The 72,089-nt window shown below is 44.6% G+C and overlaps 1 long non-coding RNA gene across 1 annotated transcript; it reads right to left on the bottom strand.

The window, feature by feature from the left end:
- Window positions 1-37,693: 37,693 nt before the first annotated feature.
- Window positions 37,694-68,880, bottom strand: LOC140196175 (uncharacterized). The gene is made up of 5 exons (XR_011885644.1): window positions 68,709-68,880; window positions 63,136-63,458; window positions 57,397-57,717; window positions 55,419-55,482; window positions 37,694-38,277 (listed from the first exon to the last, which is right to left on the bottom strand). It is a non-coding gene; the product is annotated as an uncharacterized lncRNA (long non-coding RNA).
- Between the last annotated feature and the right edge of the window lie 3,209 nt (window positions 68,881-72,089).

The following is a 72,089-nucleotide window of genomic DNA, read 5'->3' as shown; positions in this document are numbered from 1 at the left end:
TGCAATAGATGACCCCAACAGACTCACAAGTGAAGTGTTGCCTCACCTGGAAGGACTGTTTGGAGCCCTGAATGGTGGCAAGAGAGGAGGTGTACGGACAGGTGTAGCACTTGCGCTGACAGGGATAAGTGCCGGGTGAGAGATCTGTGGGGATGGACGTGCGGATAAGTGAGTCGCGGAGGGATCGATCCCTGCGGAAAACGGAGAGGGGTGGAGAGGGAAAGATGTGCTTAGTGGTGGGGTCCTGTTGAAGGTGGTGGAAGTTGCGGAGGATATTGTGCTGGATCCGGAGGCTGGTGGGGTGGTAGGTGAGGACAAGGGGAATCCTGTCCCTATTGTGGTGGCGGGAGGATGGGGTGAGGGCTGAAGTGCGGGAAATGGAGGAGATGCAGGTGAGGGCATCATTGATCACCGTAGAAAGGAAACCATGATCCTTAAAGAAAGAGGACGTTTGAGATGTCCTGGAACTGAAAGCCTCATCCTGGGAGCAGATGCAGTGGAGACGGAGGAACTGGAATAGGGAATGGCATTTTTGCACGTGGTGGGGTGGGAAGAGGTATAGTCGAGGTAGTTATGAGAGTCAGTGGGCTTGTAGAAGATGTCAGTGGACAGTCTGTCTCAGAGATGGAGACCGAGACATCGAGAAAGGGGAGAGAAGTGTCAGAGATACTTACCCCTGGAACAGGACCCCACTAAAAAACATCAAACCATTGTGTCCCGCACAATCACCGCCCTTATCAACTCCGGAGACCTTCCATCCTCAGCCGCTAAACTCATTATTCCCACACCCCGTACCGCTCGGTTTTACCTCCTCCCAAAGATACAAATGCCTGACTGTCCCAGTATACCCATAGTTTCTGCCTGCTCCTGTCCAACCGACCTTGTATCTGCCTACTTGGACTCCATTTTGTCACCCATAGTTCAGTCCCTCCCCACCTACATCCGGGATACATCCCATGCCCTCCACCTCTTCAATAACTTCCAGTTCCCCCGTCCCGACCCCCTCCGCTACTTCCTGGATAATAGACCTCACCAGTTCCCCACCACCACTACCCTCCTCCGGTTGGTGGAACTGGTTCTCACACTTAATAACTTCTCTTCTGGCTCTTCCCACTTTCTTCAGACTAAGGGTGTAGCTATGGGAACTCGCATGGGACCCAGTTATGCCTGCCTCTTCGTTGGTTATGTGGAACAGTCTATGCTCCAAACCTATTCTGGTACTACTCCCCAACTTTTCCTTCGGTATATTGACGACTACATTGGTGCTGCTTCCTGCACCAATGCTGAGCTCGTCAAATTCATTGACTTTACATCAAACTTCCATCCAACCCTTAAATTCACTTGGTCTATCTCTGACACCTCTCTCCCCTTTCTTGATGTCTCGGTCTCCATCTCTGGAGACAGACTGTCCACTGACATCTTCTACAAGCCCACTGACTCTCATAACCACCTCGACTATACCTCTTCCCACCCTGCCACATGCAAAAATGCCATTCCCTATTCCCAGTTCCTCCATCTCCGCCACATCTGCTCCCAGGATGGGGCTTTCCATTCCAGGACATCTCCAATGTCCTCTTTCTTTAAGGATCGTGGTTTCCCTTCTGCTGTCATCAATGATGCCCTCACCCGCATCTCCTCAATTTCCCGCACTTCGGCCCTCCCGCCATATCTTCCCGCCACCACAACAGGGACAGAGTTCCCCTTGTCCTCACCTACCACCCCACCAGCCTCCGGATCCAGCACATTATCCTCTGCAACTTCTGCCATCTTCAACAGGACCTCACCACTAAGCACATCTTTCCCTCTCCACCCCTCTCCGCTTTCCGCAGGGATCGGTCCCTCCGCGACTCACTTATCCACACGTCCATCCCCACGGATCTCCCACCCGACACTTATCCCTGTAAGCGTAAGTGCTACACCTGTCCCTACACCTCCTCTCTTGCCACCATTCAGGGCCCCAAACAGTCCTTCCAGGTGAGGCAACACTTCACTTGCGAATCTGTTGGGGTCATCTATTGCATCCGGTGCTCCCGGTGCGGCCTCCTCTACATCGGTTAAACCCGACGCAGATTGGGGGACCGCTTTGTCGAGCACCTCCACTCCGTCCGCCACAACAGACAGGATCTCCCGGTAGCCACCCACTTCAACTCTGCTTCCCATTTCCATTCAGATATGTCCATACATGGCCTCCTCTACTGCCATGATGAGGCTAAACTCAGGTTGGAGGAGCAACACCTCATATACCGTCTAGGTAGTCTCCAGCCCCTTGATATGAACATAGAATTCTCCAACTTCCGGTAATTCCCTCCCCCTCCCTTCCTCTATCCCTATTTCACATCACCTCCCTCATAGTTCCACCTCCTTCTACTACTGCGCATTGTTCTCCTGCCAATCACCTCCCTGCTTCCCCTCCCCCACCCCTTTGTCTTTCAAATTACTGTTTTTTCAACTACCAGCATTCTTCAGACCTTCCCCAAAGTTCTTCCTTCAGTCCTGACGAAGGGTTTCGGCCCGAAATGTCGACTAATCTTTTCAACTGATGCTGACTGACCTGCTGAGTTCCTCCAGCGCATTGTGAGTGTTTCCTCATGCTTCCTTTCCAGTCCAGAAGAAGGATCTCAGCCTGAAACATCAGCTGTTTACTCTTTTCCATAGATGCTGCCTGGCCTGCTGAGTTCCTCCAGCATTTTGTGCGTGTTGCTTTGGATTTCCAGCATCTGCAGACTTTCCCGTGTTTAGAAAGATTTCTGGTATCAGGTATCAATGAAAAATATTACGTTAGATGTCCAAAGGGGTTTTTCATGATGCAATTTCTGTATAGCTCTCTCTGGATGTAAATTCACATGTGGGTAATGTTGCAGAACCTCTTTTAGAAAAGGGAATAAAATGTATTTTTCTGGAATATTGCAAGATATTGGGATGCAAATTCTGTAACAGTAAACTGACTAGACGTGATCTGTGGCGATTAAAACTGAGCTAATGATTTCTACTTTGAGACGAAAAAAGTTATAGTTAACCTAATTTCAGCTGTAAAAAATATTAGCAAATAAAATCCCCTTTTGCAAACAGCAAATTATTAATTTTGTATCTGAGATTGTGAGATTTTAGTTTTGTTAATCAAAGTAATTAAAGACATGTTACTGTTTGTCATGAAGATGGCATGCCAGAAGCTGTACTTCATTTTTTTGTTAAAAAGATTAGCCGTATTTGTCACATGTTCATCCAAATATACAGTGAAATGCATCATTTGCAACATATCAAATTGGTGACGATTGTGCAGGGCAACTGATAAGTATTGCCACACTTCTGCAGCCAACATAGCATGCCCACAACTCACCAACCCTAACCCATACATCGCTGGAATGTGGGAGAAGTAGGTGAATCCCACACAGTCATGGGGAGAGCGAACAGACACTTACAGACAGTGGAGGGAATTGAATCCCAATCGTTACTGCTGGCGCCAGAGAGCATCAATGCTAATCACTATGCAACCATGACACAGTTTTGTAAATTAACGAAGGCTCCAAAGACTCCTGCAACTTTATTACTGCGTGTTCATGGAATTTTATTCTGAACCTTATGTATTTTGGTAGTGGGTTGTGAGTTCTTTAAGGACTAACATCTGTTAACCAGATGACTGTAATACAGGGCTCATCTGGATTTGCCTCAGAGATAATGCAACACAGGATGGTTGGACTCTGCTGTCCAATGAAGAAAAGTTGAGTACAGCTTTGTGAATGCTTAAGAATATACAATGTTCTTGCAGAGACTGGATGCACCAGAGATCACTCTGTCCAGGACTGAGCCCAGGAGAAATTCCTGAGAGAATGTTGAATCGTTGGAATTCTCCACTTGAAAGGGTGAAGAGGTTCAATCATGGTGTTCATTCATTCAAAACAGTAACTGATAGATTTCTGCGCAATAAGGGAATCAAGGGATACGCACTCAGTGGCCACTTTATTATTTCCTCCTGTACCTAATAAAATGGCCACTCAGTGTATATTCATGATCCACAACCCATCCACTTCAAGGTTCGATATGTTATGCATTCAGAGATGCTCTCCTGCACATCACTGTTGTAAAATGTGGTTATTTGAGTTACTGTCGCCTTCTTGTCAGCTTGAACCAATCTGGCCGTTCTCCTCTGACCTCTCTCATTAACAAGGTGTTTTCAGCCACAGAACAACCACTCACTGGATATTGTTTGTTTTTCACACCATTCTCTGTACACTGTAGAGACTGTTGTGCGTAAAAATTCCCAGGAGATCAGCAGTTTCTGAGATACTCAAACCTTCTCATCTGGCACCAACAATCATTCCATGGTTAAAATCATTTACATCACATTTCTTACACATTCTGATGATTTGGTCTGAACAAAAACTGAACCCCTTGACTGCTTCTGCATGCTTTTATGAATTGAGTTGCTGCCACGTGATTGGCTGATTAGATATTTGCATTAATGAGCAGGTGTACACATACACCTAATAAAGTGGCCACTGAGCTCTTAGTCAACATCTAAAAAAACTCAGTGATCTTCAAGCAACCAAATAGCACGAAAACATGCAAGTGCATTCACCAGGCCGGGGGAACTTCTCATTAACGTTTCCTCAAATCTCATTCAATAGATTTTGTTCAGTTGAAGGTAATTTAAGTGGACCGTGTTTTCCCAACGTAAGCTTAATTGCTCTCTTGACCAAGTTATTTTGATCTCTTTCCCGGGGACCTGGACAGAAATTACCAGTTCTGCTAACTCCAAGAGATCAAACATGTCCAGGTGCAAACACTGCAATCTTTATTTTTATTCTTTTTTTTAAAACTCAAAATCTTATCAGCTTACTACCAACAACATACAGTACTGTGCAAAAGTCTTAGGCATATTAATATAGTTAGGGTGCTTAAGACTGTTGTACAGTACTGTAATAATTTTATGTATTGCACCAGACTATTGCTGTGAAAAAAAAACAAATTTCATGACATATGTGAGTGATGATAAACCTGATTCTGATCTGGGTCTCTATTGTGGACTGAGAGTGGGAAGGGGGCAGGAAGAGGGGATTCATGGTTGGGAAAAGGGCAAGGGAGAGGGAAGGGAGCAAAAAGCACCAGAGAGATGATCAATAAACTAATTGTTTGGAATCAAATGCCCTTATCTGGTGTCTCAGGCTGGGTGTGTTTGCACCCGCACCAACCAGCCCCCCTCCCCACTCCGTTCCTGGCACCCCTTCTCTGCCACCTGTCCCACACCCCTCCCTCAGCATTCCCAGCATTCTTAGCTCCTCCCACATTTACGAGCAAGCTCTCTGCTTCATGTTGACAAATATAGCACTGTACTGAAGTCTTAGGAACTCTAGCTATATATATGAGTCTAAGACTTTGTACTTTATTTATAATTGTGGAGCAGAGTATGAGTTTGTCAGTCTGGCAGGAGCAAAGGATATTGGGAGTGGGAGTGTGGACTGTCACGGGAGGTACATGGAACCAGTGGCAGAGAAGGAGTACCAGGGGCAGATGCAGAAATACCCAGCCTTGAGACACCAGGCAAGGGCACTTGATTCCAAACAATTGGTTTATTGATCATTGCAGAACGTCTCTCTGGTGCTTTCTGTTCCCTTCTCCCTCCAGTCCCCTTTTCCCAACCATGATTCCCTTCTCTTTCTCCCCTTCCCACTCTCAGTCCACAATAGAGACCCATATCAGAATCAGGTTTATCAACACTCACATATGTCATGAAGTTTGTTTTTGTTTGTGGCAAAAAAATACTACAGTACTGGGCAAAAGTCTACGAGGGGTGATTGATAAGTTCGTGGCCTAAGGTAGAAGGAGTCAATTTTAGAAAACCTAGCACATTTACTTTTCAACATAGTCCCCTCCTACATTTGCATTATGCAGAAAGTTTGAGGTTAATAACTCATCAGGGGTGATTGATAAGTTCGTGGCCTAAGTAGAAGGAGATGAGTTATTAACTTCTAACTTTCTGCATAATCACTCAAAGAGTTGAACTGCATGTGCATGTAACGAGAGCCGTATAACTCATCTCCTTCTACCTTAGGCCACACATTTATCAATCACCCCTGCTGTGGGCTCTTTCTGAAGGTCCAAGATCTGTATGCTCCACGGCCGCTGGACTAAGTGTGTAAATGTAGGAGGGGACTATGTTGAAAAATAAATGTGGTAGGTTTTCTACAATTGAGTCCTTCTACCTTAGGCCACGAACTTATCAATCACCCCTCGTATATATAGAAAAGAGCCAGTAATGTCATGAAGGAACACAACCACTCCGCTCATGGACTGTCTGTCCCACTCCTATCAGAGAGGATGTTACATAACATCCATGCCAGGACCACCAAACTCAAAAAGAATTATTTTTCCCAAGCAGTAAGGCTGATAAACACATCTGTCCACACCCACCACCAACACCACTACTTTATCATATCCTGTCAGTCACCTAGTGTACGGACACTGCTGTACCTAGCAGCACTTAGATTAGATTAGATTATGAGGACACGCAGTCCTCTTTTATTGTCATTTAGTAATGCATGCATTAAGAAATGATACAATGTTCCTCCAGTGTGATATCACAGAAACACAAGACAGACCAAGACTGAAAAACTGACAAAAACCACATAATTATAACATATAGTTACAATAGTGCAAAGCAATACAGTAATTTGATAGAAGAACAGTCCATGGGCATGGTAGAAAAAAGTCTCAAAGTCTCTCGAAAGTCCCAACATCTCACGCAGACGACAGAAGGAAGAAAACTCTCCCTGCCATGACCTTCCAGCGCCGCAAACTTGCCGATGCAGCATCCTGGAAGTAATCGACCACAGTCCGACTCTCAATCCATCCAAAACCTTCGAGCCTCTGACCAGCCCTCTGACACCGAGCACCGAGCACCATCTCTGCCGAGTGCTTTGACCCCAGCCCCCGGCCGCCAGCAACAGGCAAAGCCGAGGGTTTGGGGCCTTCTTCGGAGATTCTCAATCGCACAGTAGCAGCGGCAATGAAGGGGGCATTTCAGAAGTTTCTCCAGATGTTGCTCCGTGCTTCTCACGTCAGTCTCCATCAAATCAGGATTGTGCATGGTCCCTATTTAACCAATATGGTATCATTTCACTGGAGAGGCTGCGCACGCTGCGTCGTACCGCCACCTTCTTCTCCCTCCCTTATATGTCCACTTTATGGGCATATAATCATTCTATGTATATAAGCTATCTTATGTATTTATATTTATTGTGATTTTTTATTATTGTGTTCTTTATCTTATTATATCTTAGCGATCGTAGTGATGACTTGCACTGGACTGAAAAGCTTGAGCATGTAGATGTTAAGGAAGAGGATGTGCTGGAGCTTTTGGAAAGCATCAACTCGGATAAGTCACCGGGACCAGACGGAATGTACCCCAGGCTACTGTGGGAAGCGAGGGAGGAGATTGCTGAGCCTCTGGAGTTGATCTTTACATCATTAATGAGGACGGGAGAGGTTCCGGAGGATTGGAGGGTTGCGGATATTGTTCCCTTATTCATGAAAGGGAGTAGAGATAACCCAGGAAGTTAGAGACCAGTGAGTCTTACTTCAGTCGTTGGTAAGTTGATGGAGAAGATCCTGAGAGGCAGGATTTATGAACATTTGGAGGGGCATAATATGATTAGGAATAGTCAGCAAGGCTTTGTCAAAGGCAGTTCATGCCTTACGAGCCTGATAGAATTTTTTGAGGATGTGACTAATCACATTGATGAAGGAGAGCAGTACATGTTGTGTATATGGATTTCAGCAAGGCATTTGATAAGGTACCCCATGCAAGGCTTATTGAGAAAGTAAGAAGGCATGGGATCCCAGGGAACATTGCTTTGTGGATCCAGAACTGGCTTGCCCACAGAAAGCAAAGAGTGGTTGTAGACGGGTCATATTCTGCATGGAGGTCGGTGACCAGTGGTGTGCCTCAGAGATCTGTTCTGGGACTCCTTCTATTCATGATTTTTATAAATGACCTGGATGAGGAAGTGGAGGGATGGGTTAGTAAATTTGCTGATGACACAAAGGTTGGAGGTGTTGTGGATAGTGTGGAGGACTGTCAGAGGTTACAACAGGACATTGATAGGATGCAAGACTGGGCTGAGAAGTGGCAGATGGAGTTCAACCCAGATAAGTGTGAGGTGGTTCATTTTGGTAGGTCAAATATGATGGCAGTGTTACATGCTCAAGGAGATATGTTTTTTTGTGAGAATAATGTAATGGTCTTTTGGAGGTCACCTGATGTGATTTTCCCACCGATGTGAGGTCATGTGATGACATGTGACCCATGACTATATAAGGGTGACGCAGTGGGTTTTTGAGTTTGTAGATTTCCAGGTAGAATGTGTTGTATCTCCGTTTCTGTTGCCTGTTTGTTTTTGTGACGCAGTTTCATTTTTAAAACGGTTGTGCGTTCTGTTGCAAAATACGATATTACTTGGACTGGAAATTTTTGCTAGATGAGTTGATTTACTCAATTCCAACATTAGAAGGGAGAGTGAAGAACTTATCGAAGAAGGATTGAGAGAAGTCGGCATCGTTTGGCAGTTTAATAAAGGATCGACCTTATTGAGTCTTCGTTGGAAGAGTAGCAACCTGCATCGAGATAACTCTTGCCAAAAAGAGCAAGGAGTTCATGCAAAAAGCTGCTCGCTCTCTCTAAAGGAATCTAAGATCAGTTGATTTAAAGTGTTTATTTTCGGCATCGTGAATCCTGTGGACAGAACCAGCAGTAAAGTTGCGTCTGTGAAGAAATCCTTCTCCAGAGAAGTCTCTCCCAATTGAACGTGTAAATCTGTTGGACTTTCGAAGTTATCGCTTTAAGAACTATATTCAACTTTATCACTTTAAGAACTCTTGTCGCATTTAACGCTTTAAGAACCAGAGCCGAGTGGCGAGTTGGTGAACGGCTGCATATCTGTTAACTTCTGGTTAAAGTTTTTGTTTGTTTTTTTTTTCCTTATCGTTTATCCGTGTTTAGTAAATGTTTGGTTGTTTTTATATAACCTGTCTCGATTGATATTCATTGTTGCCGGTTACGTAACAACAGAACATAGCATTAATGGTAAGACTCTTCGCAGTGTGGAGGATCAGAGGGATCTTGGGGTCTGAGTTCACAGGACACTCAAAGCTGCTGCGCAGGTTGACTCTGTGGTTAAGAAGGCATACGGCCTTCATCAGTCGGAGAATTCCAACAGATTTGTCAGGGAAGATTTCCCTTTCAGGACACCATGCTGACTTTGGCCTATTTTGTCATGTGTCTCCAAGTACCCCGAGATCTAATCCTTAATAATAAATTCCAACATGTGGCCTTCATCAATCGTGGGATTGAGTTTAAGAGCCGAGAGGTAATGTTGCCTCTACAACTTCTCCACTAACTGTTCTGGCACTCTGGTTCCCATCCCCCTGCAACTCTAGTTTAAACCCCACCGTGCAGCATTAACAAACCTTCCTGCTAGGATATTAGTCCCCATCCAGTTCAGGTACAAACCATCCCTTCTGTACAGGTCCCACCTTCTCTGGAAGAGAGACCAATGATCCAAAAATCTTATGCCCTCCCTCCTACACCAACTCCTTAGGCATGTATTAAACTATATAATCTTCCTAGCTCTGGCCTCACTAGCACATGGCACGGGTAGTAATCCTGAGCTTACAACCCTGGAGTTCCTGCCCTTTAACTTAGCACCTAACTCCCTGAACTCACCTTGCAGAACCTCATCACTCATCCTACCCATGTCATTGGTACATACGTGGACCACGACCTTTGGCCCTTCACCCTCCCACTTTAGAATGCTGCCAACTCAATCCAAGATATCCTGGACCCTGGCACCCGGAAGGCAACATGCCATCTGGGAATCTTGTTCTTATCCACAGAATCTCCTGTCCATTCCCCTAACTAGCAAATCCCCTATCAGCACCCTTCTCCCCTCTTCCCTTCTGAGTTGCAGAGCCAGACACAGTGCCAGAGACCCGACCACTGTGACTTACATTCTGTTAGGTCACCTCGCCCGCCCCTCCCGACAGTATCCAGAATAATATACCTGTTGTTGTGGGGGGATGGCCACAGGGGTACTCTGTATTCGCTCCTTAACTCCTTTTCCCTTCCTAACTGTCACCCAGTTTCCTGTGTCCTGCACCTTGGATGTAACTACCTCTCTCATATTCTATCTATCATCCCCTCATTCTCCCAAGTGATCCGGAGTTCTTCCAGTTCCAGCTCCAACTCCTTACCTTGGATTGTTAGAAATAGCAGCTGGATGCACTTCTCGCAGTTGTAGTTGTCAGGGACACTGGAGGTCTCCCTGCCTTCCCACATCCTGCCGGAGGAGCATTTCAAAATCCTCCCGGTTATCTCTGTCCTAGCTGGGCAGATATAAAGAAGAAGAAATAAACTCGAGCTTTTCTTTCCTTTGCTTTCTCTGAGTGAATCCACTCTTTGATGAAGCTTCGATCTCTGACGATGGATGTTGCTTTCCTTGACAGTGTTTCATGTAATTGTGCTCAATGATTACACGTCCTTTCATTTTTACCCTGGGAACAAGATTCTTACCATCTTCCCTACATAGGCCTGTTATAATTTTATAAACTTCTATCAGGTCTGCTCTCAGACCCCTGGACTTGCTCATGAGAAGATGGTGGTGAGCAGCTTTCTTGAATAATTGTGGTGGTTCTGGTGAAAACACACTCACCCAATATTGCTTTCCTTGAGGTCTTTCAACATTTGATACATTCCAATGTGATCCTCCTTTATTCTTCTATAGTCCAGCAAGTATACGCCCAGAGCCATCATTCAATCCCAGGATCACTCTCGTGAACCTCCTCTGGACCCTCTCCAATGGCAATGACAGCACATCCTTTCTAAAATCAGTGGTTCAAAACTGCTCACAATACTCTGAGTGCAGTCTGATCAATGGCTTCAGCGTTACATCTCTGCTTTTGTATTCCAGTCCTCTCAAAATGAATGCTAACATTGCATTTACCTTCCTCACCGTCAAATTAATCTGTCAGTTAACCTATAGGGAATCATTCAGGAGGAGTCCCAAGTCCTTTGCAACTGATTTTTTGAATTTTCTACCATTAGAAAATAGTCCACAACTTTATTCCTTCCGCCAAAGTCTTTCTTCAGATAGCGTGCTTCCTCATACTACCTGCAGCTCCCCTCCCATCCCCACCACCTATCTTTGCAGCATCTGCAAATGTGGTCACAAAGTTATTAATTCCTTCATCATAATTATTAACATATAATGTGAATAGAAACTGTCTCAATGCCATCCGCAGTGAGACGCCAATACTTACTGGCAGCCGGCCAGAAAATACCTCATATATTCCAACATTTTGCCTCCAGCCTGTCAGCCCATCTTCTATCTACCCTAGTATATTTCCTCTCATCTTGTTAAGTAATTTCATGCATGGCACCTTGTCAAAGCTTTCTAAACAAACAACGTCCTCTGCCTCTCTTTGTCTAACCTGTCTGTTATTTCATCAAAGGATTCCAACAGATTCGTCAGGCATGATTTCCCTTTCAGGAAACCATGCTGACTTTGGCCTATTTTGTCATGTGCCTCCAAGAACCCCGAGATCTCATCTTTAATAATAAATTCCAACATGTGGCCTTCATCAATCGTGGAATTGAGTTTGAGAGCTGAGAGTTAATGTTGCAGACATATAGGACCCTGGTCAGACCCCACTTGGAGTACTGTGCTCAGTTCTGGTCGCCTCACTACAGGAAGGATGTGGAAACCATAGAAAGGGTGCAGAGGAGATTTACGAGGATGTTGCCTGGATTGGAGAGCATACCTTATGAAAACAGGTTGAGTGAACTCAGCCTTTTCTCCTTGGAGCGACGGAGGATGAGAGGTGACCTGATAGAGGTGTATAAGATGATGAGAGGCATTGATCGTGTGGATAGTCAGAGGCTTTTTCCCAGGGCTGAAATGGTTGTCACAAGATGACACAGGTTTAGGGTGCTGGGGAGTAGGAACAGAGGTGATGTCAGGGGTAAGTTTTTTATGCAGAGAGTGGTGAGTGCATGGAATGGGCTGCCGGCGACGGTGGTGGAGGTGGAAATGACAGGGTCTTTTTAGAGAATCCTGGATAGATACATGGAGCTTAGAAAAATAGAGGGCTATGGGTAAGCCTAGGTAGTTCTAAGGCAAGGACATGTCAGGCACAGCTTTGTGGGCCAAAGGGCCTGTATTGTGCTGTAGGTTTTCTGTTTCCATGTTCCCTCCCACTGAAGTCAGGCTAACTGGCCTATAATTTCCTTTCTTCTGCCCCCCTCCCTTCATAAAGAGTCTCACTGAACAACAATTAACCAACTAATGTGCTTTAAAAACCTCGTGGCCCAATGCTCTGCAGCGCCTCACTCAGGTCTGAAGGGCTCATTACAATTGCACTTTTTCCGCATCAGATTTTTAAAATTTCACTCACTCACAATCCACCTACCCCATTATGACCTTGCACTTTATTGGTCACCTGTGCTGCACTATCTCTGTAGCTATTACACTTTATTCTGCACTCTGTTATTGTTTTACCACAATGCACAGTGCAATTGATTATAGATTTCAGGAAGAGGAAGTAGGAAAAACCACAGGAGTCCTCATTAATGAGTCAGTGGTGGAAAGGTGAAAGTTTTCCAGTTCCTGGGCATCAATATCTCAGAGAATCTATCCTGTGCCTAACACATCGACGCAATCATGAAATAGTTATGCAGGAGACCATACTTTGTTAGGAGCTGGGAGAGATTTAGTATGTCACCAAAGACTCATGGAAGTTTCCAATGCTGTAAGATGGTAAACATTGTGAATAACTGCATGGCCGCCTGGTATGGAGCCTCCAATGCACAGGATATATGATTATGAAGACACTCAGTCCTCTTTTATTGTCGTTTAGTAATGCATGCATTAAGAAATGATACAATATTTCCTCCGGTGTGATATCACCAAACACAGGACAGACCAAGACTGAAAAAACTAACAAAATCACATAATTATAACATATAGTTACAACAGTGCAACAATACCATAACTTGATGAAGAAGTCCGTGAGCACAGTAAAAAGTTCAAAGTCTCTCAAATGTCCCACATCTCACGCAGACGGGAGAAGGAAGAAAAACTCTCCCTGCCATGCCAACCACAATCCGACTCTGAGTCGTCCGAAAACTTCGAGCCTCCGATTAGCTCTCTGACACCAAGTACTGAGCGCCATCTCTGTCCGAACGATTCGACCTCAATCTCGGTCGCCAACAGCAGGCAAAGCCGGGGATTTTGAGGCCTTCCTTCCGGAAGATTCCTGACCACACAGTAACAACAGCAGCAAACTGGCGTTTCAGAAATTTCTGCAGATGTTCCTCTGTGCTTTCACGTCTATCTCCATCAATTCAGAATTGTCCACGGCCCCTATTTAACGGATATGATATCGTTTTTCACCGGAGGGCTGCGCACGCGAGGTGCGCTGCTCTCTCTCCTCCCGCCCGATCACAAGAAGCAATGGAGGTTTGTAGACTCAGCCTGTTCAACCATGGGCACAACCCTTCTCACAATTGAGGACATCTTCAGGAGGCAGTGCTTCAAGAAGGCAGCGTCCATCACTAAGGACCTTAAGTACACAAGCCTGAAGATCCACACATACAGGGAGAGCTTTATCCCCTCTGTCATCAGATTTCTGAGCCATCCATGAACCCATGAACGCTACCTCATTGTTTATTTTTGGTACTATTTTAATTATTTTTTAGCAATTTATTCAAACATCATGTACTGCTGCAACAAACTTCAGGTCATCTCAGTCAGTGACAATAAACGATTCTGAATCTATATTTTACCAAACGACTTGTTTCGCATACCCAAATCCACCCACAATATATTCCTATAGCTGTCACTTTTTCATCTGGTGTGAGGTTGTAAAACGATGTCTGTACTGTGCCCCTGCCAAGTTTGCTTTCTTTATTGAGTAAGTTCGGCATTTGGCCTCAAGTTTCAGCATGCAGATCAGCGCTGGGAACTAGCTACTATTGAGAACCAACTGGAAAAAGCAGGCTCGTGGCACTCTGCCCTTAAAAGGGGGTCTTCTGGTGGTCGCACAAGGAAATGTGAAACTCAGTTTAACCACTATGACACTGGCAGATTTCCCAGTGACTACCCATTTCAATCCAACTTCCCATTCACATTCCGATGTGTTGGTCCACGGCCTCCTCTACAGACACAAGGAGAGCACTCAGGTTGGAGGTGCACCACCTCATATTCTGTTTAGGTATCCTTTCACCCGAAGGCAATATTGATTTCTCTAACAAAATAATTTCCCCCTCCCCCCCTCTCTTTTTCCATTCCCCATTCTGGCTCCTATCTAACCCCATCTCCTTACCTACCTATCATCTCTCTCTTCTGCCCCATTTCTCCCATGATCCACTCTCCTTTCCTATCAGATTTCTTCTTCTTTAGCCCTTTACCTTTTCCACCTATCACCTGTCAGCTTCTTACGTCATTGTCCCTCCCCAACCCACCAAACTTCCACCTCAGCTTGTCTCGTCTATCACCTGTCAGATTGTACTCCTCCCCATCTGCCCCCCAGACCTTCTTATACTAGCTTATTTCCCTTCCTTTCTTGCTCTGATGAAGGGTTTTGACCAGAAATATCAACCGTTGATTCTCTTCCATAGATGCTGCCTGACCTGCTGAGTACCTCCAGCATTTTGTGTGTGTTGTCATGACCCTGACAATGGGTAAAGAGAATAAGTGGGAGAGGAAAAGGTTTAATGTGAGAAGGGGGAAATTCTAATCTGACTTGTTACATACACCTGTTAGGGTGTATTCTCCAGTTACCTTACAAGGTAACTGCAGCCTTCAGCCAGGAGCAGATGTCATTAGGTGGTTCCCAACCTTCACCGAGTGTTTCAACCCTTAAACACGACACTCTCCAGTTGGTGGGCCGGCAGTGGTGGCCAAATCACTGCCCGTCTGCTCCTGGCTTCCAGCTTCCCTCCTCTCGCCTACTCCAGATCCAACAAGAGGCTCGTTCTGCCTCTTCCCCCATCCTATGAGCTGCTTGTTTTTTGCTCCTTTCGTCCAGGCCCAGATCTGACAACTGCTACGCTGATTTGGCTGGGAAACCTCTGCAGCCGATCTCCACAGGGAACAACCATGCCTGCTATCCCTTGCCTTTACACTCCTGCACTAAGGGCTGGTACTTCAAGGCCTTTCTCTCGTAGGCCTCTTCCCATCCCTCCTCGCACAGCACAGTCAGCTCAACCAGAATTATTTTCTTGTCTTCCATTGACCTCAGTACAATGTCCGGGCGTAGGGTTGTGTGCACCACATCCGGGAACTGCAGCCTCCTTCCCACATCGACCCTCATCTCCCAGGACCTGGCCGCTAGCAACAGATTGGGCTTCGGTTGTTTGGTTACGAAAGTCCTGGCTCCCTCTTTGATGAAGGTGATGGCCTTCCTCAAATCTGTGTCAGCCATCCTCCTCTTGCATCTCTCCCGCTCTAGTGTGTCAGCAAGAGCCAGAAACACCTTATCATGGCACCACCTATACCGTCCTTGAGTTAGAGCTGTTTTACACCCGGACAGTATATGAGCCAGCGTCCCCTTTTGACCACAGAGCTTACAGTTCGGGTCCTCTCTCATCCCCCATGTGTACAGATGTAATGGTGAAGGAAGGGTGTCATACACGGATCGCAACAGGAAGGAAATACGGAAGGGCTCCAGTCTCCATAACTCTGCCCATGAGATCTTGCGCTTAGGCAGATCCCATTTTGTCCAGGCACCCTGGGACCCTTGTTCCACTGCCTTTGACATCCGCTTCTCTTCCTCACGGATCCGTACTTCTACCTGTGTCATGTCCCGCCTGTTCCTTATGCTTGTGTTTCCCCACTGCTGGAAGTGAACTGAGCCGAGGCCTTGCCGCCCAACGCAGGGGTTGCCGATGATATCTCGCAGCTTCAGAGAACACACTGCCTCCTCCACAGCTGCACTGGCTGCCCACTTGTGCCCAGATCTGCTTGTAACGCCTGCTTGCTTTACCAAGACATCATTGGAATCTCTCAAGCTTAATAAGGCTCTGCATTTTGCCACCTTGAATTCCTCCACAACAGATGACAGGGGAAGCTGCAGTTGCCCAGATCGAATATAGAGGTCCACTGAAGAGAAGCTTGGGGGAACTCCCAACCATCTCTGCAGGTGCTTGTTGGTTTTCCTCTCGACGCCCTCTACGACAGTCGTGGGGAACTCATAAGATGTGAAGAGCCGGAGAAGCCTGGGCAGAATGCCGTATTGGTACAGCCAGGTCTTGAATTTACCCGAAAGTCCGGATTTGTCGATCTTCTTCAGCCATTCGTCTGTCCGTTTCACAGCATTGGTGACATTGGCCCCATCTGTCAGTGACACATTAAACTACTTCCCCAAGCATTTTATCGGGTTATCTTCGATGGAAGATATGAGCTCACCCTGAACTTGGAGGCTAAACTTGCTAGTAACTTTGACCTTCCTGATCACCGTGCACCTGGATCTCTTGGCCTTGAAGAACATCCTTGCCCAAGTGGCTACATTACCCAGGGTTTCCAATACCCAAACAACAGGAGTTCTGCAGATGCTGGAAATTCAAGCAACACACATCTTGCTTGGACATGTGACACAGTTATTATAGTGATATTGTCCATGAACCCTCGTAGAGCTGGCTGAACAATGCCTGACTCCAGCATCGGGCCGCAGGTTACATCTTCTGCTGCTGATAATAGTAGGTTCATTCCCATAATAAATAGGCTGGAGGAGATGGTGCACCCTGTTGGAATCCCCTTCTGGAGGTCCTGCCAACTAGTCGTGAAATGGGCTGATGTAAATCTGAGTCTGAATCCTCCTAGGTAGCTGATGATCATGTCTCGAATAGCCACTGGGATGTAGTAGTGGTCGAGTCCTTCTAGGATGAGGTCATGTGGAATAGACCCGTAGGCGTTCGCGAGGTCTAACCAGACAACTGTTAGGTCGACTTTTTTCTGCTTGGCCTCACGGATCAAATGGCTAATTATTGAGGTGTGTTCCAGACACCCCGAAAAGCCTGGAATACCGCCTTTCTGGATGGATGTGTTGATATAGCGGTTCTGCATCATGTAAGAAGTCAGCCTTCTTGCGAGCATAGAAAAGAAAATCTTACGTTCCACATATCCAGGAGAGAAATTGTCCTAAACTGGGCAATTGTGGAAGCAACCTCTTCCTTTGGAATAAAACATCCCTCTGCCAATTTCCAGCTTGATGGAATAGTACCTTTGGCCCAGATCTTTCTCATGATCTTCCACAGCCTCCGAAGTAGTTTTGGACATTTCTTATACACCTTATAAGGTATGCCGCTTGGGCCTGGGGCAGCTGGTGCTTTAGCTTCCGGATGATGTCCTGGATTTCCTGCCATGTGGGCTCATTCACATTCAGCTCAATTGATGGATTTTCCGGTCTACGCACAGGCCGATTGGTTCCTAGTCCCGGACCCCTCCGTGGGTGGCTGTGCGCCTCCAGCAGGGACTCCTCTGCCTCTGGCTTCGAGCCGGATAGTGTACCAGAGTTTTGTTGGCCGAGAAGAGTCCTGGTGAAGCTGAATGGATCTCTCACAAACTGCGCTCGCCTTTTCTCTTTCTTCCTTCTTTGCTGTCACAGATGTTCCGCCCTCTGGAGTTTGCACAGCTTTACCGGCAGCATACTGGTTAAGTCCTTGATACCTTCTTTTTCAGCTGGTGAGCTGGTTTTAAACCTCTTATTGAGAGCCTTTAATTCACCTCTCAAGCGACGAACCTCCATTTCCCTCCTGTTTGGTTGCCGCAGTAACTCGGGCTAGCTTCTCCGCTCCATTGGGCCAAATCGTTCCTTAGCTAGATTGTACACTATGGCTGTGAGTGAGTCGATCTTTCTGTGCACTGGACCTGCTAAGGCAACTTCCAGGATGCCGTCTAGATCATCATCGAACTGCATCCAGGCGACGTTGTCTGATGATCTAGGCCATTTGATCCTGTCTTTCCTTGACAAGTGGATTGGGTAGCCGAAGAGGAACTCACTAGGTTTGTTGTTCGGTGCTGAGGCGACTCAAGTACGGAGAGATCTTCAGCTCTGCGGGGTGCTTCCTGGCTGGAATTCTCCTTCATCTCACCAGCCACTAAGTCCGTGCACTGCACTTGGGTCACCATTGATCCACATCTAGACCTGCTCTGATGTATCTTGAGCCCTCTCTTGTTTTTGCAGACTTTCCCGCAATGACACCTTACCGTGAATTCCTCTCCGGTCAGTGTTGTTTGCTTTAGCTTCCTCGTAGTCATGTTTCCTGTCCTGGCCGTTGCTGGTATAACCGTCCTGTTGAGTCTCTCATCCTCTCCGCCTCTCAGGAGAGTCTGGGGGTATTGCCCTTCGTGTTCAGTCGTAGTTTGAGTGGTGCCCTCTTGCGAGTGCTGCCCACAAGGTTGCTAGCCTTGTGAGCCCGTGCCAGCTTTTCCTGGAGGTCAGCTGTCTCTCCAGCATCACCGACCTTCCTCGGTTGCCATCCGGTCTTTCCTGGAAGCAAATGGTGCAGACCAGAAAGGGAGAGAGTTTAAGGGAAATGGGCAGGTCAAGGTTTTTGTTTACATAGAGTGAAGGATGTCTGGAATGGGCTACCAGTGGTGGTGATGGAAGCAGATCTGACAGTGGATAAGAGGCCGTTAGACACATGAATATGCAGAGATATGGATCATGTGCAAGCAGAAGAGATTTAGTTTAAAACAGAACAACGTGGTTTGCTCAATGCCTAAGAGATGGCTTTTGAGAGCAGCTTGTGCTTGAGCCTACCAGGGGAAAGGTTATCTTAGACTGGGTGTTGTGTAGTAACCCAGATCTTATTAGAGAGCTTAACGTAAAGGAACCCTTAGGAGGCAGTTATCATAATATGATTAAATTCATATTACAAACGTTTGTAAAATTTGAGAGGGAGAAACATAAGTCACATAGTATCGCAAGGGAATAAAGGGAATAACAGAGGCATGAGAGAGGAACTTGCCCAGGTGGAGTGGAGGAGGATGATGGCAGACCAGAGATGGCTGAAGTTTCTAGGAATCGTTCACAAAGTGCAGGATAGATATGTCCTACAGAAAAAGTTCTCAAATGACAGGGGTAGGCAACCATGGCTGCCAAGGGAAGTTAAGGACTGAATAAAAGCCAAGGAAAGGACATATAAGGCAACAAAAATGAATGAGAAGTTGGATAGTTGGGAAGCTTTTAAAATCAAACAAAAAGCAGCTAAAAAAGCTAAATGAAGGGAAAAGATGAAATATGAGGCAAACTAGCCAATAATATAAAGCTGGATACTAAAGGTTTTTTCAGTTATTTAAAAAGTAAAGGGGAAGTGAGAATTGATATTAGACCACTGGAAAATGATACTGGTGAAGTAGTATTGACGGACAAAGAAATGACAGATGAACTTAATGGGTACTTTGCATCTGTCTTCACTGTGGAAGACACTAGCAGTGTGCCAGAAGTCCATGAGTGTCAGGGAACAGGAGTGAGTGCCATTGCTATTACAAGTGAAAAAGTGCTAGGCAAACTGAAAGTTCTTAACGTGGATAAGTCACCTGGACCAGATGGACAACATCTCTGAGTTCTGAGAGAGGCTGCTGAAGAGACAATGGATGCATTGGTCATGATCTTTCAATAATCACTAGATTTTGGCATGGTCCCGGAGGACTGGAAAATTGCAAATGTCACTCCATTCTTTAAGAATGGAGGAAGGCAAAAGAAAGGGAATTATAGACCAGTTAGCCTAACATCAGTGGTTGGGAAAGTGTTGGGGTCTATTATTAAGGACGAGGTTTTGGGGTACTTGGAGACTAATGACAAAATAAGCCAAAGTCAGCTTGGTTTCTGTAAAGGAAAATCTTGCCTGACAAGCCTGTTAGAGTTCTTCAAAGAAGTAACAAGAGGGTGGACAAAGGAGAGGCAGTGGATGCCATTTATTTGGATTTTCAGAAGGCATTTGATAAAATCCTATGGTGTTACAAGAAAGATTCTGGCATGGATAGTGGAATGGCTGACAGGCAGGAGCGGTGAGTGGGAATAAAAGGGGCCTTTTCTGGTTGGCTGCCAGTGACTCAGGCGTCAGTATTGGGACTGCTACTTTCGACATTGCTTGTCAATGATTTAGATAATGGAATGGTTGGCTTTGTGGCAAAGTTTGCAGATGATATGAAGATAGGTGGAGGGGTAGGTAGTGCTGAGGAAGCAATGCGATTGCAGCAGAACTTAGACAATTTGGAAGAATAGGCAAAGAAGTGACAGATGGAATACAGTGTACGATAATGCATTTTGGTAAAAGGAACAACAATGCGGACTATTACCTAAATGGGGAGAAATTTCAATCAAGGTGCGAAATGGACTTAGGAGCCCTGATGCAAGACTCCCAGAAGGTTAATTTGCAGGTTGAGTCTGTGGTGAAGAAGGAAAATGCAATGTTGGCATTTATTTCAGGGTGAATAGAATATAAAAGCAAGGAGATAATGCGGAGGCTTTATAAGACACTAGTCACGCTGCACTTGGAGCATTTTTGGTCCCCATATCTTAGAAACTTGGAACAGTTTTGGTCCCCATATCTTAGAAAGGATGCGTTGTCATTGGAGATAGTCCATAGGAGGTTCATAAGGATGGTTCTGGGAATGAAGAGGTTAACATATGATGAATGTTTGGCCGCTTTGGGCCTGTACTCACATTCCAGGTGACCCCAGCCATTATCAATACACTTCAGAGATTGTCTGCCTGGCGTCAGTGGTCGCATAACCAGGACCTGAAATAAACTGATAGATAGGCAGGTTGCTGAAATAAATAAAGGCATAAATAAATTTACAAATACATAAGTAAATAGATAGATAAGTAAATTAATAGTGTGAAAGGACAGCATAGTGAGGTAGAGTTCATTGGTTAATGGATGATTCTGAAATCTGAAAGTGGAGAGGAAGAAGCTGTCCCCAAAATATTGTGTGTCTTTAGGCTCTTACGTCTCCTTCCAGATGGTAATGAGAAGAGAACATATCCAGAACACTGAGAGTCCTTAATGATAGGAGCCACCTTCTTGTGGTATTGTTTTTTGAATATGCCCTTGATCATGGGAAGGCTAGACCCCCGTGACGGATCTGGCTGAGTCTGCAGGTGCTTGCCATTCTGTATATTGGATGTCTCCATACCAGGTGGTGATGCAACCTGTCTATTTTCTAAAGAGTGTGAAACTTAGTATTTTAAGATTCAAGATAAGTGGGAAAGAAAGCCATGGTTTATTAGCAGAGGTGCAGTAGACACAAGTAATAATGTCCATTATTATGGATGGGTTCAGATATGTCCCAAATTCATTGGTATTTTCCTTCAAATAAACAATCTGGTTTCCATAATGCAACTGATTGCAGATTCTGTTTGAACAATTGCTTACAGCTGAAAGTCCCAGATTCTGACCGCAGAAATGGTGAAAAACCTTCTTTTAACCTTGCTCGGTTTTTCTGTGGTTATAGGAAATGTAAGCCTTCTTGCTCCACTCATTGATTCAGGGAAATAATCTGATTTCATAAAGAAATTGTAGTCGAGTCATAGAATCACACGGACCTTTCTGCTCAACATGACCATGCTGATGCTGTTGTCCAGCGAGCTAGTCCCATCTACCCATGTTTGCTCCATAGCTCTCTAAGCCACTCATAACCATGTGCTTATCGATCACGATCATGTTGAATACCGGGGCTGGCTTGAGGGGCTGAGCGGCCTTTTCACATTCCTATTTTCTCCTGAATTAAATGCAGAAATATACAGGAAGCTGAGATCAGAGCTCTCAGAGGGTTGGCAGCATGAATCAGAACCAGACTCAATGGCACATGTGTGAAATGTGTTGTTTTGTGGCCGCAGTACATTGCAATTCATAATAATAAAAAACTATAAATTACCATAGGAAATATATAAAAATAAATTATATAAGTAGTGCAAAAATGGAACAAAAACGAAAAAAATAGTGAGATAGCGTACATGGGTTCATTGTCCATTCAGAAATCGGATGGTGGAGTGAAAAATGCTGTTCCTGAAATGTTGAGTGTGTGTTGTCAGGCTCCTGTACCTCCGCCCTGATGGTAGAAATGAGGAGAGGGCATGGCTTGGGTGATGAGGGTACTTAATGATAAATGCGGCCTTTTTTGAGGCATCACCTTTTAAAGACGTCCTCGATGTTGGGGAGGCTAGTACCAATAATGGATCTGGCTGAGCTTGCAACTTTCTGCAGCTTATTCCAATCCTGTGCAGTGGCCCCTCCACACCAGGTGGTGATGCACCCAGATATAACACTCTTCATGGTACATTTGTAGAAGTTTGAGAGAGTCTTTGGTGACATACCAAGTACGTCAAACTCTAAATGAAACATGGCCGTTGTCGTACCTTCTTTGCAATTGCGTCAATATGTTGGGTTCAAAATAGATCTTCAGAGTTATTGACACCCAGGAACTTGGAATTATTCACCCTTTCCACCACTGATCCCTCGACGAAGACTGGTTGTGTTCTCTCGACTTCCCCTTCATGAAATCCACAATCAATTCCTTGGCGCTACTGACATTGAGTGCGACACCACTCAACCAGCTGATTTATCCTGAAATTTTGCCAGCAATAGTTGTGCCATTGGCAAATTTATAGATGGTGTTTGAGTGGAAGAGATTGCAGTGACTGACCAGGCCACAGAGAAATTTGAAAACAAAAATGAGTACTTTTAGGTAAAGACCTTAACATTTGTCTTTACTTGTCACTTGTACATTTAAACATAGTGTGAAATGCGTCGTTTGCGTCAATGGCCAACGCAGTCCGAGGATGAGTGGGGGCAGCCCTCATGTGTCACTATGCCTCTGGCAATAAAATATCATGCCCACAACTTACTAACCCTAATCTGTAAATCTTTGGAGTATGGGTGGAAATGGAGTTACTCAGAGGACACCCACGTGGTCACAGGCAGAACTTACAACTGCCTTACAGGCAGCGGTGGGAATTGAACCCCAAATCTTCCAATTAGACCACAAGATCAAAAGACATAAGAGCAGAATTTGACCATTTGCTCTAACAAATCGGCTACACTATTCTATCATGGCTGATTTATTACCCTGTAAACCCCATTCTCCTGACCTCTCCCTTTAACCTTTGATGCCTGTACTAATCAAGAAACTATCAACCTCCGCTTTGAATGTATCCCAAGACATGACCTCCACGGCCATCTGTGGCCATAAATTCCACAGATTCACCACCCTCTGGCTAAAGAAATTTCTCCTCTTCTCAGTTGTAAAGGCACGTCCTTGTATTCTGAGGCTGTGCCCTCTGGTCCAAGGCAAGGACAAATGTACTCTGTCTAGGCTTTTCAATATACGATAGGTTTCACAATCACTGTTGTTGTAATATGTTGTGTTAACCACTATGCTACCGTGTTGCCTGATTGAGGTGTTATTTAATAAGGAGCTAGCCTAGGTTATTGATGAATGGAACTGTGTTAGGTCAGGGGCAGTGGGGACTTTGATGGTCACAAGCTCCTTGGAGGGTTTGAATGTGGAAGGCCCAGTCAGATGGAAGCTCAATTCATAACATGGAGATGACCTTATACGGGTGCATAAAATCATTAGGGTCATAAGGTGAATTCACATACAGCCTTTTGGGAACAGGAATCAAAAACAGGAGGACATATGTTTGAAGTGTGAGGGAGAAGATTTACAAGACACCTGAGCAACAACTTGTTAACACAGACGGTGGTGCACATAAGGAAAGAGCTGCTGGTGGAAGTGATTGACGCAGTTACAATAACATTCAGAAGACATTTAGATGGGCACGTGGTTATGAATATGAGGGCAAATAGGACTAACTTAGATGGGTCATGGTGATACACAGATGACTTTATTACTTTGCTCAGTAGCTCCAGGACTCCACAAGGAATGTAATGATGACTGTTTCACCAACAGGCCAGTTGATAGTGAAGGTGGGGGCCAAGATTCCAGAGAGGCACGATCTCCCACACTCTAATTTATGAGAAGAAACCAGAAAGAATTAACATTCTATAAAATGATCCAAATACGTTGATTTTATGCAAAAACAATTGTCAGTAATTATTGGTAAACCTCTAGGATCCGACCACATATTGGGTTTCCTGGAAATAATTGTTGGGTTGCAGCCAAGAGAGAGAATTTTCAGATGTTAGATTATTGCCCAGTTTATATGGATTTCATTCCAGCTGAAGGATTCCAAATGAAACCATACTCTTGAAATGAACTGGGCTGCACAGGGCTGAGCTGGATAATTATAGTTCAAGTAAGATCATGGAAATCCCATCAGTTTCGAAATGAATTGATCTTCTATGAGGATGGTCACCTTGATGTGGTGGAGAAGTGTGTGGGTTCCTGAGAGCCTGTGAGTGATGATGTCTGCAGTTTAGCCATCTGGCGCTTAGCTGCTGGTAGGTTCACCCATGATGGTACGTTCAAGGAGGAGGCATCAGACAAAGAGAGATCCGATTATGACCTCAACGGTGGAGCTGGGGGAAGATGATCACACACACTTCAAATGGGGACCTGGGGTGGAAAATGTTGCATCGGGTAGTACTGTACAACAGACCTCGAGCAGGTTCACCGGCACCCCGTCCTGCTGTCCATTCTGTGGGCAGGATGAGTCAGTGTACTACGCATACACGGAATGTGAGAGGTTGCAGCCGCTGTTCAAATTTCTCAAGGGGCAGCTGCCGAGGTTCTGGCTGCAGTTTAGTCCCGTGCTGCTCATGTATGGGCGCCCAGTTCGGAAGGGGGCGGAGCGTGAGGAGGGTCTCCGGGTGGGCTTGGTCCTGGGCCTGGCCAAAATGACCATTCATGGGTCCAGGTGGCAGAAGATGGAGTCTGCTGTCCGGGCCGACTGCTTGCCCCTTTTCTGAGGATAAGCTCATGCCCGGCTGTCCTTGGAGAGGGAGTACGCGGTTGCGATGAGTACAGTGGGGGATTTCCGTGAGTGGTGAGCTACTCTCTATATGGGAACCATATCTTAATTGAACGTGCCTTCTGTCTTGTAAATATTGATTGTCTGTACCTTTGTGTATATATGTTATGAATAAACTTTTATAGTTTTGTTAAAAAAAGATGATCACACACCACAATGGCAGGGATGGTGGACGGAGGCTGCAGCAGTGAAGGATACCCAGTCAAGTGGGACAAGCTCAGGAAAGCAACTTGGATGGCATGGGCAAACTGGGCAGTAAGACTTGCTTCTCTGCAGTAAAGCTATGACAGCTGAATATAACACTCTTAAATCTTCTCATGCACACATCTTTTATTGCAACTCTGAAATGCCAACTAAAATTTAAGCCCATGGATATTTATTTTATTACTACTCTCTTATTATTCTCTCTGGACATCATTTGCCAACATGCACTTGAAAAGGTGGTGATAAAGCCACCTTCTTAAATATTTGCAGTCCTTCTCCAGAAGGTGTTTCCACAGTGCTACTGGACAGGTGACAGATGTTTCAGACCTGATTTCCTTTCCACTTTGTCCAATCCCATCACTATTTTCTAAGTGTTTCCACTTCCTTAATAACAGGTTCCATTTCCTACCACTGGTTTTAGACAAACTTGTGTGTAGTTCCTTATTTCCTATCGTCCTTCCTCAGAATCTTAAATCAAACTCAGGTTGGAGGAGCAACACCTCATATACCGTCTAGGTAGTCTCCAGCCCCTTGGTATGAACATAGAATTCTCCAATTTCCGGTAATTCCCTCCCCCTCCATTCCCCTATCCCTATTTCACTCTGCCCCCTCCCCAGCTGCCTATCACCTCCCTCATGGTTCCGCCTCCTTCTACTACCCATTGTGTTTTCCCCTATTCCTTCTTCACCTTTCCTGCCTATCACCTCCCTGCCTCCCCTCCCCCACCCCTTTATCTTTCCCCTTACTGGTTTTTCACCTGGAACCTACCAGCCTTCTCCTTCCCACACTCCCCCAACCTTCTTTATAGAGCCTCTGCCCCTTCCCTCTACAGTCCTGACGAAGGGTTCCGGCCCGAAACGTCAACTGATCTTTTCCACGGATGCTGCCCGACCTGCTGAGTTCCTCCAGCTTGTCGTGAGTGTTGCTTTGACCCCAGCATCTGCAGATTATTTTGTGTCTTAAAATCAAATCAAGGTCAAAGCAAAGTTCAAAGTTCAAAGTAAATTTATCATCGAAGTACATATATGTCACTATATACAACCCTGAGATTCATTCTCCAGCAGGCGTCCTGAATAAATCTCCCAGCTTTTTATCAAGGTACACATATGTCATCAATCTTGAAATTTGTTATCTTGCAGGCATTCACAGGAAAATAAAGAAATATAATAGAATTTACAAAAATTATACATAAATGAAGGGTGACAAACAATCAATTTGCAAAAGAAGACAAGCTATGCAAATAAGATATGTGCGTATAAATAATACACTGAGAACTGAAGTTGTAGAGTATTTGAGAGTGAGTCAGCAGGTTGTGGAATCCGTACACAGTTGAGGCGAGTGAACTATTCATGCTGGTTCAAGAGCTGAATGTTTGTAGTACAGCTACTAGGACTTGATGTTTCAATCCCTATGGTAAGTTGGCACTCTCGATGTTGGCCGTGGGCTTGGAGTGGTGACAAGGAGGGAGGGTAGGTACATCATCGGGGTCATCAGGTGGGCACCCTCCTTCTTTGACGTTTTGTTGATAAGCCCACAACGTCTCCAGAGGGCTCAACGGTGCCACCTGGCGTCCCAGATATACCCCCCTCAGTTCCATACCCTCCTGCCTTCATCTTGCAGCCCAGATGTTGTCTTTCCTCTTAATCCAAATCCAATTGCTGCTTTCTTCTGCTGCATTTGACAAGGACTTGATTGCTTGTTGGAGGGAGTGACCCCTCACCCCCATCTTCTTCAATAGACTGGTCGTAGATGTAGCAACGAATCCCCTGCATCCTACTTCTACAGGGAAAATTTTGGTCTTCCAGCCATTCTGGGCAGCTTCAGTTGCCAGCTCAGAGTACTTGGTCTTTTTCCTCTCATAAGCTTCTTCGACACCATCTTCCCATGGTACTGTCAATTCCACAACATATGCCAGTTTGGCTGTTGTGGACCACAGGACCATGTCTGGCTGGAGAGTTGTAGCCGCAATGTCTGGGGGAAACACAAGCTTTTTTTCCAAGTCCACGTCCATTTTCCAATCCCGAGCAACCTGCAGAATGCTTACATTTTTTGATGTTATATGGTACTCTGGAGGTTGGCCTGCTAGTACAAATCATGTAATGTGGACATTTCCTGCCGATGTTTGTGGGAGAGCATTTGTGGTGATTCGCCTCTGTTCCAAGATTGATGCCAGCTGTCTGAGAACTTGGTTATGCCGCCAAGTGTACCGCCCCTGGGTGAGACTCGTGGAGCATCCTGTTAAAATGTGCCTTAGTGATCCAGGTGCTTGACAAAGAGAGCAAGCGGGGTCTTCTCCCCATCACTGGTCCAGGTTCTGGGGTGTGGGTAGGATGTCATAAGTGGCTCTGATGACAAAACTTAGCTGAGATCCCTCCATCTCATAGATGTCACGCCAGCTAAGTTTCCTCTTTTCGAGGCTCTCCCAATTAGTCCAGTGGCCCTGCTAGGTTAATAATTATTCCTGAAGGAATTTTCTGTTGTTTTCTGAAGTCAAGATGGTGCCGATAAGTGGTGACTCTTTGAATTCAACTCCTCTGGGATCCATCAAATATTACTACAGTTGAAATCCACAGTCACAGCCATGGGTACTTCTGTAACCAATATTGTGGAAATATGTTTTAAAAAATCTATCAATACTCAAATCTAGTGACATTGGCAAATCCTAGACTGCAGATTTTGCCACGGAGGTAGTTCCCCTTTAAGAAAACGGAAACATGGAAGACGAGCTACTCTGCAGGAACGATTGAAACACAAAGGCTTAAGCCCCCACTCCCGACTATCCTGCTGACAAATATAAAGTCTCTGGAAAACAATACTGAAGACCTCAGAGCAAGATTGCAGTACCAGAGGGACATCAGGACGACAAGGCAGAGGTTAGGGAGGAAGTGGAGCAGCTGGTGGATTGGTATGAGAAGAATAACCTAAGACTGAATGTGGAGAAGACAAAGGAAATTATTGTAAACATTAAGAAGGTGTAGACAAACCGTCCCTCTCTGCAAATACATAACTCTTCCATAGAGACAGTTAAGTGCACCAAGTTCCTGGGAGTTCACATCAGGGATGACCTCACCTGGCCTCTTAACATCATCTCCACGAATAAGAAGGCACTGCAGCGCCTCCATTTCCTAAGAAGATTGAAGCAAGCAAGGCTTCCACTCCCCATCTTAAAACTGAGTTTTACAGGAGCACCATTGAGAGCATCCTGACAGGTTGCATCCCCTTCTGGTATGAGAGCAGTCGAGCATCGGACCAGAAGCCACTACAAAGGACTGTGAGTACAGCTGAGAAGATCATAAGTGTCTCCCTACCATCCATCAGGGACATTTATCATGAGCACTGTGTACACAGGTCCCTTAGTATTATTAAGGATCCCACCTATTCATCCAGCATCCTCTTTGACTTTCTACCATCAGGCAGGAGACTCCAATGCATAAAAACCAAGAACGCTGTGGAAACCAAGAACCAAGAGAGTGGTTGGTGCGTGGAATGCACTGCCTGAGTCAGTGGTGGAGGCAGATACTCTAGTGAAGTTTAAGAGACTACTAGACAGGTATATGGAGGAATCTAAGGTGGGGGCTTATATGGGAGGCAGGGTTTGAGGGTCGGCACAACATTGTGGGCCGAAGGGCCTGTACTGTGCTGTACTATTCTATGTTCTATGTTCTATGTTCAGGATGGAAACAGTTTCTTCCCCAGGGCCATTGGGCTACTGAACTCTCTGCCTCATTGTATTTGAAGTGTCACTGGTTAATCTGTTCTGTACCTTAAAATATTTAAAATTAATTTATTATTTTTGTGTGATTAATTTGTAGATTTTATTCTCCTCTTCATAAGGTAAATTCATATTGTGCTACAGTGTAATACAATGCTTTACACCCTGTTTCAGAGAAACATTGTCTTGTTTCTTTATACATTAAATGGTTATATACATTATGTACATGTATATAGTTAAATGACAATGGTCATAGTTATAGTCATACTTTATTGACCCTGGGGGAAATTGGTTAATAAAATTGGTCAATAAACTTGACTTGACTTGAAGTAGTGGATGTGGAGTGTGTTTTATGATGAACTCACTATGGTGCACAGATGTGGAAGATCTGTCTCAGTCCTGACCACTCAGAACATGCCCCCTGCTCATTGCAGCCATCAAGGAGGAGACACAGGGACATGAAGACACACACTCACTGTTTCAGGAACAGCTCCTTCCCCTCTGCCACCAAATTTCTGATGGACAATGAACACTATGTCATTACTTTTTTACTCTCTTTTTGCACTACTTAAATAAATATGTATATACTTATTGTAACTTACAGATTTTTATTATTATGTATTGTAATGTACTACTGCCACAAAACAACAAATGTCAGGACATATGCCAGTGATATTAAACCTAACACGAGGAAATCTGCAGATGCTGGAATTTCATGCAACACACACAAAAAATGCCGGTGAACGCAGCAGGCCAGGCAGCATCTCTAGGAAGAGGTACAGTCGACGTTTCAGGCCGAGACCCTTCGTCAGGACTAACTGAAAAAAGAGATAGTAAGAGATTTGAAAGTGGGAGGGGAGGGGGAGATCCGAAATGATAGAAAACAAGAGGGGGAGGGATGGAGCTTAGAGCCGGAAAATTGATTGGCAAAAGGGATACGAGACTGGAGAAGGGAAAGGAGGTCTAGGGAGAAAGAAGTGGGGGGAACCCCTAGGATGGGCAAGGAGTTATAGTGAGAGGGACAGAGGGAGAAAAAAAGGGGGGGGGGAGAGAAAGAGATATAAATAAATAAATAAATAAATAAATAACAGATGGGGTATGAGGGGGAGGTGGGGCATTAGCAGAAGTTAGAGAAGTCAATGTTCATGCCATCAGGTTGGAGGCTACCCAGACGGAATATAAGGTGTTGTTCCTCCAACCTGAGTGTGGCTTCATCTTGACAGTAGAAGAGGCCGTGGATAGACATATCAGAATGGGAATGGGACGTGGAATTAAAATGTGTGGCCACTGGGAGTTCCAGCTTTCTCTGGCGGACAGAGCGTAGGTGTTCAGCAAAACGATCTCCCAACCTGCGTCAGTTCTCGTCAATATATAGATGGCCGCATCGGGAGCACCGGACGCAGTATATCACCCCAGCTGACTCACAGGTGAAGTATCGCCTCACCTGTAAGGACTGTCTGGGTCCCTGAATGGTGGTGAGGGAGGAAGTGTAAGGGCATGTGTAGCAATTGTTCCGCTTACAAGGATAAGTGCCAGGAGGGAGATCGGTGGGAAGGGATGGAGGGGGGACGAATAGACAAGGGAGTCGCGTAGGGAGCGATCCCCGCTGAGAGCAGAAAGGGGGGGGAGGGGAAGATGTGCTTACTGGTGGGATCCCGTTGGAGGTGGCGGAAGTTACGGAGAACAATATGTTGGACCCGGAGGCTGGTGGGGTGGTAGGTGAGGACAAGGGGAAACCTATTCCTAGTGGGGTGGCGGGAGGATGGAGTGAGAGCAGATGTACGTGAAATGGGGGAGATGCATTTGAGAGCAGAGTTGCTGGTGGAGGAAGGGAAGCCCCTTTCTTTAAAAAAGCAGGACATCTCCTTCATCCTGCAATGAAAGGCCTCATCCTGAAAGCAGATATGGCGGTGACGGAGGAATTGCGAGATGGGGATGGCACTTTTGCAAGAGACAGGGTGGGAAGTGGAAAAATCCAGGGAACTGTGAGAGTCCATAGGCTTATAGTAGATATCAGTAGATAATCTGTCTCCAGAGATAGAGACAGAAAGATCAAGAAAGTGGAGGGTGTTGTCGGAAATGGACCAGGTAAACTTGAGGGCAGGGTGAAAGTTGGAGGCAAAGTTAATGAAGCCAACGAGCTCAGCATGCGTCTGGTGCTCCCGATGTGGACTTCTATATATTGGTGAGACCCGACGCAGGCAGGGAGACCATTTTGCTGAAAACCTATGCTCTGTCCTCAGAGTAATCAGGATCTCCCAGTGGCCACACATTTTAATTCCCCGTCCCATTCCCATTCTGATATGTCTTTCCACGGCCTCCTCTACTGTAAAGATGAAGCCACACTCAGGTTGGAGGAACAACGCCTTATATTCCGTCTGAGTAGCCTCCAACCTGATGGCATGAACATTGACTTCTCAAACTTCTGCTAATGCCCCTCCTCCCCTTCGTACCTCATCCGTTATTTATTTATTTATTATTATTCATTTTTTTCTTTTCCCTTTTTTTCTCTTTTTCCTCCCTCTGTTCCTCTCACTATAACTCCTTGCCCATCTTCTGGGCTTTCCCCCCCTCCCCCGTTTCTTTCTCCCTAGGCCTCCCATTCCATGATCCTCTCCCTTCTCCAGCCTCATATCCCTTTTGCCAATCAACTTTCCAGCTCTTAGCCTCATCCCTCCCCCTCCTGTCTTCTCCTATCATTTCGGATCTCCCCCTCCCCTCCCACTTTCAAATCTCTTACTGACTCTTCCTTCAGTTAGTCCTGACGAAGGGTCTCGGCCTGAAACGTCGACTGTACCTCTTCCTATTGATGCTGCCCGGCCTGCTGCGTCCCACCAGCATTTTTTGTGTGTGATATTGAACCTGATTCTGATTTTGATCCTGAACCTGGTGGTGTGGGACCTAAGGCTCCTGTACTCCTACCCGATGGTAGTGAGTAGTGAGAGGGGAGGGTAGTCTGGATGGTGGGGGTCATTGATGATGGATACTGCTTTCCTGCTGCAGTGGGCCTTGTGAATGCACTCGATGGTGAGGAGAGATCTCCCTGTGATAGACTGATCTGCATCCACCACTGTCTGTGCATTTTTCTGCTGTTTCATGCAACGAACCAGCACAGGAAAAGACCTTTGGGACCATCTCATCTATGCCAACCAAACGGAGGAGCCAGAGCAACTGCTTCAGTTTACCTGCTGCCCCTAGATGCTCTTGTATTTGATTTTATGACAACCATGAGTTCGGGGTCCTGTCCAGGGGCCAATATCAAAGATCAAAGCCCTTAGAGCAATTGGAAATACAGAAGTCGATGCCCTATGGCCGAAGCTCGGAGACTGGAAACTGATTCAAATTCAAGATTCAAAAAACTTTATTGTCATTCTAACCGTACATCAGCTCTGCAGGGCAGAATGAGACAGCCTTTCTCAGGAGCAGTGCAATCATAACATAACAAACGCAACACTAAATAATAAACATAACAATAAATAGTAGAACACAATGGCCACATGTCAGTTAAAATCAAGTTATAAGTGTCCAGTGCAAGTTAAAAGTGTCCAAAGCAGAGTCAGGTGAAGCAGCTATTTAGCAGTCTGACTGCCTGCGGGAGGAAGCTGTTTAGTAGCCTTGTGGTTTTAGTTTTGATGCTCCTGTAACGTTTGCCTGATGGCAGAGGAACAACCAGTTCATGGAGAGGGTGTGAGGGGTCTTTAATGATGTACCGTGTCTTCTGGAGGCATCGACTCTGAAAGAGGTCTTGGACAGAAGGTTGGGAGACCCCAATAACCTTCTCTGCTCCCCTAACCACCCTCTGCAAGGCTTTTTTGTCGACAGCACTGCAGCTGGAGTACCAGGTTGTGATGCAAAAGGTCAGCACACTCTCAACCAAGCCTCTGTAGAATGTAGTTAAGATGTTAGTGGGGAGTGATGCTTGTTTAAGCTTCCTCAGAAAGTGCAACTCAGAAACTGGAGATCTGCCTTGGGGTTGGAGGACTGTGTAATCCCCGGACCGATCTGCTGTTTGTGGGTGAGCGGGAAGGAGGAAAATGGCTTGCTTTGTTGCTTGTTGTGCTCTGTGTTGTTACGCTGAGCATTGTGGGCATGCTATGTTGGTGCCGTAATGCTCAGTGACCCTTGTGGGCTGCTTCCAGAGCATCCTTAGGCTTTAATTTTAATTGTAATTTAGAGGCACAGTACAGTAACGGGCCCTTCTGGCTTAACAAGCCCATGCCACCAAACAGCACCCATGTGACTAATTAACCCATGGAGGGTTTGGAAAGCGGTAGGAAACCGGAACACCAGGTGGAAACCTACATGGTCATGGGGAGGACGTACAAACTCCTTACAGACAGCAGCAGAATTGAACCCGGGCCACTGGTTCTGCAACAACATTAGCTTACGGCTACGCTACCATCCCCCACCAGGTTGTGTTAGTTTTTAATGCAAATGATGCTTTTCATGGCAGGTGATAAATAAATGAATCTGCATCTGGATCTAAATGTCCAAAGCTGTCAAAGGCACTGTCAGCTTTGAGTTTGGGTTGGGGTGCCTTGGCCATCAAGGCCATCGTCTGAGAACAGTCAATTGCCTGTCCTTGGAGACAGCTCACTGCACTGCATGGATCATTCCACAGAGCAGGCCAAAGGTACTCTGGGAAAATGGATCATCTGTCGAAAGGAAATGTTGCATCTTTCAGGGTGATATAAGTTTCAGGATATTTCTTGGAATATTTTGTTCAGTTCTGGTCACCTCATTATAGGAGGGATGTGGAAATTTCAGAGAGAGTGCAGAGGAGATTTAGCAGGATGCTGCCTGGATTAGAGAACATGTCTTTCGAGGAAAGGCTGACTGAGTTAGTGCTTTTCTCTTAGGAGTGAAGGAGGATAAGAGGTTGAGGGGAGAGATTCTCCCTGGGTGGAAATGGCTAATACAATAGGCCATAATGGAGTGGCACTGTAGTGTAACTTTACAGTACAGGTGACGCGGGTTCAATTCCCGCCACTGCTCTTATGGAGTTTGTACGTTCTCCCTGTGACCATGTGAGTTTCCTCCAGGTGCCCTGGTTTCCTCCCACGGTCCGCAAACGTACTGGTTGGTTGGTCAATTAGTCATTATAAATTGTTCCATGATTTGTTCCAAGTCGGGGTTTGCTGGGTAGAGTGGCTTGAAAAGCTGGAAGGGCGTATCGGTTTTTTTGCACTACCCTACTTTCCATTTTTCTATTTATGATTTATAATTTAAATTTTTAATATTTACTAATTTTTACTATTTTTAATATTTAATATTGGTAATTCAGAGAGCGGAAAACGCAGAATCAAATATCACTGTGATGATTGTTCGTTCTAGTATCAATTGTTTGGTGACAATAAAGTATAAAGTATAAAAGTATCTCAATAAGTAAACAAAAATAAATAAATCATTTTAGGGTGATTGAAGGAAAGTATAGTGGGGACGCCAGAGGTAGTTTTTTTTTACACAAGATTGGTGGGTGCATGGAGCACCCTGCCTGGGGTGGTAGTAGAGGTGTTTAAGAAGACATCAGAATCAAGTTTAATATCACAAGCATATGTCGTGAAATTGTTAACTTAGCAGCAGTAGTACAATGTAATACATGATAATATAGAAAAAAATAAATAAATGAATTACAGTAAGTATACATATGTTAACTTAAAAATAGTGCAAGAACAGAAATAATATATAACAAAGTGAAGTAGTGTTCAGGGGTTCAATGTCCATTTAGGAATCGGATAGCAGAGGGGAAGAAGCTGTTCCTGAATCGCCGAATGTGTGCCTTCAGGCTTCTGTATCTCCTACCTAATGGTAATAATGAGAAAAGGGCACTTTCTGGATGATGGGGGGGTCCCTAATAGTGGACGCCACCTTTCTAAGGCACCGCTCCTTGAAGATGTCTTGGATACTAGAAGCTCATACCCATAATAGAGATGACTAATTTTACAACTTTCCGTAGTTCCTTTTGATCCTGTGCAGCAGCCCCCCACCCCCATACCGGACGATGGTGCAGCCTGTCAGAATGCTCTCTATGCTACATCTGTAGAATTTTTTGAGTGTTTTAGGTAACAAACCGAATCTTCTCAAACTCCTAATGTAATGCAGCCGCTGTCTTGCCTTCTTTATAACTGCATCAATATGTTGGGACCAGGTTAGATCCTCAGTGATATCGGCACCCAGGAGCTTGAAACTGCTCACTCTCTCCACTTCTGATCCCTCTGTTGGTTCAGGTTCCCTCGTCTTACCCTTTCTGAAGTCCACAATCAACTTTTTAGTCTTACTGACATTGAGTGCAAGTTTGCTGCTGCGACACCACTCAACTAGCTGGTATATCTCGCTCCTCCACACCCTGTTATCTCCATCTGAGCTTCTGCCAACAATGGTTGTATCATCAGCAAGTTTACAGATGGCATTAAAGCTCTGCCTAACCACACAGCCATGGGTATAGAGAGAGTAGAGCAATGGGCTAAGCATGAACTTCTGAGGTGCATCAGTGTCGATGATTAGCGAGGAAGAGGTGGTATTACTAATCCACACAGATTGTGCGTTTCTGGTTAGGAAGCTGAGTATCCAATTGCAGAGGAGGTTCAGGGACCAAGGTCCCGTAGCTTTTTGATTAGGACTGTAGGAATGGTGGGGTTAAACATTAGCTATGGTCAATGAACAGCCGGCTTTTGTATTGCCCAGGTGATCTGAAGCCACATGAAAAGTCGTTGAGATTGTGTCTCAAATACAACATATGGCATGCTTGCCTTTATTACTTGAGGCATTGAGTTGAAAGGTGAGGAAGTTATATTGCAGCTCTATAAAACTCCTGTTTGGGCCACATCTGGAGTATTGAATTCAATTCAGTTCGCTCCATTAATGTAATTTCAGGACTCGCACCACCAGGTTCAAGAACAGTTACGACCCCTCAGCCATCTGGCTCTTGAACAAAAGGGGATTACTACTCTCATTCTACTTCTGATGTTCCCACAGTGGCTTCACTTTAAGGACTCTTTATCTTGTTATTTCATGCTCTCGTTATTTATTGCTATTTCTTTATATTTGCATTTGCACAGTTTGCGTCATTGATCCTGTTTACGGTTAACTGTTCTGCAGATAGATTTGCTAAGTACGCCAGCAGTAAAAGAATCTCAGGGTTGTATGTAGTGGAATGTATGTGTTCTGTTAATAAATTGTACTTTGACTTTGGGGATGTGGAAGCTTTTGAGAAGCTGCAGAAGGGGTGTACCAGGATGCTGACTGGATTAGAGGGCAACACACATCAAAGTTGCTAGTGAACGCAGCAGGCCAGGCAGCATCTCTAGGAAGAGGTACGGTCGACGTTTTGGGCCGAGACCCTTCGTCAGGACTAACTGAAGGAAGAGTTAGTAAGAGATTTGAAAGTGGGGGGGAGGGGGAGATCCAAAATGATAGGAGAAGACAGGAGGTGGAGGGATGGAGCCAAGAGCTGGACAGGTGATTGGCAAAAGGGATACGAGAGGATCATGGGACAGGAGGTCCAGGGAGAAAGACGGGGGGGGGGGGAACCCAAAGGATGGGCAAGGGGTATAGTCAGCAGGACAGAAGGAGAAAAAGGAGAGTGAGAGAAAGAATGTGTGTATAAAAATAAATAACGGATGGGGTACGAGGGGGAGGTGGAGCATTAGCGGAAGTTAGAGGTCAGTGTTCATGCCATCAGGTTGGAGGCTACCCAGACGGAACATAAGGTGTTGTTCCTCCAACCTGAGTGTGGCTTCATCTTTACAGTAGAGGAGGCCGTGGATAGACATATCAGAATGGGAATGGGATGTGGAATTAAAATGTGGCCACTGGGAGATCCTGCTTTCTCTGGCGGACAGAGCGTAGATATAGAGGGCATGTGGATTAGAGGGCATGTATTTTAAGAAGATATTGGTGTAACTGCTATTACAACTTGGAGTTCAGAGTTCAAATCCAGTGCCACCTGTAAGAAGCTTGTCATTCTTCCTGTGACCACATGGGTTTCCTCCAGGTACTCCGGTACAATTTAGTAAGTTAATCAGTCATTGTAAATTGCCCTGTGATTGGGCTAGTGTTAAATCAGTGGGTTGCTGACCCAAAAGGGTCTGTTTCATGCTGTATCTCTAAATACGAATAAAAGTAAAATAGATTGGACAAACTTCAATTGTTTACTCTGCAATGATGGAGACCTGATTAAAGCTTACAATATTGAAGATTAGAAGTATTTGTTACATGTGCATCGAAACATACAGCACAGTGAACTGCATCATCCATGCCAGCATGAGGATGTGCTGGGGGCTGCCCACAAGTGTTGCTGTGCTTCCAGCGCAAACATAGCGTGTCCACAACTTGCTAACCCTAACCCGTACATCAGTTTTTAGAATGTGGGAGAAAACCAGAGCACCCGGAGGAAACCCACACGATCACGGGGAGAATGTAAAAATTCCTTACAGGCAGTGATGGGAATTGAACCCTAGTCACTGGTACTGTAAAAGGTTACATTAACTGCTATGTTACCGTGACACCCAAATCACACTTCTGCTAGGTTCGAACTGGAGACAGTACCTATGAAAGGCGAACATGGTAAACACTATACTACTGAAGCAAGGCTGTATTATTAATAACAGATCATTAGAGGCTTAGCCAGTTACTTTCTCCTAAGGCTGAAATGCCCAGTATGAAAAGATATGCTTTTAAGGTGAGGAACACATAAACTACTTTTTATTTTAGATTATGAGTACACTCAGTCCTGTTTTATTGTCATTTAATAATGCATGCATTAAGAAATGATACAATTTGTTCCTCCAGAATGATATCACAGAAACACAAGACAAACCAAGACTAAAAAAACTGACAAAAACCACATAATTAGTGACAACAGTACAAACAATACCGTAATTTGATAGAAGAACAGACCATGGGCACGGTAAAAAGTCTCAAAGTCTCTCGAAAGTCCCATCATCTCATGCAGATGGTTGAAGGAAGCTTCCAGTTCCGCAAACTTGCCGATGCAGCATCCTGGAAGCACCCCAACCACAGTCCGACTCCGAGTCCGTCCGAAAACTTCGAGCCTCCAACCAGCTCTCCGACACTGAGCACCGAGCACCATCTCTGCCGAGCGCTTCGAGCCCGGCCCTGGCAACAGGCAATAGGCAAAGCCGAGGATCTGGGGCCTTCCCCTCCGGAGATTCTCAATCGCACAGTAGCAGTGGCAGCGAAGCAGGCACTTCAGGGGTTTCTCCAGATGTCCCTCTGTGCTTCATCAAATCAGGATTGCGTATGGCATCTAGTTCACAAATACGATATCAATTCGGAGCGGCTGCGCGCGCTGCGTCGCACTGCCATTTTCTCCTCCCCTACTTACTAGGATGTTGCTGGTCCTGGTGGGGCTTGAGTTATAAGGAAAGATTGAATAGGTTAGGAAATTATTCTTTGGAACATAGATGTTTGAGAGCAGTTTTGATAGAGGTATACAAAAAATTACAAGGGGTATAGATAGGGTAAATGCAAGGAGGTTTTTTCCCCTCTGAGTTTGGGTGGGTCTACAACCAGAGTTCATGTGTTAAGGGTGAAAGGTGAAAAGTTTAAGAGGAATATGAGGGGAAACTTCTTCAATCAGAGGGTTGTGAGAGTGTGGAACGAGCTGCCAGCACAAGTGGTGCATGTGAGCTCAATTTCAATATTTAAGAGAAGTTTGGATAGCTACATGGATAGTAGGGGTATGGAGGGCTACGGTCCAGGTGCAGGTCAATGGGAGAAGGCAGTTTAAATGGTTTGGCTCTGTCTAGATAAACCAAAGGGCCTTTTTCTGTGTTGCACTTTTCTATGACTCTGTGACTCCAAGACTTAACTGGAAGAACTCAGTAGATCAGGCAACAAAATGCTGGAGGAACTTAGCAGGGCAGGCAGCATCTATGGAAGAGACTAAACAGTTGACGTTTCAGTAGGACTCAAAAGAAAATGGAAGGAAGCCATAATAAAATAGTAGAGGGAGGGAGAGGAGCACAACCTAGCAGGTGATAGGTCAAGCCAGGTGAGGGGAAAGGTGGGTGGGTGGAGGAGAGGTCGGAATGAAGTGAGGTTGGGAGATGATAGGTGGAAAAGCTTAAGGGCTGGAGAAGAAGGAATCTGATAGAAGAGGAGAGTGGACCATAGGATAAAGGGAAGGAAGATGGGCACCAGAGGGAGGTGATGGGCAGGTGAAGAGAAAGGAAGGGGTGAGCGGGGAGTCAGAGTGGAGAATGGAAAAGCAGAGAGGCAGGGGGAGAAACTACTGGGAGTAGTGCCTGGAATGCGATGGTGGAGGCAAGTATGGCAGAGGCTTTTAAGGGGCTTTCAGATAGGCACAGGAATGGAGGGATATGGACATTGCATAAGCAGAAGGAGTTTCTTTAGCTAGGCTTTTCATTACCAATGAAATTAGTTGTAGATAACACTGCAGGCCAAAGGTCCTGTTCCAGTTCCTGTGTTGTTCTATGCTCTATACCCAATCTGTACCAGTTAAAGGGAAGAAAGCGCTGTCTGAACTTTTCCACTTCACCAAACCCCACCTCCCTGAGCAACCCCCGCACCTCAACCCTACCACTGAATTGATACCAGCGAATGAGCAGTACATTTGTATCCTTTCTGTAAGTGACCTCTTGCTGTGTGAGAACATAATGCATTGGCAAGCACCTTTTAATTTCTAAATTCATTCTACAGTGACCTCTTTTTATCGCTGCCCTGGAACATTTATACTTTGTCGGCCTCTGTGTTCATTACTTCCTTTCCTTGCCTCACCAGAGTTACGTTCATGGAGATATGCTTGATCTCCTTATTTTCAAGTTAATGTTTGTTCAAGCATGCACGTGTGCAGCTGAAGTGCCAAACACAGTATGTATGTCACATGCAGCATATAAAATAATAATAACTCAATAATATTAATCGATTTCTGCATACATATGACCTAAAATGTGATCAGATTTTCACGTAAGTCCTAAAACTATATAAAGACGACACAATTACATAAATACCACAAAAACATTATGCTGGTTTATTTACTGAGAAAAATGATCCAATATTACATGTATTTGTTGGAAAAGGTATGTGAACCTTTGCTTTCAGTAACTGGTGTGACCCCCTAATACAGCAAAAACTTCAGCCAAACTTTTCTGCTAACTGTTGATCAGTCCTGAACAGCTGCTTGGAGGAACTTTAGACTATTCCTCCTCGCAGAACTGCTTCAGCTCTGGGTTGTCGGTGGGTTTCCTCACAGGGGTTGCTTGCTTCAGGCCCTTCCACAATAGTCTCTAGGATCAAGGTCAGGACTTTGACTCGGCCATTCCAAAACACAAATTTTCTTATTTTTAAACCATTCTGTTGTTGATTAACTCTTGTCTTTTGGATCATTGTCTTGTTGCATTATCCAACTTCTATTAAGTTTCAGGTGATGGGCCATTACCCTGGCACTTCCTGTAAAGTGTCTTGATACAATTTTGAATTCATTGTTCCCTCAACGATTGCAAGCTGTCCAGGTCCTGAGGCAGCAAAGCAGCCCCAAACCATGATGCTCCTTCCACCATGCTTCATAGCTGGGATGAGGTTTTGGTGTTGGTGTGCAGAGCCCTTTTTCCTTCCAAACATAGCAACATGCATTTCTGCTTTTGTAGCCTTATCCAGCTTCATGCATCTCTAAATTTCTTCTCCTAAGGTCCTCTGAAAGGTGTTTTGATGGAGACATGGTGCACATAAACAGATCTTTCTTGAGGAGAGCAGGCTCTGTCGGTAACCTGACTTTGTGTGTCATTTTCATAGGGCAGGTCACCTCTACAATCCATACCTCCAATCTCATCTCATTGATTGGAACACTTGACTCCAAATAGCTTTTGTAGAAGGCACTACTCCAGAGGTTCACGTACTTTTTTAAACAAATATATGTAATATTGGAACATTTTTCTCAATAAATAGATTAACAAGTATACTGTTTTATGTTATTTATTTAACTGTGTTCTCTCTAGTTTTAGGACTTGCATGAAGATCTGATCACATTTTAGGTCGTATTTATGCAGAAATAGAGAAAATTCTACAGGGTTCACAAATTTCTTAGCAGCACTTGCACAGTATAGTTAAAAACACAACAGTAAAATGCTACAGGCACTATCATAAATAATGTGGTAACTGGGTGTTCAGACGTCTCACAGCCTGGACGAAGAAGCTGTTACCCAACCTGACAAAACATGTTCTTATACTGAATACCTTCTGCCTGACAGTAGGAGGTCAAAGAAATTTTGAGAGGGATGGGAGACGTCTTTGACAATGTTGAGGGCTCTGTGAACACAGTGCTTCTGATATAAGTCCTGGATGGGGGGGGGGGGGGGGGGGACAGATACAAATAAAGTCCTTGTGGCGGTCCAAGGTACAGTACATTAAGCTGCTTGATTGGTTAATAAAGACGGCTGAGACTTGCAGCTTTGTCAGAGCCATTTGCCCTTTGATCTGAGACAACTTGCTCAATCATGTGGTGATTTGTTTACACAATCGTTAGCTTTCTAGGAAAGAGAAACCAAAGGAAATAAAACATGTGAATGACTGAACTAGAAATGAAAGTGGTGCCTTTTGAAAAGAGATCTAAATCTCCAGTTAAGTAAGACTTTACAACGAATGAAAGAAAACAATACTGGAGGAACTGAGCAGCATTTTTGGAGGAGAATGTAGAGTTGCTGGTTCAGGTCGAGACCCTTCCTCTGGGCTGAAAGCTGGAGGGGAGATAGACAGCATAAAGAGGTGTGGAGAAGAGTAGAGCATAGAAGGAGTGGATTGGGAAAACTGGTTTTATGGGAAGGATGTAACAGAGAAATGGAGGTCATTTAAAGGTGAAATTTTGAGGGTTCAGAATCTTTACGTTCCTGTTAGGTTGAAAGGAAAGGTTAAAAGTTTAAGAGAGCCATGATTTTCAAGATATATTAGAAAAAGAGAGGGGTCTTCAATAAATATAGGCAGCTTGGAGTTAATGAGGTACTTGAGGAATATAAAGAATGCAAAAGGAATCTTAATAAAGAAATTAGAAAAGCTAAAAGAAGATAGGAGGCTGCTTTGGCAAGTAAGGTGAAAATTAATCCAAAGGGTTTTGTATAGTTATGTTAGTGGCAAAAGGATAGTAAGGGATAAAATTGGTCCCTTGGAGAATCAAAGTGTACGGCTATGTGCGGAGCCAAAAGAGATGGGGGAGATTTTGAACTATTTCTTTTCTTTGGTATTCACTAAGGAGAGGGATATTGAATTGTGTAAGATATTGAATTGTGTGAAACAAGTAAGGTAGTTATGGAAAGTATGACAATTATATAAGAGGAAGTACTGGCACTTTTAAGGAATATAAAAGTGGATAAGTCTCCAGGTCTGGACAAGATATTCCCTAGGACCTTGAGGGAAGTTAGTGTGGAAATAGCAGGGGCTCTGACAGAAATATTTCAAATGTCATTAGAAACGGGGATGGTGCTGGAGGATTGGTGTATTGCTCATGTGGTTCCATTGTTTAAAAAGGGTTCTAAGAGTAAACCTGGCAATTATTGGCCTGTGAGTTTGACGTCAGTGGTGGGTAAACTGATGGAAAGTATTCTTAGAGATGGTATATAATTATCTGGATAGATAGGGTCTGATTAGGAACAGTCAACATGGATTTGTGCGTGGAAGGTCATGTTTGACAAATCTTATTGAATTTTTTGATGAGGTTACTAAGAAAGTTGACAAGGGTAAAATGGTAGATGTTGTCTATATGGACTTCAGTAAAGCCTTTGACAAGGTTCCACACGGAAGGTTAGTTAGGAAGGTTCAATTGTTAGGCATTAATATCGAAGTTGTAAAATGGATTCAGCAGTGGCTAGATGGGAGACGCCAGAGAGTAGTGGTGGATAACTGTGTGTCAGATTGGAGGACGGTGTATAACAGTGTGCCTCAGGGATCTGTACTGGGTCCAATGTTGTTTGTAATATATATTAATGATCTGGATGATGGGGTGGTAAACTGGATTAGTATGCAGATGATACTAAGATAGGTGGTGTTGTGAATGATGAGGTAGGTTTTCAAAACTTGCATAGAGAATTAAGACAGTTAGAAGAGTGGGCTGAAAGATGGCAGATGGAGTTTAATACAGAAAAATGTGAGGTAGAACTAATCAAAATAGGACATACGTGGTAAATGGTAGGGCATCAAAGAATGCTGTAGAACAGAGGGATCTAGGAATAATGGTGCATAGTTCCCTGAAGATGGAATCTCATGTGGATAGAGTGGTGAAGAAAGCTTTTGGTTTGCTGGCCTTTATTAATCAGAGCATTGAGTATAGGAGTTGGGATGTAATGTTGAATTTGTATAAGGCATTGGTAAGGCCAAATCTGGAGTATTGTGTACAGTTCTGGTCACTAAATTATAGGAAAGATGTCAATAAAATTGAGAGAGTACAGAGGAGGTTTACTAAAATGTAGCCTGGGACAAAAGTTTAGGGGTAACATGAGGGGGAACTTCTTTACTCAGAGAGTGGTATCTGTGTGGAACAAGCTTCCAGCAGAAGTGGTTGAGGCAGGTTCTATGTTGTCATTTAAAGTTAAGTTGGATAGATATATGGACAGGAAAGGAATGGAGAGTTATGGGCTGAGTGCAGGTTAGTGGGACTAGGATAGCGTAAGAGTTCAGCACAGACTAGAAGGGCCGAGATGGGCTGTTTCCGTGTTGTAATTGTTATATGGTTATATGGTTAGAGCAAGAGCTGCCAGGTGACAGGTGCATTCAGATGAAGAAGTGTGATAGGCAAAATAAAGTTCAAAGTTCAAAGTAAATTTATTATCAAAGAACACAGAAGTCACCATATCAACCCTAACATTCATTGTTTTGAGGTCATTCACAGAAGATATAAAGAGATACAGTGGGACCAATGGAAAACTACACACAAACAGAGTCGGACAAACAACCAATGTGCAGAAGACAACGTATTGTGCAGATACAAAATGACAATAAGGTGGTGTAGTGATTAGCACAGCACTTTACAGTACCTGCGACCCGGGTTCAATTCCCACCACTGCCTGTAAGGAGTTTGAACGTTCTCCTCATGACCATGTAGGTTTCCTCCAGGTGTTCTGGTTTCCTCACACAGTCCAAAGGCGTAGCAGTTGGTAGGTTAATCAATCATTGTAAATTGTCCTGTGATTAGGCTTGTGTTAAATTGGGGGTTCCTACAAGAGGACCACAACTTTGTCGTGTGGTTTGGAGGCTTGCCTGCCTCAATGATCTGCAGAGCTATGTTGGCTGGAATCAGGGCCTTGTGCTTTGGCTCTTGGTAGGGTCACCCATGCCAAACAGGTCGAAGGGTAGAGGCCAGACTAAAAGTGGTTCACCAATCCTCCTGGTCTGGTGATTCAGCTCAAGGCTAATAACTCTGACTGGTGAAAAACAATGGTTATAGAAACAGCAATGAAGAATCCTATGTTTGTATGCGACAGTATTCCTGAGTTTCCACCTGGGATTTACATAACTGACAGTGAAGACCAAAAGGAAGCTACGAGCATAATGAAGGAAGCCCTGAACACTGCCAAAACCAAATCCAGAATTGTCTTTTGGAATGTACAAATCATGTACAAACCGGCAAGCTAGCAGAGACAACTGCGGAAATGTGTCATGACAATCTACACATACTGGACATCAGTGAAAACAGATGGACAGGGTCTGGCAGACTAAAGGCAGCATGTGGTGAAACCGTTTCATACTCGGGAAGGGAAGATGGTCAGCATCATGATGGTGTAGCCGTCATTTTGAAGAAAAGCATTGCTTGCTGAAGTGGAAACCAATCAACAGTAGGCCAATGAGTGTCAGGCTGAAAGAGAAGCAAGTAAACATGACTGTGATCCAGTGCTATGCTGCAACTGACGATACTGACACTGAAGAAAAGGATGCCTTCTACAAACAGCTACAGTCAGAGGTAGAGTTAACATCACGCCATGACATAATCATAGTCATAGGACACCTAAATGCCAAAGTTGGAAGTAACAGCTGACACTTCACGAGGGTCATGGGCATTCATGGATGTGGAGCGATGAATAACAAATAGTGAAACACTGGTGGAATTTTGTGCCATGAACAATCTGGTCATAGGAGGGACTCTCTTTCTACATTGTGAAATCCACAAACCGACATGGTGTTCACCCAATGGACGTGACAGGAACCAGGATGACCATTTAATGATCAATGGTATGTGGAGATGATCCTCGCATGCAATGATGAAGAGAGGAGCAGATAGAGCAAGTGGTCACCACCTTGTTGTAGCAGTGAAGAAACTCAAGCCGAGAAGCACTGGGACCAATACAAAGACATTTTGATGTTGAAAAGCTCAAGGGCACCAGTGTGAGATCTTCCTTCACCATTCAGCATAAGACCAGATTCCAAGCCTTGCAAGACCTTGATGAGGATGTGTCAGGAGACAGGAACAGTACAGTGCGGAAATGGTTTGCCTCTCTTCAAGGAGAGCAGCAGCAAGGCTTGTCTAGAATACTGAGCTGGAAAGAAGAACAAAGAATGGACACAGCAGTAAACACGGACAGCCTCAGAAGGCAGAAAATTCAGAGGAAAGTGTTAGATACAATGACAACACAAATTAAGATGAAACTTCAACTGGCATAACACTGAAGCAAACAAGAAAGTGAAGAGACTTGTAAAAAAGAACAAAAGCGTCTAGCTGGAAGTACTAGCAGGGAAAACTGAAGCAGCAGCCAGTAGAGATGATCAGGGAAATATATACAAGATTTCAAAATTGGTATGTGGCTAGTTCCAGACCAGATCTAGAGGTTGCGTGAGAGATAAGAACATCTTCTTTTGACAACTGAGAAAGAGAATGATGGATGCTGAATCTCAGGGAATTACTGAATGGATCAGCAGCAGAGGACCTGGGCATCAACACCGATCCACCCAAGAAAGAAGAGATTGTTGCTGTGGTTAAATCGTGAAAGAACAGCAAAGTCCAGGACAGGACATTTTGAATGCCAAACCGTTCAAAGCTGAAATAAAAGTTGCAGCAGCCATCCTGCAATCACTGTTCACTATAATCTGGGAATGGGGACAAGTAGCTAAGAACTAGACAAAGGGAGTTATTGTTAGGATCCTCACAAAAGGAGCACTAAGTGTTTGCAGGAACTGGCGTAGTTTCACTCGTCTGTCAGCTCCCAGCAAGATTCTCACCAAAGTCATTGTCCAATGGATTATGGATGCCGTTGATGTGTGCCTGAGGAAAGAACGAGCTGGCTTCAGGGAAAACAGAGGCTGTGTCAATCAGATCATCATGCTGCGTTAACATCAAAGAACAGTAGCCGAGACAACTGTATGTGAATTTCATGGATTTTGCAAAAGCTTTTGGTAGCATCCACAGGGAGAGCCCCTGGTGAATTCTCAGATCATATGGGATCACGTCCAAGATTGTCCAGCATACTCAGAGCTCCTATGCTTATTGCACCTGCATAGTTGAGGACTGCAATTTGAGCTTTGAAATAAAGACAGGAGTCAGGCAAGGCTGTGTGATGTCGACAACACTATTTAACCTGCTGAATGACTGGGTTATGAGGCAAATAATGAAAGAAAAGTGGAGAGATTTAGCTGGACTCTATTCCCTACTCTGGAAGACCTTGACTTTGCGGATAACCTTGCATTACTATCACCAAGACATGCAAGAGAAAACTCAGCACCTGTGAACCTTTGGTGGACAGGTTGGACTCAGAGTCAACCAGAGAAAGACTGAGACTATGACACCCAGTGTAGGATCTTCTCCTCCCGTCAAGGCATATGACGTCGACTTACCCAGCACCGGCCGTTTCACCTCCCTGGGCAAGATCAGCAGGATGGTGGGACCAAGGTCGACATCCAGAGCGGACACAGCGAAGCTAGGAACATCTTCAGAACAATGAGCAACATACGGGGATCAAACAAGTGCAGTGTCAACACCAAGGTGAAGCTTCACTGTACCAGGACTGTGTCTGTCCACACTCCTGTACCGGTCAGAATGCTAGCGCATGATGGAGAACAACCTTGCCAAGCCGTCATTCTTCCACACCACGAGCCTCTGGAAGGTCCTCAGTATTTTCTGGCCAAGAAAGATCTCCAACCACGCCTTACTTCTTCAGTAACACCAAGCGGACATGGACGCAATCACCATAAGGAGACATTGGAGGAGGATTGGGCACACGATGAGATGGGAGGCCAACTCCATCATCAAGACAGCACTTCATTGGACCCCTGAAGGGCAGAGGAAACGTGGGACACCAAAGCCAACTTGCTGCCATATCCTGAACCACACCTGGAGTACAATAGAGAAGATGGCCAAGGACAGACAGAGATGGAGGACCTTCATTGCTACCTTGAATGCCAGCGGCATAACAGGCACTAACTCACTAACTAACTGAATCGGGAGCTGCTGGTGCATCTCGAAGGGCCGGAATGGCCTACTCTATGCTGTATAACTAAATAAGTAAACAAACAAACAAATAAATAACATGACATAATAATAATAACAAAAATAATAAATAACTATATATATTGAGCTGTAGAGTCCTTGAAAGTAAGTCTGTAGGTTGTGGAATCAGTTCACATTGTTGAGGTGAGTGAAGTTGCCCACACTGGTTCAGGAGCCTAATGGAGTATGGGACATGGGGTGGTGCGTGGGGGGAGAGTGGAATTTGTGACTAAAGCTGGGAGGTGATGGGTGGATCTGATTCCATTATCTACAGCCCTTGGTTGCGGGTTTGGCATTGACCTTTGGACTGGAGCTTGGTGAATGGATTTAGGTATATTGTGAAGGAGATAGTCCTAGTCAGACACTCGTCAGTTTATTGAGTTATACAGCACAGGAATGTACTCTTCATCTCTTCACATCCATCCCTATCTTTTTGCTCATCTGCACTGATTCGCTTGTGACACATTAGGACAATATCCATCTGTTCCTTGCCTGCTCAAATGCCCATCTAATTTCCTTTTAGACGTAATGACTGTAATTTGATTTTCCCACCTCATTTAACTGCACATTCCAGATATCAATCACTCTCCGTTACTTTATATATTCGTTGATTGATTTACAGATACAGAGCAGAACAGGCCCTTCCATCTCACGCTGCCCAGCAACCCCTCCATTTAACACTAGCCTAATCACGTGACATTCACAATGGACAATTAACCCACCAACCAGTACGTCTTTGGTCTGTACGAGGAAACCGGAGAATCTGGAGGAAACCCATATGGAGAATGTACTTCATAGTCATAATCTTCATAGTCAACGCCAGAAATGAGTTCTCTAATCTGACACCCATGGCTGTAATGCTGCCATGTTAACTACCATGACAACTCTCCCCAATGAAAAACAATTTGCTCCACAGACCAGCTTAAAATCCTCTATCTCTGACAGTATGTCCTCTTGTCTTTGATACCCAAAGCATGGGAAAAGATTTGAATTCAGTACATCTGTGCATTTTATAATTTTATATACCTCCGTCAAGTTACACCTCAGCCTCTTTCACCCAGGGAAAACCAGCTAAATGGATCTAATCTCATATCTCATAACTAAAGTCCTGCAATCCTAGTGACATCCTGATGAACCATTTTTGTATTTCTTCCAGAACAATCCTTCCTATAGGTATATGAGAGAGAGGGCGAGATTACCGAGGGTTTCAAACCTGAGACATTAACTGCTTCTGTTACTGCAGACGCTGCCTGAACTACCACAATTTTCAGCATTTTCTGTTTTTATCTCAGATTTCCAGCATCTGTGGTTTACTGAAACTCTTTCACAAAGCAAAGAAACAAGAGACTGCAAGTGATGGAACCTGGAGCAACAAACCATCTGTTGTAAGAACTCAAAAGGTTGAGCACCATCTGTGAGAGGAAAAGGATTTTTGATGCTGTGGGCTGAATCCTGCCTTGGGACTTAGAAAATGAATGATGAATGCATGCCTGTGGTGTAAAGAGATACCTCATGAAAGCAAAAAAATAAAAATCAGAGTCATATGCTTAAATTATTTACTTTCAACAATATATATTGTATACAGATTCCTAAAGGTTGTCACGGTCTGAGGTGATAATGGGGACAAGCTCCCCACTACCTGTTAAATGCTGTCAATGCTGTGCACCAGAAATAGCCTCTGACAACTAACTCCACCTCCTGGCCTTCGCCTGTGGCTTAGCTACGAAACCCAGAGGATTTGTTTCCACTGAAAGGAAAAAGGGCAAAGGTGGGTCACTGGTGCCTTAAAAAGAGTCACTTTGGGCAGATAGGGCTCATCAGCCAGGTTTGGCAGCTCATCTAGGAGAAGGGGTACTCTGATCTCAAACATCCACTGCCTTGTGGCTATATGCACGCATGGGAAAGACTTCAGGAAAAATCCAGAGCTGGAGTCCCTAAGGCAGTCCTACGTTCAGTTCAACACTGACTGGCAACAACTCCTGTGATGCTGCTAGTGCCAGACTGCCTCGGTCTCCGCTGTTCCTTTGGATTCATCAGCTGCGTGGAGAAGGGGGAACCTGCTGCATGGGGCACAGCTGGCCCTCCATATCGTACTGACCGGGCTTGCGTATCACCTAGACAGCTGGCACGCAGCGTCCGTGGTCGACCCAGACCAACTGAGGGCCTCGTCCTGTGTACAATAAAATGTTAACAAGATCTGCCATCATTCATCTGTTCCAAAATTCAATCAAACAGAGATTGTGGCAGAAATAACACAAGGTTTTACTGAAAATAAAATATTGAAGAGGCAGGGGGATGCAAACTAAAAGATGAAATGTTGGAAATGTACAGCAGGTGAGGGTGCATTGACACAAACAGAAATTATGTTTTTATGTGAACGTAGTGAAATAAATCCAGGACTGATATCTTCATCAACGTAACTTCCTTTAAGAGGATAAGAGGAAAACCAAGGATTGTTTCAATCTATAAGTAATAGAGTCATAGAAGCATCGAGTCACTGAACACTACAGCACAGAAACAGGCCCTTTGGCCCATCTAGCTCATGCTAAACTGTTATTCTGCCTAGTCCCGTTGAGCTGCACCTGGACCAAAGCCCCCTGTACCTATTGCATCCGTGTACCCATCCAAATTTCTCTTAAACATTGAAATCGACCCCGCATCCATCACTTCTGCTGGCATCTCGTTCCACACTCTCACCACCTTCTGAGTGAAGAAGTCCTCCCTCGAGTTCCCCTTGAATATCTCGCTTTTCACTCTTAACCTATGAGCTCTAATTTTAGTCTCACCAAGTCTCAGTGAGAAACTGTGTTCGTATTGATCCTATCTAAACACCTCATAGTTTTGTACACTTCTGTCAAATCTCTCCTCATTCTCTCATGCTCCAGGGAATAAAGTCCTAACTTATTCAACTATTCCGTGTAAATCAAGTCCTCAAGTCCCAGCAACGTCCTTGTATATTTTCCCTCTATTTGTTCAGTCTTAATGTGTGTACATGAGATCACATTTTCTCGGGAGAAGCTCGGGTAGTATGCAAGAGCATGCTGTATGTAATCACCTAATGAGCATCTGGCATATTGATTAAATTATTTACACATTTTTAGTAACTCTCAGTTTACTTCACCATTCCCTGAGCTGATCATTATTATTGTAGCAAAGCGCATCAGCAGAACTTCCACGAATTTTTTGATACTTATCCCTGTTTCTTCATTGAGCGCAGAAATGAGAAACAAATTAAACATGGAGTTACGTGCGTAGAGGTCATGGGATTTTTGCCATTCTCTGATGGTTGGTACTATTTGTTCAGAATCAGAACTGATGATGATGATGTTGTCCATCATGTCCGATGACAACAGAAAACCTGTGTGGAAGAGATTTTAAAATGGAAAAACCGTTGCACGTGAGTGGTTCCACTCTGTCAACCTCAGAAGTCCAGGTCCAGTGGTACGAACAAGCGTCACAAACTGGGGTCTTCCTTGGTTGTAGTGGGTGACCATTATGTTCTCTGTACCTTGTCATGCTCTTCACTCTCTAGAGAGCATTGCAGTATCGCCTTCCAGGTCATTGGATCTCACTGAAGATCTCATTTGGCCAGTTGGCCAGATATGACTTCAGTAATAATGGATGTGGCCCAGTCTGTCATGGTAAATCCTTTCTCAACATTGAACACATCTACATGGAGCACTGTTACAGGAAAGCAGCATCATCATCATCAAGGACCTCTTACAATCCAGCCCGTGCTCTCTTCTCACCGTTGGCATCAAGAAGAAGGTACAACAGCCTCAAGAGCCACACCACCAGGTTCAAGAGCAGTTACTAACCCTCAATCGTCAGGCTCTTGAACCAAAGGGGATAAATTCACACAATTTCACTCACCCCATCACTGAACTGTTCCACAACCTATGGAATGACTTTCAAGGACTCATTGCCTCATGTTCTTAGTATTTATTGCTTATTTATTTATTTATTGTCTTTGTATTTTCACAGTCTGTTATCTTTTGCACATTAGATGCTTGTCCATTCTGTTGGAAGCAGTCTTTCATTGGTTCTATTGTATTTCTTGGATTAGCTGTGTATGCCCGCAAGGAAACGAATTTCAGTGTTGTATATGGTGACATATATGTACTTTGATATTAAATTTACTTTGAACTTTGAATCCTCTGAAAAGGTTCACCAACAAATGCACTCAGTGGCCACTTTATTAGGTACACCCGTACACCTGCATGCTAAGGCAAGTATCTAATCAGTCAATCATGTGGCAGCAACTCAATGCATAATTCCTTAAGACCATGAGATATAGGAGCAGAATTAGGCCCTTTGGCCCATCGAGTCTGCTTCGCCATTTCATCATGTCTGATCCTTCACTCCTCTTAGCCACAATCTTCTGCCTACACCTCGTATCCTTTCATGCCTTCATCAGTCAAGAATCTATCAATTTCTGCCTTAAATATCATAAAGACTTGGCCTCCACAGCTGCCTGTGGCAAAGAATTCCACAGATTCACCACTCACTGGCTAAAGAACTTCTTCACATCTGTGTTGTAAAAGGACACCCCTCTATTCTGAGGCTGTGTCCTCTTACCCTAGACTCTCCCACTTTATCAAGACCTTTCACCATTCGATAGGTTTCATTTAGGTCACCCCTCATTCTTCTGAATTCTAGTGAATACAGCCCATGGCCAGCAAATGCTCTTCATATGACAAGCAGTTCAGTCTTGAGAATCATTTTTGTGATTCTCCTTTAAACCCTCTCCAGTGTCAGCACATCATTTGTCAGATAAAGAAGACAAAACTGCTCACAATACTCCAAGAGAGGCCTCACCAGTGCTTTATAAAGCCTCAACATTACATCCTTTCTTTTAAATTCTGGTCCTCTTGAAATGAATGCTAACATTCTATTTGTCTTCCTCACCACAGACTCAACCTGCAAATTAAACTTTAGGGAATCTTGCAGAAGAACTCCCAAATCCCTTTGCACCTCAGATTTTTGAATTTTCTTTCCATTGATATAGTCTACCCTTTTGCGTCTTCTACCAAATTGTATGACCATATGCTTCCCGACACATCAGTTCCATCATCTAAGTTATTGATATACTGTATAACCTAAAAATAATTGGTCCTAACACTGATTCCTGTGGAACACCACCAGCCATCAGCAGCCAACCAGGAAAGGCGCTTTTTATTCCAAATCTTTGCCCCTTGCAAATCAGTCACTGCTTTATCCATGTAATAACATAAGCTCTTAACTCCTGTAATAACATAAGCTCTTAACTCCTGTAATAACATAAGCTCTTAACTTGTTAAGCAACCTCTTGTGTGATACCTTGTCAAATGCCTTCTGAAAATCCAAGTACACGACATCAACCAATTCTCTTTTGTCTATCCTACCTGTTATCTCTTCAAAGAATTTCAACAGATTTGTCAGGCAAGATTTCCCCTTGAGGAAACCCTGCTGACTATGGCCCATTTTATCATGTGCTTCCAAGTACCCCAAAACCATATCCTTAATAATCGATTCCAACATCTTCCCAACCACTGAGGTCAGACTAACTGGCCTATAATTTCCTTTCTTCTGCTTCTCTCCCTTATTGAAGAGTGGAGTGACACTTACAATTTTTCTAGTCTCCCAGAACTGTTCTAGAGTCCAGTGATTATTGAAAGATTATTACTAATGCCTCCCTAATCACTTCAGCCACCTCTTTCAGAACCCTGGGGTGTACACCATCTGGTCCTGGTGATTTATCTACTTGAAACCTTTCATTTTTCCAATAACTTTCTCTCTAGTAATAGTAACTTCACACACTCCTGACCCCTGACACTCTAGAACTCCAACATACTGCTAACTTCTTCCACAGTGAAGACGGATGCAAAATACCTATTCAGTTCTTCTGCAATCTCCTTGTTCCTCGATACTACCTCTCCAGCATCGATTTCCAGCAGTCGAATATCCAATCTTGCTTTTCTTTTACACTTTATGTATCTGAAGAAACATTTGGTATCCTCTTTAATATTATTGGCTGGCTTACTTTCATATTCCATCTTTACCTACTTCATGAGCTTTTTAGTTGCCTCCTGTTGGTTTTTAAGAGCTTTCCATCCTCTAACTTCCCATTAATGTTTGCTCTAATATATTTCCTTTCTTTGGCTTTTATAGTGGCTTTGGCTTCTCTTGTTAGCCACGGCTGTGTCATCTTGCCTTCAGAATACTTCTTCCTTTTTGGGATGTGTATATAAAAGCATGCAGTCATGGTCAAGCTGTGAATTTCTTGTTCACACCAAACACCAGAATGGGGAAGAAATGTGATCTGAGTGACTTTGATCGTGGAATGATTGTTGGTGCCAGACAGGCTAATTTGAGTAACTCAGAAACTACTGATCTCCTGGGAATTCCATGCACAACTGTCTCTAGGGTTAACAGAGAATGGTGTGAAAAATTAAAAAGACTGGCAGTCCAGTGGGTGAAAAGACAAAGGAGGTCAAAGGAGAATGGCCGGACTGGTTCAAGTTGACAAGAAGGCATCAGTAACACAAATAAATCTGCAGATGCTGGAAATCCAAAGCAACACACACATGATAGTAACTCAAATAACCATACACTACAGCAATGTTGTGTAGCATCTCTGAACGCACAGCACAGTGAATCTTGAAGTAAAGGTTGAGGAGGGGAGGAGAAAATGGCGTGATGCAGTGCGCACAGCTCTCTGGTGAAATGATATTGTTTCTGTTAAATAGGGGACGTGGGCAATTCTGATTTGATGGAGACAGACGTGAAAGCACAGAGGAACATCCTGGAGAAATTTCTGAAACGCTGGTTCGATGCCGCTGTTACTGGGCGATCGAGAATCTTCTGGAGGGAAGGCCCCAAAATCCCCGGCTTTGCCTGCTGCTGGCGACCGAGGCTGAGGTTGAATCGTTCAGATAGAGATGGTGCTTGGTACTCGGTGTCGGAGAGCTGATCGGAGGCTTGAAGTTTTCGAACGACTCAGAGTCGGACTGTGTTCGCGCACGGCAGGGAGAGTTTTCTTCCTTCTCCCATCTGCGTGAGATGTGGGACGTTCGAGAGACTTTGAACTTTTTACTGTGCCATGGCCTGTTCTTCATCAAGTTATGGTATTGTTGCACTGTTGTAACTATATGCTATAATTATGTGGTTTTTGTTAGTTTTTCAGTGTTGGTCTGTCCTGTGTTTTTGTGATACCACACCGGAGGAATATTGTATCATTTCTTAATGCATGCATTACTAAATGACAATAAAAGAGGACTCCTTGTCCTCATAATCTAATCTAATCGAATCTAAATGAGTTACAGCAACAGATTCATATGCTTCGTGGCCAGTTTATTAGGTACTGGAGGCACCTAATAAAGTGTCGACTGGGTGGTAGTTACCCACCTAGTTGTCTCCATGTGTACCTCTGCAACCTTTGACTACTTGCACCAAAATGGTTCAGGGTCAGCATCTCTGGAACTCTACAAATCTTACTCAGTTCTGACACAGAAACATAGTTCCACTTCTTCATCAAAGTCCCTGTGCAATAGCCCCGTGGAAGCGGCTTCACCACTGGGAGCAAAGAGGGTCAGGAAGACTCGTGTCACCACTTTCCGCTCTGGCTCAGAAAAAGCATGGATAACTTCACTCTCCCCAACACTGAACTGATTCCACAACCTATCGACTCTATAACTCATGTTCTGAGTATTATTTATTTATTTATTTTCTTTTTACTCTCTCTCTCTCTTTTTGTACTTGCATAATTTGTTGTCTTTTGAACATTGGTTGTACAAACATAGAACATAGAATAGTACAGCACATTACAACTATCTGCAACACCACCAACCTTTGTGTCATCTGCAAACTTGCCAACCCACCCTTCTACCCCCACATCCAGGTCGTTAATAAAAATCATGAGAAGTAGAGGTCCCAGAACAGATCCTTGTGGGACGCCACTAGTCATAATCCTCCTATCCGAATGTACTCCCTCCACCATGACCCTCTGCCTTCTGCAGGCAAGCTAATTCTGAATCCACCTGGCCAAACTTCCCTGGATCCCATGCCTTCTGACTTTCTGAATAAGCCTACCGTTGTTGTCCACCTTTTTCGTGCGCAGTTTTTCGTTGTGTTTCTTTGTATTTACTGCGAATGCCTGGAAGAAAATAAATCAAAGGTTTGCATATGGTGACATCCATTATATGTACCCATAAGAAATTTACTTTGAACGTTGAAATTTCTGACTCTAATCAGAGATGGGTGGTTTGTAAATATACAGTATCAGAGGATTAGCTTCCTGTAGCTTCTAAAGCCTGCCCGTGAGCTTGATGCAAATCCTGTGAAATTTAATAAAGGAAGATCTGTTGAGACATGCCTGACTCATTTCTTGGTTCATGGTTAATTGCTGCTGCATCAACTTAGTCATTCTGCTTAGTCAAACCTTTGCTGCAAGTCTGGTTGAACTTCCTCCCAGATGCTTTGACGCATTGTCAGGATGGTGAGTTAGCTCGTCTTCCTGTTGACCCTGGTGAGTCCAAATTTGGAGTACTGTGTGCAGTTCTGCTCACCTACCTACAGCAAAGGTATCAGTAAGTTTGAAACAGCTCAGAGAAAATGTGAAACAATGCTGCCGGAATGTGAGAACCTGAGTTATGGGGAAAAGTTTGGTTCGGACTTTATTCACTTGAGCATAGGAGATTGAGAGAACATTGGGGAGAGGTTTACAAATAGATTGGGCAAACGCAAACAGGTTTTTACCACTGAGGTTGGGTGAGACTACAACTAGACATCATGGGTTAAAGCTGAAATTCAGAGTGTGGTGGAAGTGTGGAAAGAGCTGCTGGCAGAAGCAGTGGATACAGGTTCGATTGCCGCATTTAAGGAAGTTTGGATAGGTATATGGATGGGAGCGGTATGCGGGGCTATGGTTCTGGAGTGGGTCGATGGGACTGGGCAGAATAGTTGTTCAGAACAGACTAGATGGGCTGAAGGGCCTTTTTCTCTGCTTAGCTGCTCTGTGATAATGATCCATTGCAATCCAGTGTCTGGATCACAAAGGGTCTAGCACTCATACCTTGTGTCGCACTTCTGGTTTCACCCATCACCTGACACTCTTTCATCTCCCTTAGCTCAGAGTACAGCAACACTACATTACTTATTTAAATCACTTTTTTCCTACAATAACATCCAGCTCTTCAAGAACACCACAACTTCATGACCATCATCAATAGGAAAAGAGCAAAAGCATTGCAATGGATAGAATTGGTTCTCTGGAAGTTCAGATTGGTAATCTATGTGTGCAGCCGAAAGAGATAGAGGAGATCTTAAGTTGATTTTTTTTTCCAACTGCATTTACTCGTGAGTTGTCCCAGAGCCTATATATGTGAGGCAATGCAGCAGCAAGGTCATGAACCCTATACAGAGGAGGAGGTGTTTGCTGTCTTGAGGCAAATTAGGGTGGATAAAACCCCAGGACCGGACAAGGTGTTCCCTCAGAACCTGTGAAAGGCTAGTGCAGTAATTGCAGGGGCCCTAGTAGAGATATTTAAATATCCTTACCCACGGGTGAGGTTCTGGAGGACTGGAGATAGCGAATGCTGTTCCGTTGTTTAAGGAAGGCTCTAAGAATAAGCCAGGAAATTATAGGCCAGTCAGCCTGACATCAGTAGTGGGAGAGTTATTGGAAGGTATTCTAAGGGATGAGTTAGCTGGCCTTCCTGTTGACCCTAGTGGGGCCCATTTTGGAGTATTGTGTGCAGTTCTGATCACCAACATACAGCAAAAATATCAATAAGATTGAAAGAATGGAGATAAAATTTACAAAGATCTTGCTGGGAGTTGAGGACCTGAGTTATAGGGAAAGATTGAATAGGTTAGGACCTAATTCCCTTGTAGAAGAATGAAGGGAGATTTGATAGAAGTATACAAAATTAAGAGTGATATAGTTACAATTTGGTCTTTTCTCATGCGTTAAGTGTTTGACGTTTTCTTGAACGGGTTCCACAGAGTTTCTGTGTTTCGTGGCCGCCTGTGGGAGGACGGATCTCAGAGTTGTATCCTGTGTACATACCTTGGTAATAAATGTACCTTGGATCGTTGAATTTTTGGGAGGGGAAGAAGCTGTTCCTGAATTGTTGAGTGTGGCTTCTCAATGGTCCTATACCTCCACATTGATGGTAGTAATGAGAAGAGGACATGTCCTGGGTGGTGGGTGTTCTTAGTGATGGGTGATTCCTTCTTGAGGAACTGCCTTCAGAAGATGTCCTCGGTGGTGGGGGTCGGGGGGGTGGTGCTTGGATTATGCAGGTGATTGAGCTGGCTGGTGCTACCACCTTCTGCAGCCTCTTGCAATCCGGTATCCAGAATGCTCCGCACCAGGGTGTGATACAACCTGTCAGAATATCAGAATTAGTAGCAGAACCAGAATCACAAACAGGTTTGTTAACACTGACATATGGTGAAATTTGTTGTTTTATGGTAGAAATATTGTGCATGATGAAAAAGGTTACTATACATTATAATACACGAATGTATGTATGAATGAATGAATGAATGAAGAGGCAACCATCTACACTACTCCACCTGGCCTTGATCTGCTCACTATCCTTCAGCAACCGCTCTCCCCATCAGTCCAGCAATCATCACTGGCCTCTGTCTCACCACAACCCGCGACCAAATCCGACTGGACATCTCTACGCTGTGTCTTGATGCAGGGGTTTTGACCCAAAACGTTGACAGTGCCTTCCCAACTCCCCACACAGATCAACGCACGCACAAAATGCTGGAAGAACTCAGCAGGTCAGGCAGCATCTATGGAAATTAATAAACGGTTGGCGTTCTGGAATGAGACCCTTCATCAGGACTGGAAAAAGAAGGAAGAAGATGCCAAAATAAGAAGATGGGAGGAGTGGAAGGAGTACAAGCTAGCAGATGATAGGTGAATCCAGGTAGGTGGGGGGCTGGGGGTTGATGAAGTAAGAAGCTGGGAGGTGATATGTGGAAAAGATAAAGGGCTGAAGAAGAAGGAATCTGATAGGAGAGGAGAGTGGGCCATGGGAAAAAGGGAAGGAGGAGGGGCATTAGAGGAGGTGATAGGCAGGTGAGGAGAAGAGGTAAGGGGGGGATCAGAGTGGGGAAATGAAAAAAAGAGAGAGGGGAAAAAATTACCAGAAGTTGGAAGTTTGATCCCCACACAGATGCTGTTTGACATGCTGAGTTCTTCTAGGAGATTGTTTGTTGCTCCAGATTCTAGCATCTGTCATCTCCTGTGCCTCCTAACCACAGCACGCTTCTTTTTTCATAGGTTCTGCCCTCAACGAGCACTGAAGTTGCTGGGAATGAATGTTTATCAGTGTTTAGTGGGATCAACATCAAGAGGACATTGAAAAGTGGCTATGCAAGTGGATAAGGCTGTAAAGAAAGTGTGTGACACACTTGCCTTCACCGGTAGGGGTGAGGTGAGGTGGGTGCACTGGAATCCGTGTCAGGTGGGAGTCTGGCACCTGCAGGCCAGCTCTCCCATCGCAGCTGCTCTCTAGTGCTTGCTTCATGGAAAAAAAAAGCTTGATTGGCTTCATCTGTGGCTGACCCAGTGTGAGATGAATAACTGCTTCATGCTTGTTCTTGCAGAAATGTGGCTTCAAGACAACATCCCATGCACCATCAGTCTTCAGACCATGACACTCGGGGACCTGAAATAATCTTACGTGTGACTTATATGCTGTTGCAACTATAGTATATGTGTGTTGTGTACTATTTGTTTATTTGTTACATGGCTTGTCATACAGCGTGGGCGATCATGGTCTTTCTATGATCATGATTGTTCTGTTGAAAAATTTGCCAAGAGGTGATTTGTCATTGCCTTCTTCTGGACTGTGTCTTTACAAGATGGATGATCCCAGCCATTATCAATACTCTTCAGAGATTGTCTGCCTGGCATCAGTGGTCGCATAACCAGGACTTGTAATATGTACCAGTTGCTCATATGACCACCCACCACCTGCTCCCATGCCTTCACGTGACCCTGGTCGGGGGAGGCTAAGCAGACGCTACACCTTATCCAATGGTGAGCTGCAAGCTAGCGGAGGGAAGGAGCAACTTACACCTCCTTTGGTAGAGATGTATCTCCACTCTGTCACCCAGTGTGTGATTGATGTACTGTGTTTTGCACCTGGTTGGTTCTACACATGTGGATGGTTCAATGACAATTAAACTTGAATTTGAGCTTATATATAAGAGCTAAGAAGGTGGGCTGCTGTGTATAGTTCTGGTCAGCCTATTACAGGAAGGATGTAGTGACTGTGGAGGGTACAGAGGAATTTACCAGGATGCTGCCAGGTTGAAAGAGCATGAGCTATAGGGAAATATTGTTCAAAATTGTGTTGTTCCAAACTAGGGCTATGTTAGCAAAGTCAGGGCATTTAACTTGTTTTTCAGGTAATAGAAACATAGAAAACATAGAAAACCTACAGCACAATAGAGGCCCTTTGGCCCACAAAGTGTCGAACATGTCCCTACTGTAGAAATTACTAGGGTTACCCATAGCCCTCTATTTTTCTAAGCTCCATATACCTATCCAAAAGACTCTTGAAAGATCCTATCATATCCACCTCCACCACCATTGCCGGCAGCCCATTCCATGCAGTCACCACTCTCTGCGTAAAAATGTTACCCCTGACATCTCCTCTGTACCTACTCCCAAGCACCTTAAACCTGTGCCCTCTTGTGCCAGCCATTTCAGCCCTGGGAAAAAGCCTCTGACTATCCACACGATCAATGCCTCCCATCATCTTATACACTTCTATCAGGTCACTTCTCATCCTCTGTTGCTCCAAGGAGAAAAAGCTGAATTCACTCAACCTGTTTTCATAAGGCATGCTCCCCAATCCAGACAACATCCTTGCAAATCTCCTCTGCACCCTTTCTATGGTTTCCACATCCTCCTGTAGTGAGGTGGCCAGAACTGAGCACAGTACTCCAAGTGGGGTCTGACCAGGGTCCTATATAGCTGCAACATTACCTCTCGGCTCCTAAATTGAATTCTATAATCGATGACGGCCAATACACCGTACGCCTTCTTAACCACAGAGTCAACCTGTGCAGCTGCTTTGAGCGCCCTATGGACACGGACCCCAAAATCCCTCTGATCCTCCACACTGCCAAGACTCTTACCATTAATACTATATTCTACCATCATATTTGGCCTACCAAAATGAACGACTTCACACTTATCTGGGTTGAACTCCATCTGCCACTTCTCAGCCCAGTTTTGCATTCTATCAATGTCCCGCTCCGACAGCCCTCCACACTATCCACAGCACCCCCAACCTTTGTGTCATCAGAAAACTTGCTAACCCATCCCTCCACTTCCTCATCCAGGTCATTTATAAAAATCACAAAAAGTAAGGGTCCTAGAACAGATCCCTGAGGCACGGCACTGTTCACGGACCTCCATGCAGAATATGAACCATCTACAACCATTCTTTGCCTTCTGTGGGGAAGCCAGTTCTGGATTCACAAAGCAATGTCCCCTTGGATCCCATGCCTCCATACTTTCTCAATAAGCCTTTCATGGGGTACCTTATCAAATGCCTTGCTGAAATCCATATACACTGAATCTACTGCTCTTTCTTCATCAATGTGTTTAGTCACATCCTCAGAAAATTCAATCAGGCTTATAAGGCACCGCCTGCCCTTGACAAAGCCATGCTGACTATTCCTAATCATAGTATACCTCTCCAAATGTTCATAAATCCTGCCTCTCAGGATCTTCTCCATCAACTTACCAACCACTGAAGTAAGACTTATTGGTCTATATTCTCACAAGCTGAGTTGCCACAGGGCAGAAGATGCCTTCGAAACCATAGCAGCTGGCAAATCCACCCCACTCATCTCCCGTACTCTTATTTGAAGGTATAGACCGTCCATATGTTAGTCATCCAGAAGACCAAAAGACATAAAAGCAGGATTATGAAATTCGGCCCATCAGGTCTGCTCCACCATTCTGTCATGGCTGATTATGTATCTCTCTCAACTCCATTCTCCTGCCTTCTCTCAGTAACTTTAGACACCTTGACTAATCAAGAACCTATCAAGGACATGAGAAAATCTGCAGATGCTGGAAATCCAAAACAACACACACAAAATGCTGGAGGAACTTAATCAATCGTTGTTTCAGGCCGAAACCTTTCTTCAGGACTCATGAAGGGTCTCAGCCCAAAATGCTGACTGTTTACACTTTTCCATAGATGCGGCCTGGCCAGCTGAGTTCCTTCAGTATTTTGTATGTGCTGCAAAGAACCTATCAAGCTCCACTTTAAATACACCCAATGACTTGGCCTCTACTGCTTTCTGTGGCAATGAATTCCACCGATACACCACCCTCTGGCTAATGAAATTGTTCCTCATCTCTGTTCTAAAGGGACATCCTTGCATTCTGAGTCTGTGCCCTTTGGTCCTTTACTCTCCCACTAAAGGAAACTTCCTCACCACACCCATTCTATTAAGGCCTTTCAATGGTCACTAGGTTTTAATGAGATCCTCCCTCATTCTTCAAAACTTTTCATTAAAGTACTTCTCTTCCTATAGAAAACAAGGCAAAACTCACGTAAGCATATCGTCTTTTGACAGGGCAAGACTCTGGTGTACAGATTGTCTTTTAACAAAGTATTCTCAATCCTTGGATTTTTATGCTGACCCTGTTATGGATGCTTTTACCAGAAACAAGTGCATTTGAAACAACTTGAGACTAATGACGAAAGTCAAGTTCTAGTGCAAAAGATTGTGTTCCCAGTATCTATCTGTAATCTGATGAGTTGAATATGCCTTGACTTGTCACAGAGGAACACTGCCTTTCCGCTTGTTAAAACTTGCCAGGTTTGCGGCTTTTTGGAAATTGTCACTCCGAACTTGAATAGTTCTTATGTTTTGACATGTAAGAGGAGATTATATAACTTAGCTATCCAGTTGGCCGGAACCCAGTGGGGACTATCAACCAACCAATCAGAACAATGAGTCAGACCAATATAAATGCAAGCACTGGGCAGAAACAGCACGCTATGCACTGATGATGTCACCTCAACTGGTGACAAAACGATTACAAACTAACTTCCACACTCAGTGAACAACCTGACAAATAAGATCTAATGTTTATTTCAACCAACACACATAAAAGTTGCTGGTGAACGCAGCAGGCCAGGCAACATCTCTAGGAAGAGGTACAGTTGACGTTTCGAGCCGAGACCCTTCGTCAGGACTAACTGAAAGAAGAGCTAGTAAGAAATTTGAAAGTGGGAGGGGGAGGAGGAGATCCAAAATGCATTTGCAATCCAAAAGCATTTGCAGTACAAAAGAGGAATAGCGAGACAGTGTTCATGGGTTCATGGACCATACAGAAACCTGCTGGTGCAAAGATTGATCTGTGAGGCTATGGACTCATTTTGGGGGACCTTGGGGTTCAAGTTGCATGTGTTCCTGGACTCTGCCTACTTTTTCTTTTTGTTGTTTTTGAGTGGTTTGATCGGGGGCGATTGATGCAGCCTGGGGCACTTCAGTAAACATTGCTGTGCCCTGTGGCCTGCAGTGGGCTAGCGGCACCAAGCTGAACAGAACTAAATTGAATACTACTGCATTCCTGGTTTGATGCTTGAAATTCTATTGTGCTGACCGCCTGCTTTTTGTTGTTTGTACAATTTGGTCTTTTCTCATGCGTTAAGTGTTTGACGTTTTCTTGAACGGGTTCCACAGAGTTTCTGTGTTTCGTGGCCGCCTGTGGGAGGACGGATCTCAGAGTTGTATCCTGTGTACATACCTTGGTAATAAATGTACCTTGGATCGTTGAATTTTTGGGAGGGGAAGAAGCTGTTCCTGAATTGTTGAGTGTGGCTTCTCAATGGTCCTATACCTCCACATTGATGGTAGTAACGAGAAGAGGACATGTCCTGGGTGGTGGGTGTTCTTAGTGATGGGTGATTCCTTCTTGAGGAACTGCCTTCAGAAGATGTCCTCGATGGTGGGGGTCGGTGTGGGGTGGTGTTTGGATTATGCAGGTGATGGAGCTGGCTGGTGCTACCACCTTCTGCAGCCTCTTGCGATCCGGTATCCAGAATGCTCCGCACCAGGGTGTGATACAACCTGTCAGAATATCAGAATTAGTAGCAGAACCAGAATCACAAACAGGTTTGTTAACACTGACATATGGTGAAATTTGTTGTTTTATGGTAGAAATATTGTGCATGATGTAAAAGGTTACTATACATTATAATACACGAATGTATGTATGAATGAATGAATGAATGAAGAGGTAACCATCTACACTACTCCACCTGGCCTTGATCTGCTCACTATCCTTCAGCAACCACTCTCCCCATCAGTCCAGCAATCATCACTGGCCTCTGTCTCACCACAACCCGCAACCAAATCCGACTGGACATCTCTACGCTGTGTCTTGATGCAGGGGTTTTGACCCAAAACGTTGACAGTGCCTTCCCAACTCCCCACACAGATCAACGCACGCACAAAATGCTGGAAGAACTCAGCAGGTCAGGCAGCATCTATGGAAATTAATAAACGGTTGGCGTTCTGGAATGAGACCCTTCTTCAGGACTGGAAAAAGAAGGAAGAAGATGCCAAAATAAGAAGATGGGAGGAGTGGAAGGAGTACAAGCTAGCAGATGATAGGTGAATCCAGGTAGGTGGGGGGCTGGGGGTTGATGAAGTAAGAAGCTAGGAGGTGATATGTGGAAAAGATAAAGGGCTGAAGAAGAAGGAATCTGATAGGAGAGGAGAGTGGGCCATGGGAAAAAGGGAAGGAGGAGGGGCATTAGAGGAGGTGATAGGCAGGTGAGGAGAAGAGGTAAGGGGGGGATCAGAGTGGGGAAATGAAAAAAAGAGAGAGGGGAAAAAATTACCAGAAGTTGGAAGTTTGATCCCCACACAGATGCTGTTTGACATGCTGAGTTCTTCTAGGAGATTGTTTGTTGCTCCAGATTCTAGCATCTGTCATCTCCTGTGCCTCCTAACCACAGCACGCTTCTTTTTTCATAGGTTCTGCCCTCAACGAGCACTGAAGTTGCTGGGAATGAATGTTTATCAGTGTTTAGTGGGATCAACATCAAGAGGACATTGAAAAGTGGCTATGCAAGTGGATAAGGCTGTAAAGAAAGTGTGTGACACACTTGCCTTCACCGGTAGGGGTGAGGTGAGGTGGGTGCACTGGAATCCGTGTCAGGTGGGAGTCTGGCACCTGCAGGCCAGCTCTCCCATCGCAGCTGCTCTCTAGTGCTTGCTTCATGGAAAAAAAAAGCTTGATTGGCTTCATCTGTGGCTGACCCAGTGTGAGATGAATAACTGCTTCATGCTTGTTCTTGCAGAAATGTGGCTTCAAGACAACATCCCATGCACCATCAGTCTTCAGACCATGACACTCGGGGACCTGAAATAATCTTACGTGTGACTTATATGCTGTTGCAACTATAGTATATGTGTGTTGTGTACTATTTGTTTATTTGTTACGTGGCTTGTCATACAGTGTGGGCGATCATGGTCTTTCTATGATCATGATTGTTCTGTTGAAAAATTTGCCAAGAGGTGATTTGTCATTGCCTTCTTCTGGACTGTGTCTTTACCAGATGGATGATCCCAGCCAATATCAATACTCTTCAGAGATTGTCTGCCTGGCATCAGTGGTCGCATAACCAGGACTTGTAATATGTACCAGTTGCTCATATGACCACCCACCACCTGCTCCCATGCCTTCACGTGACCCTGGTCGGGGGAGGCTAAGCAGACGCTACACCTTATCCAATGGTGAGCTGCAAGCTAGTGGAGGGAAGGAGCAACTTACACCTCCTTTGGTAGAGATGTATCTCCACTCTGTCACCCAGTGTGTGATTGATGTACTGTGTTTTGCACCTGGTTGGTTCTACACATGTGGATGGTTCAATGACAATTAAACTTGAATTTGAGCTTATATATAAGAGCTAAGAAGGTGGGCTGCTGTGTATAGTTCCGGTCAGCCTATTACAGGAAGGATGTAGTGACTGTGGAGGGTACAGAGGAATTTACCAGGATGCTGCCAGGTTGAAAGAGCATGAGCTATAGGGAAATATTGTTCAAAATTGTGTTGTTCCAAACTAGGGCTATGTTAGCAAAGTCAGGGCATTTAACTTGTTTTTCAGATAATAGAAACATAGAAAACATAGAAAACCTACAGCACAATAGAGGCCCTTTGGCCCACAAAGTGTCGAACATGTCCCTACTGTAGAAATTACTAGGGTTACCCATAGCCCTCTATTTTTCTAAGCTCCATATACCTATCCAAAAGACTCTTGAAAGATCCTATCATATCCACCTCCACCACCGTTGCCGGCAGCCCATTCCATGCACTCACCACTCTCTGCGTAAAAATGTTACCCCTGACATCTCCTCTGTACCTACTCCCAAGCACCTTAAACCTGTGCCCTCTTGTGCCAGCCATTTCAGCCCTGGGAAAAAGCCTCTGACTATCCACATGATCAATGCCTCCCATCATCCTATACACTTCTATCAGGTCACCTCTCATCCTCTGCCGCTCCAAGGAGAAAAAGCTGAATTCACTCAACCTGTTTTCATAAGGCATGCTCCCCAATCCAGGCAACATCCTTGCAAATCTCCTCTGCACCCTTTCTATGGTCTCCACATCCTTCCTGTAATGAGGTGGCCAGAACTGAGCACAGTACTCCAAGTGGGGTCTGACCAGGGTCCTATATAGCTGCAACATTACCTCTCAGCTCCTAAATTCAATTCTATAATTGATGACGGCCAATACACCGTACGCCTTCTTAACCACAGAGTCAACCTGTGCAGCTGCTTTGAGCGCCCTATGGACTCGGACCCCAAGATCCCTCTGATCCTCCACACTGCCAAGAGTCTTACCATTAATACTATATTCTGCCATCATATTTGGACTACCAAAATGAACGACTTCACTCTTATCTGGGTTGAACTCCATCTGCCACTTCTCAGCCCAGTTTTGCATCCTATCAATGTCCTGCTGTAACCTCCGACAGCCCTCCACACTATCCACAGCACCCCCAACCTTTGTGTCATCAGAAAACTTGCTAACCCATCCCTCCACTTCCTCATCCAGGTCATTTATAAAAATCACAAAAAGTAAGGGTCCTAGAACAGATCTCTGAGGCACGGCACTGTTCACGGACCTCCATGCAGAATATGAACCATCTACAACCACTCTTTGCCTTCTGTGGGGAAGCCAGTTCTGGATTCACAAAGCAATGTCCCCTTGGATCCCATGCCTCCTTACTTTCTCAATAAGCCTTTCATGGGGTACCTTATCAAATGCCTTGCTGAAATCCATATACACTGAATCTACTGCTCTTTCTTCATCAATGTGTTTAGTCACATCCTCAGAAAATTCAATCAGGCTTATAAGGCACCACCTGCCCTTGACAAAGCCATGCTGACTATTCCTAATCATATTATACCTCTCCAAATGTTCATAAATCCTGCCTCTCAGGATCTTCTCCGTCAACTTACCAACCACTAAAGTAAGACTTATTGGTCTATATTCTCACAAGCTGAGTTGCCACAGGGCAGAAGATGCCTTCGAAACCATAGCAGCTGGCAAATCCACCCCACTCATCTCCCATATTCATATTTGAAAGTATAGACCGTCCATATGTTAGTCATCCAGAAGACCAAAAGACATAAAAGCAGGATTATGAAATTCGGCCCATCAGGTCTGCTCCACCATTCTGTCATGGCTGATTATGTATCTCTCTCAACTCCATTCTCCTGCCTTCTCTCAGTAACTTTAGACACCTTGACTAATCAAGAACCTATCAAGGACATGAGAAAATCTGCAGATGCTGGAAATCCAAAACAACACACACAAAATGCTGGAGGAACTTAATCAATCGTTGTTTCAGGCCGAAACCCTTCTTCAGGACTCATGAAGGGTCTCAGCCCAAAATGCTGACTGTTTACACTTTTCCATAGATGCGGCCTGGCCAGCTGAGTTCCTTCAGTATTTTGTATGTGCTGCAAAGAACCTGTCAAGCTCCACTTTAAATACACCCAATGACTTGGCCTCTACTGCTTTCTGTGGCAATGAATTCCACCGATACACAACCCTCTGGCTAATGAAATTGCTCCTCATCTCTGTTCTAAAGGGACATCCTTGCATTCTGAGTCTGTGCCCTTTGGTCCTTTACTCTCCCACTAAAGGAAACTTCCTCACCACACCCATTCTATTAAGGCCTTTCAATGATCACTAGGTTTTAATGAGATCCTCCCTCATTCTTCAAAACTCCAGCAAATCCAGGCCCAGAGCCATTAATCACTCCTCATACGTCAACCCATTTTATTCCCCAAATCTGCTCACCATACTCCAAGTGCAGTCTGACCAATGCCATATAAACTATCAGTATTACAACCTTGCTCATTTATTCTCATTCTCTCAAAATGAATGTTAACATTTCATTTGCCTGCCTTTCTCCTAACTCATCCTACAAGTTAACTTCTAGGGAATCCTGCTCAAGGACCCCCAAGTTTCTTTGCACCTCTGATTTCTGAGTTTGCTCCCCATTTAGAAAATAATCTTTATTCCTCCCACCGAAATGCATGACCAGACGCTTCCCCACATAGTGTTCCATCTGCCATTTCTTTGCCCATTTTCCTAAGCTGTCTAAATCTTTCTGCAGACTCCCTGCTTTCTCATCTGTAATCTGGAGAGGGGTTGGAACTGGCTCATTGTATATTCGAAAATCCTTACATTTGCATCATATGCTCTTCTGATCCACAGCCCAATGGCAAAAGTGAGTTTGTTATAATTTCAACAAGGCTTTGTTTATATATCGCAACACAGTCTAATATTTTTAAAGAAAAATTATCTAACCAAATAGAGCTCCCTCAAGTAGAAACAAGAGAGATTTAGAGAGAGTCCAGGTAGCTGAAGGCTTAGCCACTGGTGGATCTAGAGATGATGCTGTCCAGAAGGTTCTTTGGAGGTCAAGAATGAGGCATAAATTATGTGGTTACAACCACTTTATTAAGTGTTCATAATGAAGAATTTGTAGTAACCAACTCACTCTACTGTAAGTAAAAGAAAGAAAGAAGACAAGAATAAAGAACAAAGCAGTTGTGGTCATCTTTATACTGAAACCTAACTCGACAGATAAAAAAAAATTCCTTGCTAAGAACAGCCTATGAGACGCTTTGATTCAAAGCGTACATACTGCAGACAAAGAAAGTAGAAAAATTACAGAACCAGCTACATTAAATTGAACCATTGAACCATATTACAAGTTACTGAAAATCCACTGAACTTTTGCAAACAGGTAATTATACCTACATAAAAGCAAGTTAAACTACAAGAAAACTCACAATTTAGCTGCTAATCCAACACCACCATTAAAATTGGACTTCAATCTGGAGATTCCAAACGGGTCGCTTCACTGTTCTTCACAAGAATTCCAGTCATGTCTGCATTTATGCACAGATAACAATCTGCAAATGTAATCAGGTTCCTGGAAATTACCACTCACTCCTCCCAAACCAGCCCTGAGCCTGAAGCTCTCACAACATAAGCATAAAATTAGGAGCACTGCAGATGACATGAAGATTGGTGGTGTTGTGAATTGTGTAGGAAGTTTTGGTCGGTTGCTACAGGTCATTGATAGGATGTAGAGTTGGGCTGAGAAGTGGCAGCTGGAAAAGTGTGAAGTGATTTATTTTTGAAGGTCAAACTTGAAGGCAGAATATATGGTTAATGTTAGGATTCTCAGCAGTCTGAAGGAACAAGTTGATCTTGGGTCCACATCTGTAGATCCCTTATAGCTGCCATACAAATTGATAGGGCAGTATGGAAGGTGTATGTTGTTCTGACATTCACTAGTCAGGGGATTGAATTAAACCACACCTGCAGTATTGTGTTATGTTCTGGTCCCCTCATTATAGGAAGAGTGTGGAAGTTTTAGTGAGGGGGCAAAAGAAATTTCCCAGGATGGTGGCTGGATTAGAGAACATGTCTTATGAGGATAGGTTAGTGAGTTAGGGCTTTTACCTTTGGACGAAAAGAGGATGAGAGGTGGCTTTATAGAGGTGTATAAGATTATAAGAGGTATTGATAGAGTGAACAACCAGTACCCCTTTTCCCAGGGCAGGCATGACTAATATGAGAGGACATAATTTAAAGGTGAATAGAGGAAGGTACATATGTTATTTTTACACAGAGAGTAGTGGGTGCATGGACTGGCTCGCCACGGTTGGTGGTAGAGGCAAATACATTAGGGATATTTAAGAGTCTCCTTGATAGGCACACAAATAAAAAGAAAAAGGAGAGCTTTGTGTGAGGGAAGGATTAGATTGATCTTGGAGTAGGTTAAACATTGTGGGCCAAAGGACCCGCATTGTGTTGTACTGTTCTATGTTCTATGTTCCATGTTCCATGTTATATGAGTAGTCCATGTGACCCCTCAGAACCATTCAGTAAAATTATAGTTGATTTGATCCTGGTGACTGCTGATTATTTTCCCCATTACCCCTGACTCTCTAACAGTCTATGAATCTGTCTGTCTCTGTCCCAAATGATTTACATCTACCAATGAACCTCCAACAGAAAAGTTCAGATATGCCCAAACTTGTAAATTGTGTAGTTACTGTAAGAACCAGCTATTGCAGTTTGGCTCCAATGACGTCTTCCAACATTCCTTCACCATTAACACTTCCAACTGAAGTAAGCAAATGTTTAGCTATTTATTCACAGGATGTGTGGGTGCCTGGTGGGAAGATCAATTATTACCCTTGCTAAAATGTCCTTGAGCACCATTGAGTGTTCAGTCAAGGTAACAATGACAGATTTCCCCCATTGAAGTGATACAGAGTCCAGAATCAGTTTTATAATCACTGATGATATAAAGCATGTTGTCCTGTGGCAACAGTGCAAGGACCAAAAATTACCATAAATTGCAGAAACAAATAATTATTCAAAGAAAAAATAGATTAATGAGGGAATCTTCCCAGCCCATCCAAAAACTTCGATATTTGCAAAGAATTTGGGTTTTCACAACAGCTAATACTTAGACAAGATATTGTTCCAAATTTTCAACTAGACTTTAAATTACAAAGTGGGACGACAGATGCTGGAATCTGAAGTTAGGGCACCTCATGTTTTCCTGGTTTGTCTACAGCCGAGCTGCTTGGACTTTGAATAGTCCAGCTTTAGGTAACCTCTTCCTTTCTGTCACTTTTCTTTCCCTTGGAGCTACACGGTTCATTCCAGGCCCAACCCCACCCACATTCACCCTGTTTATATTCCCCTCTTCCTTCATCCAATCTGTCCCACCTCACACCCTCCACCCACTGACCCTCACTCACACCCTCCACCCACTGACCCTCACTCACACCCTCCACCCACTAACCCTCACTCACACCCTCCACCCACTGACCCTCACTCACACCCTCCGCCCACTGACCCTCACTCACACCCTCCGCCCACTAACCCTCACTCACACCCTCCACCCACTGACCCTCACTCACACCCTCCGCCCACTGACCCTCACTCACACCCTCCACCCACTAACCCTCATTCACACCCTCCACCCACTGACCCTCACTCACACCCTCTGCCCACTGACCCTCACTCACACCCTCCACCCACTAACCCTCACTCACACCTTCCACCCACTAACCCTCACTCACACCCTCCACACATTGACCCTCACTCACACCTTCCACCCACTAACCCTCACTCACACCCTCCACACATTGACCCTCACTCACACCCTCTGCCCACTGACCCTCACTCACAACCTCCACCCACTGACCCTCACTCACACCCTCCACCCACTGCCCCTCACTCACACCCTCCACCCACTGACCCTCGCTCACACCCTCCACCCACTGACCCTCACTCACACCCTCCACCCACTAACCCTCACTCACACCCTCCACACTAACCCTCACTCATACCCTCCACCCACTGACCCTCACTCACACCCTCCATCCACTGACCCTCACTCACACCCTCCACCCACTAACCCTCACTCACACCCTCCACACATTGACCTTCACTTCCCAGCTGCCTTCCCCACTTCCTTCTCTTGGTTCCTTTCTCCATTGTGCTCTCCAATCAGATTCCATCATCTGTAGCCCTTTGCCTCCTCCATGTGTCATCTCAGCCTCGGTCATTATTTCCACTTCAATCAGGTCTCTTTCTGCTCCTCATCTGGGTCCTGCTGTTTTTGGTCAGCTCTTGTTTGACCACCATTTCCCTCACTGGCCACTTTATTAGACACCTCCAGCTCCTGATAAAGTGGCCACTGAGTTTATGGACATAGTCTTCTGCTGCTGTAGTCCAGCCTCTTCAAGGTTCAACATGTTGTGTTCAGAGATGCTCTTCTGCACGCCACTGTTGTAACGCGTGGTTATCTGAGTTACTGTTTCCTTCCTGTCAGCTTGAACCAGTCTGGCCATTCTCCTCTGACCTCTCTCATTAACAAGGCATTTTTGTGCACAGAACTGCCCCTCACTGGATTTTTTTTGTTTTTTTTTTGCTGTTGGATCTGTAAAATTCTAGAGAATGTTGTTCATGAAAATCGCAGGGGATCGGCAGCTTCAGACATACTCAAACCACCCAGTCTGGCACCAACAATCATTTCCTTCCCCTTTTTCTTTTCTTCCATGGCCTTCCGTCTCTTTCACCAATCAACTTCCCAGCTCTTTATTTTATCCCTCCACCTCCAGATTTCTCCTATCACCTGGTGG

Source organism: Mobula birostris, chromosome 4, assembly GCF_030028105.1.
Source record: "Mobula birostris isolate sMobBir1 chromosome 4, sMobBir1.hap1, whole genome shotgun sequence".
NCBI classification, from domain to species: domain Eukaryota; kingdom Metazoa; phylum Chordata; class Chondrichthyes; order Myliobatiformes; family Myliobatidae; genus Mobula; species Mobula birostris.
The sequence above is the reverse complement of the archived record's forward strand: the minus strand, read 5'-3'. Positions and strand labels throughout refer to the sequence as shown.